Raw genomic sequence first — 72089 nt, forward strand, 5'->3', positions numbered from 1 at the left:
CTTCTTAGTACATTCGGCCATGCAAAGAAAAATGAGAGAATGGACACTTTTTTTTTTCTTCTTCTCAAGTCATGGCAATTGTAACAAAATGAGAAAGGATGAACAACAAAATTTTTCTCCTTTCTTTTTCCTCAACTCACGGCAACAAGGGGGGGCATCCACACTCTTTTTTGTTTTCATCATTTTCCTTTTTTTTTTCATCTCTTTATTTTCCTTCCATAATGCACTAGGCCAACATGTCTAGGACATGTTTCCTTTGCCCATCATCATGTCATGGCCAGCCACTAACCTTAGGAAATGGGTTATTTGACATGCAACTCCACCTTTGTGTTAACATGCACTAATAAGCCATTTAAAATTAGCCTATCATATTTCACCATGTTTCACATTGATCCCTATTTAATAATTTCTCATAAAATTGGTAAAATTAGAGAATGAAACTTCCACATATGCATGCACACACATAGTAAGCATAGAATATAACAATTAATTATTTTTATGACTCGGTTTAGTGGTCCCGAAACCACTTTCCGACTAGGGTCAATTTAGGGCTGTCACACGGATACTTGTTTTTGATTGTCACCTTGTTTAACTGCCGATAATCAACACATAATCTCATAGAACCATTCTTATTTTTCACAAATAACACGGGAGCACCCCAAGGTGAAAAACTCGGTCTCACAAAGCCTTTATCAGTCAACTCTTGCAACTGCGACTTTAATTCTTTCAACTCTGTTGGTGCTATTCTATATGGAGCAATCGAGATCGGAGCTGTTCCCGGTATTAAATCAATACCAAATTCTACTTCCCTGACCGGAGGCAAACCCGCAATTCTTCCGAAATACGTTCAAAATTTACACACAACCGGCACTGATTCAACTTTCTTTTCAACTTCTTTTGTATTAATTACATATGCCAAATAAGGTTCATAACCCTTTCTCAAATATCTCTGAGCCGACATCGAAGAAATCATACTAGATAATGCCTCTGATTTGTCTGGCTCAACCCGCAGAATTTCACCACTTTCACACTATAATTCTATAACCTTTTCTTTGCAATTTATTATAGCATCATGCAATGTCAACCAATCCATACCCAAAATAACATCAAATTCATCAAACGGTAACAACATCAAGTCGGCCAGAAAGTAATGACCCCGAATCATTAAAGGGCATTTCTTGCTTACTTTATCAACTATCACGCATTTGCCTAACGGGTTCGACACTCTAATCATAAATTACGTGTTCTCAACGGTATATTCATACTAGACACCGCTTTAATGCATACGTATGAATGAGTAGAACCAGGATCAATCAAAGCAATAACATTAATATCATAAAGAGAAAATGTACCGGTAATCACATCGGGTGAGGAAGCATCTTCACGCGCTTTAATAGCATAAGTTCTAGACGAAGCTCTTCCCTCGAGATCTAACTCTGCATCTCTGGCTACATTCTTCTCGCTTGTTTCACTTCCACTTTTCTGGATACCTTCCCTCGAGTTTGCACCACTAGCTTTTACACTCAAAATTTTTCTTTCTCACTCTCTCTGGCGGTCTCTAATAAAATGATCTCGAGAACCACACCGAAAACATTCATTTGCTCGCATGGACCAAAATGATTTCTACCACACCGGCACTTTCGGGTTTAACAAATATCGAGTTCCCTACACCGCCGCAGTATATTCGAGATTTAGGACCCACATTCGCTTCTTAAAATTTCCATATAATTGCCCAAATGAAACTTTGGAGCGAGGATTCATATTTCTTGACTTTTCGGGTTCTTTGTGAAGGTGCCTTACTCATTGGCCTTTTCTTCCAATTTCATGTCTCACCTCTACCTTCCTCTTCTCTTTAAGTAGTTCTTCACCTTACAAGCTCGATCAACTAGAACTACCATTTCTTTCAGTTCAAGGATCCCGACAAATACTTTAATGTCTTCGTTGAGCCCGTCTTCAAATCGTCGGTACATCTTGGCTTCAGAGGAACATATTCCCCAGCATACTTACTCAATCGAACAAACTCTCTTTCATATTACGAGATGTCATATTACCTTGCTTCACTCAAGAAACTCTTTACATTTCGATCAATAAATCTTTCACTAATATATTTCTTCCAAACTCTTCTTGAAAGAATTCCTGTGTTACCCTCTCTTTCGGTACCACCGAAATCAAAGTCTTCCACCAATTATAGGTGAATCTCTCAACAAAGATGTAGCACATTTCAAACATTCTTCGTGTACAAGATAATTCATCAAATACCCGACATGAATTTTCAAGCGAACTCGCTTTCTGCATCATCATCAATATTTGCCCTAAATTCTTCACCCATTGTTTACTTAATTCTATCAACGGGGTTCGTGAAATTTTATCATATCCACTCCTTGAGGCATTGGAGGCATAGGTTGAGGAATTGGGGAGGTCGTACATTTGGGTTCGTACAAACAAACTCGTGTACCATGCACTCATCATTTGGAGAAAGGCTTCGATCCCTTTCTCCTCCTCCACGACCAACAAGGGAGGTGGGTTTTCGATCGGCCATACGCCTTCAAATGAGTGGCGCACTCTCTCTACTTCATCTGCCACAATGGATCGGGATCCATTTACTATATAAAAATCATTTAAAAGGTCAAGTCGTCACACTATCACAATTCATACATATGGCATGTATAGCAAAATCCGTACATACAACACGTAGTCCGAGAACCGACTAAACTCGCTCGATACCACTAAATGTAACGCCCCACCCCGAGACCATCATTGAGTCGAGCTTGAGGGTTACCGAACATAATTTATATTCTGTTTTGTTCAATCCATATGAAAATAGACTCATTAAGCTTCAATTTCATAACTTACTCATCATTTAGTTCCATTTATACTATTTTTAGTGATTTTCAAATTCATGTCATTCTTTGACAATATTACATTTTAAGGCAAGTTTCATCTTTCCATGAATTTTTATGAACTAGATAACTGTTAAACTTCCATGATATCAAACATGATCTAAATTAGCCATCACCATGACTTATCAATATCAAACATTTTCTCAACCAAACATGGCCATATCATAAAATTATTTACACAAAATAGGTATATTGCTATACATACCATACTTAAGTAGTTGTACAAGCCATTTACCAAGATAAAAGTCCTTTGGATAGTGTGATCGAACCTTGACCCGTCCGATTCTCGAAATGGCTTGTTCAAAACTACAGTGAATGAAAAGGAAGGAGTAAGCATAAATGCTTAGTAAGTTCATATGTAAATAACAAGTAACATAACAATACAAATATACCAAACAACTTTAGCATGGTACCACCAAAACATATATCATATCTTTAAACATCATTCATCATCTTACCACCTTATCGTTGTTGTATCTATTTTCAACCCGAGGGTTAAGAACATACCTGTCCAAAGTGTCCATTTCACAACACTTACCCAAAACGTCACTTATATCTTAAGTGCTCTTCCATTAAACTAGAAATTTCACCCGTTGAACACATCGGAATACAACTCAGATACATGGATAATTTCCACATAAGTGCCACATATGTAATCAAGAAATCATGTAACCCGCCCCTAAGTGAACTCGGACTCAACTCAACGAGCTCGGGCGTTCACATCCATAAATGAACTCGGACTCAACTCAACGAGTTCGAATGCCTAGTTACATCTCACGAACTCGGACTCAACTCAACGAGTTCGGGCATTCGCATCCATAAGTGAACTCGGACTCAACTTAACAAGTTCGGATGCTCAACCATCCTAGTGACATGTCACTTGTATCCTAATCTATTCCTAAGGTTCAAACGAGCTTTTTCCCTCGATCTCACATTTGCCGTCTTCCATAGAATATCGGAACCGATACTCGGTAGCAATTCATATTTATCAAGTAGTAAACATGATTTGCATATTACTCAACATTAAACACAAAGCATAATATTTCACGATTAAAAATCAGCGTATCATATAATTAACATCAATAACTTAAAAATAACAATTATGCTACATTATTTACACATGAACTTACCTTGGTACCGAAATATAAAGATTTTGCAATTTAGTCCACAATCTTTTCTTTTCCTCGATCACGATTTGAATCTCGTTTTTCTTGATCTATAATACCAAATTAATCTTATTTAATACATACATTCACCAAAATAGCATTTAATACAAACTTTAAAAAAGTACACTTTTGCCCCTAAACTTTTGCATAATTACACTTTTTCCCCTAGGCTCGGGAATTAAACTTTATTCCTTATTCTTATGTTTTATAACATGCTGATCACTTTTCCCTTCTATGGCAACATCAAATTCTCTCTCTAACATATACTTGTGACTATTAGGTATTTTTGCCGATTAAGCCCTTTTACTCGTTTTCACTAAAACCGAGTAGCACAAGTTGTCTAACATAATTTAAAACCCCATATTCTATCATAAAACATCAAAATACACAAATTTCACCTATGGGTATTTTTCCATATATAAACCCTAGGTTGAATTATTGCTAGCATAAGCTTAATCGAGCTTAAGGATTCCAAAAGCGCAAAGAACATTAAAAGCGGGCTTGGAATCACTTGCTATGGAGCTTGGAAGCTTGAAACAAACCCTATCTATGGAGAACCCTTGAAATTTCGGCCTAATGAAGAAGATGGACAAAATTGGCTTTTAATTTTGTTTTTAATTCATTTTAATAACTAAATGACCAAAATACCCTTACTACTAAACTTTCCAAAATTCCTTCCATGTCCTAATTTTGTCCATGAACTTAAAATTGGTCAAATTTCTATTTAAGACCTCCTCATTAATATTCCAAAACAATTTCATACTAAAAACTTCTAGAATGCAAGTTTTGTAACTTAGTCGATTTAGTCCCTACTTTCAATTTAAGCACTTTAGGCATAGAATTTCATCACGAAATTTTCACACAATCATGCAATCATATCATAAACATCAAAATCATTGAAAAATAATTATTTGTATCTCGAATTTGTGGTCACGAAACCACTATTCCGATTAAGCCCTAATTCAGGATATTACACGTAACGTCTGGGCCGGGTTTGGGGTGTTATATTTAGTGGTATTAGAGCCAGGTTGCAATAACTCAGCTGTGGATCGGGTCCGAAAAACCTGTCGAAAAAAACTTGAAACTTAGACCAAGAAGGGTATTTTTAGAAATGGTTTTGAAAAGTTCCTTTCAAAGATATTTTACAAGGTATATATGATAAAATGGTTTAGGTTTTTTCTATTTTTTTACGGGTCTAAAATCTACAATTTCAAAACAAAGGTATTTTTTTTCAAATTCTAAGAAATTCTATCTTCCGTGACTAAATACATGGTTTGTGGTTTTAAATGGTTTAGAGAAAGAAGTGGCATATTAAATCCCCGACACCAAGTCTACAATTATACTCTCTTTTACGTTATGTGATATTGATATGCTGTTATGAATAGAACTGAGACCCTACTATGATACTTTAAATAGGGTAGAATTGTAAAACAGTAGGAGTGAGAACTGTAGCTAGGCTACGACGTTGCGAAAATAATCCTTGAACTGCTATATTTCCATAAGACATCTCGTAATAAACAGTTGAACATTATAATAATATCATAAAATTCATAATCAAATAATTCGATGTGAGTACAAGAGGAACTCGTGGACGAGGCCGTGGACGTGGTCGCAGAAGGGTGCAAGCTGAATCTTCATCCTCAAGGCATAGGCCAGCTGAAGAGGCATCCGTGCCACAGGCAACTGAGACTGGGTCTTATGATCAGGCTGCGGGGGATGATGCTTTGTCCCGAGCAATGTTAAGTGTTTTAGAAAGAGTTGCTGGAGCTAGCACCGGGATAGTAAATAGGGGATCCATCTCGGAGCGACTCCGGGCTAACAGAGCAGAAGTTTTTAGGGGCGTATCTGGAGTAGCCCCAAATGTGGCCATGATATAGACCACGAAAAATATGAAGGTAAACCACAATGAGAAACATACTTGCCTGGAGGCAACAGAGCAGATTATGGACGATTTAGATTGCTCTGTGGAGCAAAAGATGAAAGGGACTGTGTCGTTGCTACGAGACGAGGCATACCGATGGTGGATCACCGTGAGGGAGAGCACCCCGATTGAACGAGTAACCTGGGAATTGTTCAAGACTGCTTTTAAGGGGAGATATGTTGGAGCTAGTTATGTGGATGCCCGTCGAAAGGAATTTTTGAATCTGACTCAGGGTAATAAGATTGTTGCGGAGTATGAGGCGGAATTCTTGAGGCTGAGTCGATACGCCAGCGGGATAGTTGCAACTGAATATGAGTGCAGTGTTTGATTTGAGGATTGCCTCCGCGATGAGCTTAGGATACTGATAGCTCCACAGAGGGAGAGTGATTTCGCTGCGTTGGTAGAAAAGGCTAAGATAGCCGAGGAAGTAAAGAGAACTGAACGACAAAATCGTGAGAAGGATTGACCCAGACTTAGGAGGGATGCTGGACCCTCGAGTGCTGCAAGTAGGTATGTTAAAAGAGCTAGAATGGAGGGACCGGTTCGAGCAATTCCAGTGAATAATTTTAGACCGCAGGCTTGCAGGGACTGTGGTAGGGTGCATATGGGGAGTGCTGGAAACGTACTGGAGCATGTTTTCGATGTGGGTCAAAGGAGCATAAGTTCAGAGAATGTCCTCGGAGAGCAGCTCAGGAACTAGCTGCGGAACAAAGGGATATTCAACCACAGCGAGGAGGACCACTACCACAGAGAGGTCGTAGGCAAGGTAGAGGGGCCAATGGAAATGGACGAGGACGTGGGGCACCTGGCAGGGGTGCTGGACATGCTGAAGCTCGACAGCCGGCGTTGGTTTATGCTGCACGACGCCGTAAGTAGGGTGACGCTCCTGATGTTATAACCGGTACGTTTTTCATTCATAGCACGCCTTACATTGCTTTAATTGATGTGGGTTCCACTCACTTGTATGTTGCTTGTGATGTATCTGCGGCTTTGGGAGTGCTTCCCGAGGAGACGATGAGTGGGGTATAGGTGATAAGCCCTTTAGGACACTCGGTTAAGGTAGATAAACTCTTTAGGGCGGTGCCTTTAGAGACACAAGATAAGATATTTGTGGGAGATTTGATGGAGTTGCCATTCGGGGATTTTGATCTTATCTTGGGAATGGACTGGCTAGCTAAGCATAGGGCAACGTTGGATTGTGCTACTAAGAGAATGGTACTAAGAACTGCCGAAGATGAGGAGATAATGGTCATAGGGGAACGAAGGAATTATTTGTCCAATGTTGTTTCGGCTTTAAGAGCCGAGAAATTGATTCGGAAAGGTTGTGAGGCGTACTGGGCATTTGTAAGTCAAGTTGAACCTGAAGGGATAACTGTGGAGTCGGTTAGGACCATTAAAGAGTTTCAAGATGTATTTCAGAAGGAACTTCCTGGATTAGCTCCGAACAGAGAAGTCGAGTTTGGAATCGACTTGTTACCTGGAATGGCTCCTGTGTCCATTGCGCCTTATAGGATGGCACCAAAGGAGTTGGTAGAATTGAAAGCTCAGATTCAGGAACTGTTGGATAGAGGGTTTATAAGACCAAGTGTTTCCCCGTGGGGCGCACCAATGTTGTTTGTAAAGAAGAAAGATGGGACCATGCGAATGTGTATTAACTATCGATAATTGAATAAACTGACGATCAAGAACAAGTATCTTTTGCCAAGAATCGATGATTTATTCGACCAATTAAGAGGAGCCTCGGTATTTTCTAAAATCGACCTTCGATTAGGATATCATCAGTTGAGAGTCAAAGAAGTGGATATTCATAAGATGGCATTCAGGACTCGATATGGTCATTACGAGTTTCTGGTTATGCCCTTTGGTTTGACTAATGCACCGATAGCATTCATAGATTTAATGAATCGGGTGTTTCAGCCGTACTTGGATCGATTTGTGGTCGTTTTATCGATGATATCTTAGTGCATTCGGAAACGGAAGAGAAGCACGATGAGCATCTTCGTGTTGTGCTGCAAGTGCTAAGGGAAAAGCAACTTTATACAAAGTTTAGTAAGTGCGAGTTTTGGCTGAAGGAAGTCACTTTCTTGGGGCATGTTGTGTCTGCTGAGGGAATCAAGGTGGACCCTTGAAAGATTGAGGCAATTTTGGAATGGAAGCCACCTAGGTCAGTAACAGAAATCTGAAGTTTTCTGTAGTTGACAGGTTATTATCGGAGTTTTGTGAAAGGATTTTCTGTGTTGGCAGCACCGTTAACGAAACTTATAAGGAAGGGAGCACCATTTGTTTGGATGAATAAGCAGCAAGAGGCTTTTGAGAAACTGAAGAAGGTTTTAACAGAAGCGCCAGTGTTGATTCAGCTAGAGTCTGGTAAGGATTTCACTGTGCACAGCGATGCGTCACCTGTAGGTTTGGGCTGCATGTTGATGCAAGAGGGTAAAGTGGTCGCTTATGCTTCACGATAGCTTAAGCCTCACGAGGTAAACTACCTTACGCATGACTTGGAGTTGGCAGTAGTGATTTTTACGCTTAAAATATGGAGGCACTACTTGTATGGGGAGAGATGCATTATTTATACGGATCACAAGAGTCTTAAGTACTTGTTAATTCAAAAGGAGCTGAATCTTAGACAGCGAAGGTGGATAGAGTTGTTAAAGGACTATGACTGTTTGATTGAGTACCATCCAGGTAAGGTAAATGTCGTGGCTGATGCGTTAAGTCGAAAGACTGTGGCAGAATTGAAGGCAATGTTTGCTCGTTTAAGTTTGTATGACGATGGAAGCTTATTGGCAGAGTTACAAGTGAGACCGACTTGGGTGGAGCAGATTAAGAAGCAATAGTTGGAGGATGAGTCGTTGGTTTCTCGGTTTCAGCAAGTTGAGAAGGGGGAGAATCTAGATTTTGGGTTAAATAATGATGGGGTTCTTTGTTTTCGAGGAAGAATTTGTATGCCGAGAGACTCTGACTTGAGATTAATGATTTAAAAAGAGGCACATAATGGACCTTGTGCTATGCATCCAGGAGAGAGTAAGTTATATCGAGACTTGCGGGAGCTATATTGGTGGCCTGGACTTAAGTGAGAAGTGACCGAATTTGTGGGGAAATGTTTGACGTGTCAACAAGTAAAGGCCGAGCATCAACTGCTTTCAGGATTGTTACAGCCAGTAAAGATACCACTTTGGAAGTGGGAAAGGGTAACTATGGATTTTGTAAGTGGGTTGCCATTGACACCTTCCAAGAAGAATTTAGTTTGGGTAATTGTGGATAGGCTCATGAAATCTGCCCATTTCACACCTGTCTGAACCGACTACTCACTTTAGAAGCTGGCCAAGTTGTATATGGCGGAGATAGTGCGGTTGCATGGGGTGCCAGTATCGATAATTTCTGACCGAGACCCAAGGTTTACACCTCAGTTTTGGCAGAAATTGCATGAGGCATTGGGAACGCGATTAGATTTTAGTACGGCCTTTCACCCTCAGACGGATGGTCAGTCAGAAAGGGTCATTCAGATCTTAGAACACATGTTGAGAGGTTGTGTTATTGAATTTAGAGGTAGTTGGGAGGATTATTTTCCATTGGCGGAGTTCGCGTATAGTAACAGTTACCAAGCAAGTATTCAGATGGCTCCTTATGAGGCACTATATGGGCGAAGGTGTCGTTCGCCTACGTGATGGGCAGAATTGGGGGAAAGGCAAGTACTTGGTCCAGAGTTGGTAGCAGATACTGAAGACAAAATTAAGGTGATCAGGAATTGGTTAAAGGAGGCAGCGGATCGACAAAATTCTTATGCCAATTTGAAGCGTAAGGATATTGAATATGCGGTTGGGGACATGGTCTTTTTGAAAGTTTCACCTTGGAAGAAGATATTGACATTTGGTAAGAAGGGCAAGTTGAGTCCACGATTTATTGGGCCTTATCGAATTGTTAAGTGGATAGGGCCGGTGGCTTATCAGCTAGAGTTACCTTCAGAGCTGGATTGTATTCACGATGTTTTTCATGTGTCCATGCTAAGGCGATATCGTTCTGACCCAACTCATATCGTGCCAGTACTTGATCACGACATCAAAGTGCTGAGAAGGAAGTCAGTCCCATTAGTGAAGGTACTTTGGAGAAACTATGGCAAAGAAGAAGCTACTTGGGAGACCGAGGAAGCAATGCGTCAGCAATACCCTCAACTGTTTGGAGCAGGTAAAAATTTCAAGGCTGAAATTTCTTTAAGGAGGGTAGAGTTATAATATCCTGATTTTCGGGTTTTGTCGTGATTCTCAATATTTTGGTAAAGTGTTTAAAATTAGGTATTTGGTTGTGAAATTCATAATTGGAGGGTGGAAATGGGCTTATGGAAGGCCCATGTGTTGGCCAAAACCCGGTGGAATTTTTGAATTTTGGACATAAGAAGTTAGGGGTTTTGGACAGGAGGTCTTATTAAAAATTGTGGGTAAAATGTATCACAAATGAGCCTATGGTAAAGTGGCTAAGTGACGCCACTAGGGAGCTAAAAAGGTAACGTGTAAGTGGTTGGGGAAAGACCTGGGTTTGATTCCCTGTGATGGAAAATGTGATGCTAATTTTTATGCTTTGAGCATGTAGGAGTTGTACCCGAATGGAACTCTGTGGGAGGTAGTTTGAATCAGTCAAATGCATGGATTAAGGAGGGATAAGGGGAGAGATTTTAGGGATTGAGAAGGAGATAGAGTTAGCCGGTTTGGGGGGTATGGAGAGGGGATTTCGGCAGAGAGGATATTAGGTGGGTATTTCGGCATTTAGGAGTTTAGCTGTGCTGTTTTCTTCTGTAACCCTGGTTTTACTCTTTTCTTCTTTTTCTTTCTTCTCCTCTAGCCGAACTACGACTGTTAGAGCCCAAAATTGGGTCTAGTTGGAACAGAGGTTTCGGGACCACAAAATCTGAGATATAAATAATTATTTTATGATTATTTTGAGGTCTATGATATGATTGCATGATTGTGTGAAAATTTCGTGAAGAAATTCTATGCATAAAGTGCTTAATTCGAAGTTAGGGACTAAATTGAATAAGTTGCAAAACTTGCATTCTAGAAGTTTCTAGTATGAAATTGATTTGAAATATTAATTAGGAGGTCTTAAATAGAAATTTGACCAATTTTTAAGTTATAGACAAAATTGGACATGGATGGAATTTTGGAAAGTTTAGTAGTAAGGGTATTTTGGTCATTTAGGGTAAAATGAATTAAAATACAAAATTAAAAGCCAATTTTGCTCATCTTCTTCACCATGGACGTGTATACCAAGGGAGACTCCATGGCTAGGGTTTTCAAGCTTCCCAAGCTCAATTGTAAGTCCGTTCTAACCCCGTTTTTCAAGTTCTTTACGTTTTTAGAGTCCCGGTAACTTGATTTAGCTTATGCTAGCAATAATTCAACCTAGGGTTCAAATTTGGAAAAATACCCATAGGTAAAATTTGTGTATTCTGGTGTTTTATGATACAATATGAGGTTTTAAGTTATGTTAGACAACTTGTGCTACTCGGTTTTAAGTGAAAACGAGCAAAAGGGCTTAATCGGTAAAAATACCTAATAGTCATAAGTATATGTTAGAGTGAGAATTTGATGTTGCCATAGAAGGGAAAAGTGATCATCATGTCATAAAACATAAGAATAAGGGATGAAGTTTAATTCCCGAGCCTAGGGGAAAAAGTGTAAATATGCAAAAGTTTAGGGGCAAAATTGTAATTTTTCCAAAGTTTGAGTTAAGGACTGTTTTGAATAGTACATTAATTAAATAAGTAAAATATGATGTTTTAGATCCCGGAAAATGAGATTTGAACCTAGAATGAGAGAAAAATTGAAAATTGGGAAAGTTGGTAAAATGGCCGCTTTTAATATCAAGGTAAGTTCATATGTATAATAAGCATTAATTTATGCATGTTTCAATGTAAAATTGATATATTTACTATGATCTCCGAGGTGTTGAAAGTATGTAAGTTGGTATGATAATAATACAATAATAATCTGTAATTTATATTTGAAAGTTAAATTTAGTGAATTAATTGAATTATGTTAAATTAAATGATTATGGTGCCAAGTTTATGAATTGATTTAAAATATGTCTATGGTACATGAAGTGCATTGAATTATCATACATAAATGTGATTTCTATGATTATGGATATTATGGGAAATTGCAAATTCATATGATTTTTAATAAGACAATGTGTAATTTAATGTTATTGCGTTGATATTAAATGAGATGTAAGTTTATATGTAAGTAATACATCACTATTACTTGTATTATGATATTTTATAAAAATATTGGAAATATGTTTGTGGATAATTACTTGATTGGTGAAATTGTTGGAAAAGAGAGAAAATCCGGTTGAACCTTCGAAAGATTGGATGATACAGATGGTATGTAGCTAGGTCACATGTATAGTGCTGAGTGCACATCATGTGTACAAGAGAGCTACAAGACATTATGATATAGCTAGGTCGCATGGGTGATACTATGTGTACACCATGTAGACAAGAGAGCTACATGATATATGTAGCTAGGTCGCATGCGTGGTTCCAAGTGAAGCACACCATGTAGACAAGAGAGCTACGAGATAAATTGGCTAGGTCACATGGGTGGTACTAAGTGTTCACCATGTGTACAAGAGAGCCGAACTATATGATGGGTGGAGCTATGTACTGAAACCACCAAGTATTGAGGATTGATCCGAAGTGTTCAACGGGAGACTCTCTATGTATTGCTTTGTGAGTTTTGTGATGAATAAGTGCAGGAACTTGGTTATGTGAATGATGTGTTCATTAAGTGACCAGGATGTGGTAAGGTTATAAACAAGTAAGTTATACATGAGGATAATTTTATGGTGACCTTGTGATCATGGGCCTATACTTGTGATGTATGAAATGTGGTGAAAATGATTTGTGATATGTATGTTAAAATGAGGTTAATACAAAGAAAGTGTGAAAGAGTGAATTAGCAATAAAACTGTTTTGGACAAGATAAAGGACGTGATTTTGAAAAATCACCAAAAATAGTATAAATTGAATCGAGACTGAATGAGATATCAAATTAGAGCTTAATGAGTCTATTTTCATATAAAAGAAATATAGAAAGCAAAGGAGTTCTATATTTTGAGATATTTATGTTTTTGTGAGACTGATTTAGAATGATTACGTGATCCCCTGTTTTGACTTTGGAAAATCACAAAAATTTGGAGAAAAATAATTAGAGGCTCAAAGTTATATTTTTTAAAATCCATAATGAGTCTATTTTCAAGATAAATCAACAAGAACATTATCTGAGTTCAAAATCTGAGATATAAATAATTATTTTATGATTATTTTGAGGTCTATGATATGATTGCATGATTGTGTGAAAATTTCGTGAAGAAATTCTATGCATAAAGTGCTTAATTCGAGGTCAGGGACTAAATTGAATAAGTTGCAAAACTTGCATTCTAGAAGTTTCTAGTATGAAATTGATTTGAAATATTAATTAGGAGGTCTTAAATAGCAATTTGACCAATTTCTAAGTTATAGACAAAAATTGGACATGGATGGAATTTTTGGAAAGTTTAGTAGTAAGGGTATTTTGGTCATTTAGGGGTAAAATGAATTAAAATACAAAATTAAAAGCCAATTTTCATGGTATTCATTTAATGATTAAAATCCTCAATTAAACCACAAACATAGCATTTGTATGTCATCATACATGTGTCTCTTATGGATAAAAAAAAAACAGGCATATAAATTATACTTTATGAGATATTTGAAACCTTGTGAAACAGGGTCAGAGTGATTTCTGGATCCTCTATTCTGAATTTAAAAATTCGTAATAAATTGTACAAAAATAATTATAAGTCATTATTTATATGTACAGATTCCTTATTGAGTATAGTTTTAATAAAACAAACCTCGTAGTCATTGAAATTCTGTATAGAGAGATATCTGATTCGTAATACACAGATGTCAGAGCAGTTGAACCCTGAAACAAGGGAGACTTTAACTAATAAACTGTACTAATTGGCCCAACCAAAAATTTTATAAAAAAAATTAGTAAATAGATATATGAGTCTAGATTTAGGGAAAATTTATGGATCTTGATTTCGATTTTCGTAACTCCAGATATGATTTTTCTTGTAACTGTGACGCGAGTTGCTAGAAAGCTGTGAATGTAGAAACAAAAGATTTGAAGTTCTTAATTTGATAAATTATGTTTGGTAACTCTTCATAACTTTCTCATCATTTAATTCCATTTATACTATTTTTAGTGATTTTTCAAATTCATGTCATTGCTGCAGCAATATTCTGTTTTAAGGCAAATTTCATCTTTTCATGAGTTGTTATGAATTAGATAACCTATTAAACTTCCATGATATCAAACATGATCTAAATTTAACCATCACCATGACTTATCAATATCAAACATTTTCTCAACCAATCATGGCCATATCATAAAATTATTTACACAAAATAAATATATTGCTATACATGCCATACTTAAGTTTTACAAGCCATTTACCCGGATGAAAGTCCTTTGGATAGTGTGATCGAACCTTCAACCGTCCCGATTCCCGAAATGGCTTGTTCAAAACTACAGAAATAAAGAGGAGGGAGTAAGCATAAATGCTTAGTAAGTTCATATGTAAATAACAAGTAACATAACAATACAAATATACCAAACAACTTTAGCATGGTATCACCAAAACATATATCATATTTCTAAACATCATTCATCATCTTACTACCTTATCGTTGTTGTATCTATTATCAACCCGAGGGTTAAGAACATACCTGTCCAAAGTGTCCATTTCACAACACTTACCAAAATGTCGCTTGCATCTTAAGTGTTCTTTCATTTCACTAGAAATTTCACCCGTTGAACACATCGGAATACAACTCGGATAGACGGATAATTTTCACATAAATGCCTCATATGTAATAAAGAAATCATGTAACCCGCCCCTAAGTGAACTCGGACTCAACTCAACGAGCTTGGGCGTTCGCATCCATAAGTGAACTCGGACTCAACTCAACGAGTTCGGATGCCTAGTTACATTTCACGAACTCGGACTCAACTCAACGAGTTCGGACATTCGCATCCATAAGTGAACTCGGACTCAACTCAACGAGTTTGGATGCTCAACCATCCTAGTGACATATCACCTGTATCCTAATCTATTCCTAAGGTTCAAACGGGCTTTTTCCCTCGATCTCACATTTGCCGTCTTCCACGGAATATCGGAACCGATACTCGGTAGCAATTCATATTTAACAAGTAATAAACATAATTTGCATATTACTCAACAATAACCACAAAGCATAATATTTCATAATAATAATCATCATATCATATAAATATCATTAAGTTACTTAAAATGACAATTATGTTACTACATTTACACATGAACTTACCTCGTATGCGAAAATGGCTACTTTTACCATTTCGTCCACAACTTGGTATTTTTCCATTTTAGCCCAAATTTCAGTTTTCCTTGCTCTATCATTTAAAATATTGTCTAATTAGGACTCACATTATTCAAATTGACCCAAAATCATATTTTGGAAAATTACAATTTTGCTTTGATACCACTAAATGTAATGCCCCCACGCCCGAAACCGTCGCTGGAGTCGAGCTTGAGGAGTTAACAAACATAATTTATCAAATTAAGAACTTCAAATCTTTTGTTTCTACATTCACAGCTTTCTAGCTACTCATGTCACAGTTACAATAAAAATCATATCTCTAGTTACGAAAATCGAAATCAAGATCCGTAAATTTTCCCTAAATTTAGACTCATATATCTATTTACTAATTTTTTCTAAAATTTTGGTTGGGCCAATTAGTACAGTTTATTAGTTAAAGTCTCCCTGCTTGTGGTTCAACCGCTCGACATCCTGTATTACGAATCAGATATCTCTCTATACTGAATTTCAATGACTACGAGGTTTGTTTTATTAAAACTATACTCAATAAGGAATCTGTACATATAAATAATGACTTATAATTATTTTTGTACAATTTATTATGAATTTTAAATTCGAATGAGGATCCAGAATCACTCGACCTGCTTTCACAAGGTTTCAAATATCTCATAAAGTATAATTTATATGCCTGTTTTTTTTTATCCATAAGAAAATAGGCTGAAGTTTAATTCCCGAGCCTAGGGGAAAAAGTGTGAATATGCAAAAGTTTAGGGGAAAAAGTGTAAATATGCAAAAGTTTAGGGGCAAAATTGTAATTTTTCCAAAGTTTGAGTTAAGGACTGTTTTGAATAGTACATTAATTAAATAAGTAGAATATGATGTTTTAGATCCCGAAAACTAGATTTGAACCTAGAATGAGAGAAAATTGAAAATTGGGAAAGTTGGTAAAATGGCCGTTTTAATATCAAGGTAAGTTCATATATATAATAAGCATTAATTTATGCATGTTTCAATGTAAAATTGATATATTTACTATGATCTCCGAGGTGTTGAAAGTATGTAAGTTGGTATGATAATAATACAACAATAATGCTGTAATTTATATTTGAAAGTTAAATTTAGTGAATTAATTGAATTATGTTAAATTAAATGATTATGGTGCCAAGTTTATGAATTGATTTAAAAATATGTCTATGGTACATGAAGTGCATTGAATTATCATACATAAATGTGATTTCTATGATTATGGATATTATGGGAAATTGTCAGTTCATATGATTTTAATAAGACAATGTGTAATTTAATGTTATTGCGTTGATATTAAATGAGATGTAAGTTTATATGTAAGTAATATATCACTATTACTTGTATTATGATATTTTATAAAAATATTGGAAATATGTTTGTGGATAATTACTTGATTGGTGAAATTATTGGGAAAGAGAGAGAAATCCCGGTTGAACCTTCGAAAAGATTGGATGATACAGATGGTATGTAGCTAGGTCACATGTATAGTGCTGAGTGCACATCATGTGTACAAGAGAGCTACAAGACATTATGATGTAGCTAGGTCGCATGGGTGATACTATGTGTGCACCATGTAGACAAGAGAGCTACAGGATATATGTAGCTAGGTCGCATGCGTGGTTCCAAGTGAAGGACCCCATGTAGACACGAGAGCTACGAGATAAACTGGCTAGGTCACATGGGTGGTACTAAGTGTTCACCATGTGTACAAGAGAGCCGAACTATATGATGGGTGGAGTGATGTGATGTGATTTTGGACAGTAGCAGTGATGTGATTTTGAAAAATCACAAAAAATAATATAAATTGAATCAGAGATTGAATGAGATATCAGATTAAAGCTTAATGAGTTTATTTTCATATAAAAGAAACATACAAAGCAAAGGAGTTCTATATTTTGAGATATTTATGTTTTTGTGAGACTAATTCAGAATGATTATGTGATCCCCTTTCTGACTTTGGAAAATCACAAAAATTTGGAGAAAAATAATTAGAGTCTCAAAATTATATTTTTAAAATCCATAATGAGTCTATTTTCAAGATAAATCAACAAGAACATTATCTGAGTTACATCTCGTGAGATAATTATTTTTTCGTGAAAAGAGATCGAATCGCCGAAAGTGAAACAGGGGAAATTTTAATGAATAAACTGTACTAATTGGCTAAACCGAAAATTATGAAAATTTTATGGTGGAAAGATATGTGAGTCTAGTTTCAGAGGAAATTTACGGATCTTAATTTGGATCTCTGTAGCTCGAATTATAAATAATTAAGTGACTATGACTCTGTGGACAGTTTGATGTGAACATTTATTAGTAAATTGTGAAATCGTACTTACAAGAATGCTATATACATTAAGGATGTGGAATGGAGAGGAGGAGGAGGAAAATAAATATATGTGGAATACATGGAAACTATGGTATATGAAATATTGATATAATGAAATAAATGATATGTGTTTATAAGAAAACAAAAGAGAATGTTATGTATCATGACATGTATATATATATCTATATATATATATATATATGACTAGTCTCAATGTAATGCTTGTTGGGTATGGAATTGAATTGAAATGTTTCAAGCAAACATGTTATTCTCATGATCTGAATCGTGGTATTTTATAAAGATATGATCTAGCTTTAAATATGAATGCTTGATGATTAAGTCAAGATATTTGGTAAGATGATAATCTTGGTATAAATGTATAAGTGGTACTATAATAAACAACGTAAAATGAGTATGAGAGACACATGTATGATGACATACAAATGCTATGTTTGTGGTTTAATTGAGGATGTTTAATCATTAAATGAATACCATGTTATATGCTTTTGATTTTGTATAAGTGTGTAAGAGATTGAGGTTGACCAAAGCTTGGAAAATAGCCTAGGTATATTCCACACAGGCAGAGACAAGACCATGTGTCTCAGCCGTGTATGGAACACGACTTTGGGACACGGGCGTGTGGAGCCTTAAAGCATGAAATTTCCAAGATTTTCGTAAGTTCTCGGTTTAGTCCCAAACCCTTTCTAAAGTATGTTTTGGGCTCCGTAGGCTCAAATAAGGGACTATATGTAAGAGAATGAACGCTTTGAAATATGAATAAATTTTTATGGCTCGTATTTTAGTTTAATGTTTGTATGTTTGTCTGGTAACGCCTTGTACCTTAGCCCGGCCTCGAATACGGGTAAGGGGTGATACAACGACCCTTCCATCCACCTTTCCTTCCTATTCTCTTTCGTAACTTGTTCACTATTCCCTTCCGTTCATCTACCACTTTTTCCTTATCGTTACTTTTGCCGAAAGGTCAGAAAAGTCGAAACCTGTGGTGTCGATTTCTTGATTGACCAGTAACCCTCTTTTTCTTTTCACTTTTTGGTGGCCAATTCCCTTATCTGCTAGGCTTAAATGGATTCAAAAAGAGAGATTGTGGTAAGTGCTCAAACTCTAAAATGATTTCTATAGTAACTATTGACAAAAGCCGAAACCCCTATAGTTTAGGGAGGTGGCCGAATATGGGTATAGGCCTTATTAGGTTTCTTCTTTTAATCTTTTATGGTTTGTATAGTGGAGGAGCAGCAAGGCGAAGGGTGTCGACTTGGATTAGCTTGGATCATTGGAGTGACTAAATCTAGTCATCAATTTCGGCAAAGGTATGAATTTTAAGGCCATTGTGGATGATGGCCGAATATGTAAGTGTTAGTAATAGGGGTCTTCGATTTGGTTTAATTACTAGCATGATCTAATCTATAACCGGTTGATTATAGGAGGAATCGTGTAGGAGATCTTGTCGAGGAATATCGCAAATCAGGTGTGTAACGAACCCTCGTTTGTAGCTTAACTCGATATTTGCCGAAAAGCCGAAATGCCGAAATTCTGGCATTTCAAGGACTCGTGAGCATGCGAATGCTCATAGGTTAGTTAGATTCGCTAAGTTCGATGATCGGGATCATTGGAACAGGTAAGGGCACCATTTGGAGCACGATGGTAAGTTGGGCCTCGAGGGGCTGAAATCGGGCCCAATGGGCTTCCAGGCCCATTTGGGTAAATTTGGTAGAAAATGGAATCCTGCAGATTGCAGGTTAATACGGCTAAGATCCTTATGGTAGATGGGCTAAATGGGCCTAGATGACTAATTCGGCTATGTAGGGCCCATTAGGGGTTTTTGGCAATAACTCAGTTTCGCTAAGAATGGGCTAGAATCGCTGTCAAACCGCATGAAATTGTTAGTAGCTGATAATGAACATGGAAAACCCTAATATTTGGTAAAATTACGAAATTACCCTTATAATATGGAAATGACTGTTTTGCCCCTAGGTAAAAATGACCATTCTACCCCTAGGGTTTAATTATGAGTTTGATGCATGAGATTTTGATGTATATATGATTTGATACGATATGCACATGATATGTATGATATGCATATGATGTGTTCATTTATGCATGGGTTGGGTTTATATGGATGGAGGAAGTGCAAAAGGGCTAAGGGCTTTGCCCCAGTTTACCGAAAAGGGCTTTTGCCCCAGTTTACCGAAAAGGGCTTTTGCCCCAGTTATTAAAAGAGGCTAGGCCTCCAGTTATATGATAAAGTAGCTATGCTGCCAGTGGAGAGTTTGGTTGGGTGGGTTGAGTTATTCCCCACATGGAGAGCTTGGTTAGTACGGGTGGAGAGTAGTGGTTGGTGGGTTGAGTAGTCTCCCTAAATGGGCTTGCATATGTTCATTGATGTTGCATGTATTATTGAAATGGGCCTATGGGCCATATTGTTACAGTAAAGGCTTCAGCCCAGTGATATGAATAATGAAAAGGCTTCGGCCTAGTGATATGAATAATGAAAAGGCTTTTGCCCAGTGATATGAATAATGTAAAGGCTTTGGCCCAGTATATGCTGAGATTGAATTTGGGCTTAGGCCCAGCAGGCTGATATTGTTTTGGGCTCTGAAAAGGGCTTCTTGCACACTGAGTTTTCAAACTCACCCCCTTCCTTAACCTTGCAGGTGAGCCTTGATTTGGGGACTTGGAGCCAGAGGTGATTCAGAGTGACCACAGTGATCGCTTCTGGGCTTTCGAAATAAGTGATTGGTTTTCTTTAGTTTATTTTATTTATTACTTACTTTTGGGTTGTAATAAGGCCATTTTAACTTTATTATTTTTTTCTTTCTTTTCTGGAACTAATTTATTTCTAATAACTTTAATCTGGTTGATAATAATTTAAATGGGCTAGACTTAGGACGCGTTTTCAAAACGATACTTGTTTTCAAAATAACACAACGTCACGGTTATTTGATTTATCAAAGATATCTACTCAAGGAAATTCTAACTCGTTATAACCAAGTGTGGCAATGGTAGTGGGCATGTCTAGGATTGGATCCAATCGAAGAGCTTTGTACTTAAGCAGCCTTCATGGCTCACCTCCTCTGTTACGGATTCCTACCTGGTGCTCAGCTTCCATTCACTTGGTTAATCTTAACAAAAGTTGGTTTTAAAGATCTAAAACGAAACGTGGATTTTTAACTTCAATGTAGCATGTTGGATTCAGCCGTAACGTCTGGGCCGGGTTTGGGGTGTTACACGAGGTCCCTCCAGCATTTTGAGGGGGTGTAGTGGATGTGGAGGTGGAGGGTGTTGAGTTCATTATCGTCCATGAATTTTTTCGTGTATAGCCCTAGTGCAATCTCGAGCTCAGGTACGCTCAACTGGCGTACTAGACCACCAAGGCGAAACTGGACCATTCCAGGATCATCGAAGTTGGTCATGATAGTCTGAAGATGGAACTCGAGCAGAGTTCCAATGTGAACTCTAGATACGTCGGCTCGACGATCTCAAAGAAGAGCCTCAACGGGTCAGTCGTCAAGAGGGCTCGGACCACGTCAGCGAAATGTATCTATTCAAATGTCGCCCAGTCAATGCAGCGGCCCACACCTAGGGGCTAGGCCCATCATATATGATATAATTCCTCCTGGGGTCCCAAGGGAACCTAGAGGAATGGGTGCCCAATCTCCATGGTAGGACCTGAGGATGACGCTGCTCCTTTCCTCTTCTTTGAGGCGGGAACAACATTCTTTTTACCACGTGAGTATGCCATTATACGCAAAAGGAAGGAGCTTGGGGCATCGGAATCAATGTTTTAGGCGGTGCAATGGGGTGGGGGGTAGGGCGTGTGAAGTTGCAGCGGCTAGGGTTAGGGATTTTTGGGGAGGGAGATGATGAATAGTGAGGGGTTTATATAGATTTTGGGGCACACGGCCGTGGAACACGCCAGTGTGGCCTAATTTTTGCCTTGTGTTTCGCGAATTTTGAATTTGGGCACGTCTGACATTCGACCCACGCCCGTGTTATTTGGGCGTGTAGGTGCACACGGCCCTATCGCATGGCCGTGTCTAGCTTCGTTCGCTTTTCCTATATCCGTGTACATAAGTCTATGCCCGTGTTCATTTTGATAGTGTCGACCACGGGTGGATGGCTCGGGCGTGTCGCTCGCCTGTGTTACATTCTCAGTTTCAACCACGGTTTCGAGGCACGAGCATGTCTCACGCCCATGTTGTTTTGGCAGATTCGCCCACGGCCATGTCGCACGATTGTGGTAACTTATCGCATCCCGTGTTGGTGAAAAAATCTTGCCCTGTTTTCACACGGCCTAATGCACGCCCGTGTGCCTGGTCGTGTGGTCTTTAGAAAGTCTGCATTCTATGATTCGGTTAGTATGTTAAATGTTAAAAACTAAAATTTTAAAGAAATTAATGCTGTTAGTGCTCGGGTTGCCTCCCAATAAGCGTTTATTTATAGTCTAAGGTCTACTTACCTCTCTTCTGCATGGTCAAGGTGGTGCGAGAAGTTTACACTCCTCATCCCTACTATCAACTTTATCAACATAAGGTTTAAGACGGGTATTGTTTACCTTAAATATGCCGAATTTGGGATGAATTACCTCGACTGTACCATATGGAAAAATACTGAGTACCGTAAGAAGAATTTCTTCTTTAGGTTCAAGAGTGGCAATGCGAGGAACTGCTGCATCTATAGTACTTTGTCTCCAACCTTAAGTTGATTTGGTGAGGTACTGAGCTTGTCCTGACTTGGTTTCGATTTATCAGGTGCTCTCGATTTCTGTATCCGCCATTCATCTAGCTCCTTGATTTGTAGCCTTTGTTCTTCATAGATAGGTTCTTTGTTATTGTTTGAACATGACTCATCTGTGTTCTTCGAAACTGTTTCTTGCATAAAGGGTGTCACCACATGATCAGTACTAGCAGAATAATTTATACAACCATCTTCAATTTTTGATGTGTTACTCGAATTACGAGCTTGAAGGGTGATTGTTTCGTCTCCCACACGAAGTGTGAGTTCACCTGTATCAACATCAATAATGGTTCTAGCAGTCGCTAAAAAGGGTCATCCTAAAATTAAAGGTGCGTTACTATCATCTTCCATGTCTAGAACAACAAAGTCTACTGGGTATATAAATTTATCGATCTTAACAAGATCATCTTCAATGATACCCCTAGGAAATCTAATGGTTTTATCAACCAATTGAATGCTCATCCTAGTTTGTTTAGGTTTCCCAAGACCTAGCTATTTAAACATTTTATAAGGCATGACATTAATGCTTACCCCTAAGTCAGCCAATGCATTATGAACATCTAAACTGCCAATTAAACAAGGAATCATAAAACTTGCTAGATCCTTCAATTTGTTGGGTAGCTTATTCTGTAATATGGCTGAGCAAACTGCATTCAACTCCACATGCGACGCCTCATCCAACTTCTGTTTATTTGTTAAAAGCTCCTTTAAAAACTTGATTGCATTTGGCATCTGCGAAAGGGCTTCAATAAACGGTAAGTTAATATGTAGTTTTTTTAAAATTTTAAGGAATTTACCAAATTGTTCGTCTGATCGATCTTTCATTGTAGCATTGGGGTATGGCACACGAGGTTTATATTCTGTACTCACCGGCTTTGGGTCATTTTGGCCTACCTCATTCTTACCTTTGCTTACTACCGTTTCTGGCCTTGGTTTTGCAACTAACCCTTCCTCATCTTGAATGGCAATCGCGTTGAGTTGCTCCATTGGGTTAGATTCAGTGTTGCTTGGTAGGCTACCTTGTGGTCGTTCAGAAATTAACTTGGCAAGCTATCCAATCTGAGTTTCGAGCCCCTAGATTAATGCTTGTTGATTTTTGAGTGCCATCTCGATATTCTAAAAATGAGTTTCTCACACCGAGATGAATTTGGTTAGCATCTCCTCAAGGTTTGACTTTTTCTCCTGTTGGTACGGTGGTTGCTGAAAGCCTAAAGGGGGTGGTGGTCTTTGATTTCCTTGGCCTCCCCATGAAAAATTTGGGTGGTTCTTTCAACCTATATTGTAAGTATTGCTATAAGGATTGTTTTGAGATCGAGGATTGTTACCCATGTAATTTAACTACTCGTTCTCCATGTTATGGCCATAAGGTGGGTATTCTTAACTGCTTGATCCACCTCCATTTGCTTTGCACTGCATTACTGGGTGAACCTATGAAGAACTAAGAAAACCTTCAATTTTCTTATTCAAGAGTTCTACCTGATTAGAGAGCAAGGTGACAAATCAACGTTATAAACACTGGCTATTTTCGTTGGCTTTGTCCTCATGACTTGCCACTGATAGTTATTCAGTGACAACTCCTCTATAAATTCATAGGCATCTTCAGGTGTCTTATTATTGATGGTTTCACCAGTAGCTGCGTCAACCATCTGTCGAGTCGAAGGATTCAGGCCATTATGAAAGGTTTGAACCTGTAACCAGAGTGGTAACCCATGCTGAGGGCATCTTCTCAAAAGGTCCTAGTATCTCTCCTATGCATCGTAGAGTGTTTCTAAATCCATCTGCACAAAAGAAGAGATATCATTATGTAATTTGGCTATTTTAGCCGGTAGACAATATTTTAATGAAAACTTGTCAGTCATTTGTTCCCAAGTAGCGATTGATCCCCGTGGTAATGAATTCAACCACTGTTTAGCTTTGTTTCTCAATGAAAAAGGGAATAACCAAAGGTGAATGGCATCATTAGAAACGCCATTAATTTTAATTGTATCACTGTTCCAAAAAGTTTACCAAGTGAGCGTTGGGATCTTCGTCCTGCAAACCATCAAACTGAACAAATTGCTGTATCATTTGAATTGTGTTAGGTTTCAGTTCAAATGTATTTGCAGCTACAATAGGTCTAACTATGCTCGATTCAGTTCTTGTTAAAGAAGGTTTAGCATAATCATACATAGTGCGCGGAGCAGGATTCTAATTAACAGCAATCGTAGGAGGTAGTGGACTTTCTTGGTTTTCAGCCATCTCCTCGGTTGTGGTTGAGATATTGTCCTCTTGCTCTTCTGTGTATCGTAACTTTCGCCTTATTTCTCTTTGGTTTCTGCGAACCATGCGGTCGATCTCACCGTCAAAAAGTAATGGTCCTGACGGGTTTCTTCTGGTCATAAACTAGAAAAACCTGTCAGAAGAGAATAAATGAAGAATTAGAAAAGAAAATAAAAATTTAAATTGTAATAAAAGTAAAATGTCTAAAGTAATAAAAATCGAGTGTTCCTAATATCCTAGTTCCTCAGCGACAGCGCCGAAAACTTGATGCGTGATATTCGTAACAGGTTTGAAAAATTTATAAATGAATCGTTCTTGAGACTAACTTATTATCACGATTAAGGCAAGTGTACCTATCGAACATTAGTTTAGTTCAGCAAGACAGGATTGTCGAACCCAAAGGAACTACGAGTACTAGTATTTGCTTCCTTTTTATTATCTAGCCTAAAAATTAAGAGGTTTGGTTTTCTAAACTAATTACTAACTAAGAATGCAAAGAAAGAAAATTTGGGAAAATACTTTTGGGAAAATTCGATTGATTAAGACAATACCTAAGGAAAAATCCACCTAGACTTCACTTGTTATTTGACTCTAAATCAGATGATTTATTCATTTAACTTGATCCGTAGAAATTCCTAATTTATATTATTATGTCTCTCGAGACTAATAACTTCTAACCCTAGGTTGAATAATTGAAATCTCTTTCTAAGTAACACCCTAGAATTGCATTAACTTAATCTATGGATTCCCTTATTAGGTTTCACCCTAATCCGACAGAATTTTATCACCCTATCTCTAGGCGTGCAATCAACTCCGCTTAATTATGACAAATTTACTCTTAGACAGGTTCTATTCCTCCTCCGAACAAGAGCTTAACTTGAATCACTATCCTGGAAGATCAAAACAAGAATTAAGAACACATAATTAAGAACAAGTCAAATATTTATCATAAAATTCAGATAATAATAACAAGATCCGTCTTAGGTTTCATTCCCCTTAGGTATTTAGGAGGTTTAGTTCATACTTATGAAAGAAAACATCTCAAAAGCATAACGATAACAAAACATAAGAAAACCCAAAACTCCTGAAGGAACTTGAAGGGAGATCTTCAGTCCTGATGATGAATCCGGCTTCTGAGATGGATCAATTGACTTTCCTCGAGTAATTCCTTGCTTTTTACTCTGCATCTTGATAAACCGTAATTTATTCAAATTTTTCCCCTATGTTTAATGCATTTTATGGATGATTTTCCATTAGAATTGGTGAATTCGATGCTCCTAATGCTTTAGTTTGATATTTTACACTTAGGAGAGCATAGGAAAGAGAAAGGAACGAGAAACGAGCCAAAAACGGAGAAAATGAGCCAAAAGTACGAAATCAACATGGCCTGGACCTCCTCACACAGGTAGACCACATGGCCGTGTCAATCTAGCAGAATTGGAGCACGACTCACACGGGCATAGCACACGCCCATGGCATTCTAAGAAGCTCGAACACGGCTTGAAGTAATCACACACGGGCGTGTCCCTGCCGAGCCCAAGATAAGTCCAATTCGGAAAAGGCCACTTTTGAGGCTTCTGGCCTATAAATACACCCTAGAAGAGGAGAAAAAGGGAGACGGAGAATAGGGAGTAAGGAATTTCTCCAAGGAAGCCGATTGATCCATCTCAAAAGCCGGATTCATCATCAAGACTGAAAATCTCTCCTCAATTCCCTTTCAGGAGTTTTGGGTTTTCTATATGTTTTGTATTCTTTATTATTCTGAGATGTTTTCTTATTTAGTTATGAACTAAATCCCCTAAATACCTAAGGGGAATGAAACCTAAGACGAATCTTGTTATTATTTTTTGAATCGTATGATAAATATTTAACTTGTTCTTAATTATGTGTTCTTAATTCTTGTTTTGATATCTCAGGATACTAATTCAAGACATGCTCTTATTCAGAGGAGGAATAGACCCTGTCAAGAGTACTTTTGTCATAATTAAGCGGAGTTGATTGCGCGCCTAGAAATAGGGTGACAAGATTTTGCCGAATTATGGTGAAACCTAATAAGGGGATTCATAAATCGAGTTAATACAACCCTAGAGTGTTAATTAGAGAAAAGTCTCAGTTATTCAATCTAGGGATTAGATATTATTAGTCTTCAATAAGGATAATAACATAACTTAGGGATCTCTACGGAACAAGTTGAATGAGTAAATCGCCCGATTCGGAGCCAGAATAACAAGTAAAGTCTAAGTGGATTTTTCTTTAGGTATTGTCTCAAGTTAATTGATTTTCCAAAAAGCAATTTCCCAATTCTTTTCTCTGTGCGTTCTTAGTTTAGATAATTAGTTAATTAAAACAAATAAACAACCCCTCTTTATGTCTAGGTTAAATAATAAAAAGATAGTTATTGCTAGTACTTCTGGTTCCCTTAGGTACGAAATCCCGGTCTTGCCATTACTATACTATTGTTCGATAGGTGCGCTTGCCTTTTCATCGTGATAATAGTTAGTCTAGGTTTGATCTTCATTATAAATATTTATTACTTGTTACGAATCACGCGATCACGTCTCCCCTCTTAAGTGCCTTATCAGGTGTTTAAATAGGCTTTAGAATGCCTAAGACCCCCCAAAATTGGCATTTTCTGAATAGGGTTATACTTGGGCTCGGCAGGGACACGCCCGTGTGATACGCCCGTGTGCGTTTACTCCAGCCCGTGGTCAAGGCTGTTGAACAGGCACGGGGTGTTGTTTACCCGTGTAAGTCATGCTTCAATCCTGCCAAAGGGGCACGACCATGTGACACGCCCATGTGAGAAAGTCCAGGTCGTGTTGATTTCCCATGTGGGTCCATTTTCTCCGTTTTCGACCCATTTCTCGCTCTTTTTACTCTTCTATGCTCACCTAAGTATAAAACATGAAATTAAAGGATTAGGAGCATCAAATCCACCAATTCTAAGGGGAAATCATCCATAAATGTCCTAAGCATGGGATAAAAATATGTATAAATTACGGTTTATCACACATCATGACTTCATAGATCCTGACGTCACGACTTCGTGCCCTATTTCAGCCTTGCATTGTTTTAAGTTGTTTTGAACTTTCGATGCTCGTTTTGAGTTCCAGTCACCTTTGATCATCTCAAAATAAATTCTAAATGATTTTAAATTGTTTTTGAAACTTTAAATTTGTTTAAAAAATATTTTAATTCTTTTATAAAAGTTTTCTAAACTTTTAAATCAAATAAATTTGGGATTTCTTACTAGTACATGCTTTAGTAGTATCTCCTATATGTATCGATCATTGGGACGAGTGATAGGTGTTACACTCCTGAAGAGACCTATGACATAACTAATTATTAAAATCTCCAGAATAGATTTAGGTAGCTAAAATTGAAGATGGAAATATTGAAAATAAAAAGATCTTAATAAGTTATGTTAATATGAGAAAATATGGAACTATGAAAATAAAAAGTTGTTGAAAACGATTTTGCAATGTTGAAATAATGAAAGAAAATGAGAATCTTGAATAAATATGTTGAGAAAGATAAACATGGATAGATTGGCCAAAAGAGAAAGGCGCAACTCAAGTGGAATTAAATTTGTGAAGTTTTTGGACTAGTAGTCCAAATATCTAAAGTTATAAAACTTGCGATGGTACAAATTAGTAGTTTAGCAAAAATGAAATAAAAAGAATGAATTTTTTTTAAGTCCTAGCATTGATGGAAGATATTCTTTTATGGTGGATGCAATAAATAATATTTTTTTGGTGGATACAATAAACTTCTAAATATCTTATTAGTCTGGCAATTTATTAAAATTTGATATGCGTCTAATGATTGTTGTTACAACATTTATAAGATACACCATATAATGGATGTTTATATTAAAATCCTTGAAGGCTTTAAAATGCTGGAAGCATATAGAAATTCTCGGGAAATTATTTAATATGTTTGTGTAAACTTTTATATGAACTGAAATAATTTGAACATATGTGGTAAATTTGACTCAATAAGTAGAAGTTGAAGGAAGATTATAAAATGATCCAAAATACATATTTGTATTTTTATAAAAGGATCATGATCAAAGTTTGTTGTGATAATTGTTAAAAATCCTAAAGAGATAAAAATATATTTCCCCAAATTTTTTCCTCACCTAAGACTGTCAAAAGAATGGTGATATAAATGCTTAAAAAACACATTCAAATGATCATTTGAAAAGCTAGAATTCAAGATTGAACATGTAGAAATTGTGATATCATGTGATGTTGTCATGAGGGGGAAGTAAATATGAGCTGTACTCTTTTTCCCTCAACTGAGGTTTTGTCCCACTGGGTTTTCTTGGAAAGGTTTGTATGAAACATGTATATTGTAGATAAGTTTACTCTTTTTCCTTCACTAAGAATTTTTTCCCATAGGGTTATTATTTTAGTAAGGTTTTAATGAGTCATATTAACTATCAATGGACATCCAAGGGGGAGTGTTATGAATATTTTATTATTAGGTGGATGTCTATCAAGATCAAGGTAAGTTTCATTTACATTAGGACTCTAATAGTCATTAGAAGTAAAGTTTTATTTCATTTATACTTCTTATGTCTATAAATATCCCTATTAATGAATAAAAATTGTAGTTCTCTTTTCTCTCCTATTTCTTATTCTTTTACTTTTTATTATTTATTGCACAACAAATCAGATTTTTATGTTTTCAATTTAATTTATATAGTTTAACTTTTAACCATTCAATTTTTCGGATTTAACTAATTAAACTGGTTGGCCCTAATTAATTTTTAAATTGTGTCGTTGACTTTATATACCAAATTATCAAACAAAGCCATATTACATGAGATATTTTGTAAGCATAACTATCACATTAACCTTATTTAAATTACATCAGGAAGGAATAAAATCTTTTTAAGTTGAGAATTGTCTCGTTGATCATTAGTTTTAGTTGTCTTTTGAATGCAAAAGTAATATTGAATAGTTAGGTTTTTTGGTAGAATATGTATGGTAACAACATAATAATGAGTATATGTGTTATTATTACTAGTTACAATGTTATTCATCAACTATTATTTTATATGTATGCAAATAATGTAAGAGTATGCCCAAAGATCAATCACGATATGGTTGTAATAACATACTTGATTTATCATGTTTATTGATATAAGGCGTTGCCATTATTATTTCAGTTTATTTTCTGTGTACATGAATAAACTGTTTTATAATAATGTCCTGAGAATAATATGATTATTCTTAAAAGATCCTTAGTCAAGTATTATTGTTGGCTAGGACAACAATAATGCATTAAGACTAACATGTAGTTGATTGATGATAAAGAGTTGTCATTGATATGGAGTGTCAAAATCAATGCATGAATATGTGTGTTAGAGAACAACATATTGGACTGACCTGCTATGAGTATGTTTCTTGGATTATTATGTAATTGTCACAACATTACTCATAGTGATTAATATGTATATGATCCTCATACTTGAGATCATCATTATCCCAACATCGTGAGTTGTATATTTTGATATAGTCAAACGAACATCGTAATGGGTTGTTCTATAAAGACTAATGTTGCATATACCACAATGTATGTAGATGGATATGGTTGATCAATATAGGATAAGTCCCTCCTACATAATGGGAGTAATATCTTAGGCCACTTGATTGAGTGAGACTAGAAATGCATGGCCATGCTCAAATAAGTTGATATGAGATGTCATACTTATTTTTGTATCATAGTTCACTTAAGGTATCAAAAAACATGGGATGGACAATGCAAGTGTGACTATTCCATGACTTGTGTCCATTCCAAAGATATAGGACTTAAGGATTAATGCATGAAAGGTTAATCACAAAAGGTTATGTCGAATCATGACTTCTCGTAACTTAGGTAGCAATGATGTATTGCTAGATGCCACTCATTGTTTGTAACATTAGAATCGTTCTAATATTACTACTAACGTTACAAGAACCTATAGGGTCACACCCTATGGTTGAAATGAACGGAGTAAAACATAGTTGGTATTGTATTCGATTGTCGATGAATTAAATTAATTATAGAATTAATTTAATTGGGCAATCAAATTGTTGAACATACTATACGTACAAGGATGTTGTACACATAATCAGAACATAATTTCATTAGTATATGAATTTGGTTCAGATATAAGTTTAAATAAATATAGTTGACCGAAATCTTTATTATAATTAATGTAATTATAATTTTCGGTTAAACATTATTATATTTATTTTAATGATGACTATTATGTTCAGATTAATTTTAATGAATTAATATTCATTAAAAAGATATACCAATTAAAAGGGTGTTATATATGGCAAGGGTAAAAACCCTAAAGAGATAATATATAAATAAGCCCGAAACTATGCTAAAGGGTCTAGCAGCCGTCAAGCATAAAATCACTGAAATGGTTTCTGAGATTTTTCTACCATTCATTGTCAACTGGGTGGACTACGTAGAGGCCGAAATCGGAAAGGTTGCAGCTTGGTTCGATAGTGGTTCAGGATTCCCGTTGCCTAGGCGTCGCTGTCTACTCAGATTGAAGTTTCGGTAATTTCGAAACCTTTTATCACCCCGATACGTTCTTTAGACATGGATCTATGGTTTGGATCGCCGAAATGTTTTTAATTATTTTATTTTTCCACTGCGCCTTGGAGGCACTGGCGTTCCTATAGAATAAACTGTCAATAGAATTTTTCAAAACTAAATCTAGTAAATAAAATTAAGAAAGAAAATTTAAATGAATAATTAATAAACATAAAACTTAGTATTACAATTTTTCTAATGTGTAGTTAATAGTTTTATCTCCACCTAATTTATCATAATAGAGTTGATTACTAATATGATATAATATTATTCCCTTAACCATTTTCCAAGAAATTAAAGAATTAATTTAATCTAATTATTGATCTATATTCCTATGCTAATAATTTAGACCAATTTTTGTAATATTTATAATGGGTATACAATATTTAAAAAAAAAGAATGTGTAGAACTAATAGCATTATACCATTAAATTTGTAAGGATTATGTTTGTATATTATATAACAATATGATTCATCTATTAGAACTAAATTTTACAAACAATTTATGTTAATATAATGCTCCAATTTTTGGAAGTTCAATTTTGGGATAGGACTTCTTAAATCAAGTCACTTTCGTAATATAACAGCCTGATTTTGGGCCTTGTCGGAACAGTGGTTTTGGAACCACTAAACTGAGGTTAGAGAAATTAATTTTTATACTATTTTATTGTGTTATAGCATGATTATATGAGTGCATGAGAATTTTGGTGAAATAATTTTAGTGATTGCACGCTTAATTGTGAAAAAGGACTAAATCGCATAAGGGATAAAAGTTTAATTTCATTAAATAAATGTGTCAAATAGTTAGAGAACCAAAATTAGGGGTCTTTATTGAGTAAATAGACCATAAATATGTTAGTTGCTGATCAAGGAGACAAAAATATTGTAGGGTCAAAGTTAGGTAAAATGTTGGTGACTAATTTGACTAGAAATAAAATAAAATAAGGAGAAAAAGATATCAACTCTCATCTTCCTCCTCTCCACCGAAAAAAACCAGAAAAATAAGGTTTTTGGAAGCTTGAAATTTTAGCAACACTTTACCTTTGCAAGTAAGTGATTTTGATGGTCTTTCTTGATGATTTTTGTACTTTTGGGGCCCTTGTAGCATAATCTAGCTAAGGAGGGGACTATTTTGCAAAATGGTTGAAAACATAGGGTTTTTCCATGAGAGTATTCATGTTTTTTTCTGAAATTTCATGGAAGAGAATGAATCTTGGTTGTTAAATAAACAACTTTTGTAAAGTAGTTTTCATGAAAACCTTAGCTAGGGACCATTTTGCATAAGTTATAAATTATTTAGTAAATGTGTGAAATAATTGAAATTGTGAGATGCTATAGGCTTAAATTAGTTTTGGCTAAGCTTGGGAAATGAGGAAATTCGATAAAAATTGATTTACAAGCCTAAGGGTAAAATCATGATTTTGTGAAAGTATAAGGGCAAAATGGTCATTTTGCCAAAATATGATTTATGAAATGCATTGATTAATATGATGATTAAATTAGTGAATTTTTATCATTTTAGATCAAGAAATACAAAATTCAGGCCTAGACCGGGGGAAGGCTAAGCAAGTAGACTAAATCCAAATAGTCGTCCACTTTTTGTATGCCGAGGTAAGTTGTACATAAGTAAGGCAACTTTATCTCTATTATGTGTTGAATGATCAATTTTGTATAATATGGTTGAAAATAATTATGAATAATGCATGATGAAATTAATGTGGTAAAATACCGATTGAACCTAGGAATAAATTGGATATCCATGCCATGGCATTTGAGTGATATGTGTGCTAGTGTAAGACCATGTCTGAGACATGGCTTCGGCCATGATATGAGAGCCAGTGTAAGACTATGTTTGGAAAATGGCATCGACAATATAATGAGAGCTAGTGTAAGACCATGTCTGGGACATGGCATCGGTATTGATATGTGCACTAGTGTAAAGACCATGTCTGGGACATGGCATCGACCACATTGTGAGAGCCAGTGTAAGACCATGTCTGGAACATGACATCAACATTGAGACGAGAGCTAGTGTAAAACCATGTCTGGGACATGGCATCAGCCTCAACATGTGAGCCAATGTAAGACCATGTTTGGAATATGGCATCGGCAATTCACCCTTTTGTGTAAAGCTTATAAGATATCATTTAGTATTCCAAATGATTTCACGGGTTATTTTAAAGCTTATAATAATGATATGGAATGATATAATCATGTTGGGAGTGGTACAGGTTCTTATTCAAAATTCATGAGATATGAATCTAGTTATGTTGCATTGATGGTAAGAATGACATGAGTAAGTTCTAGCTGTGAAATGATTTTGGGACGATATTGAAATCTTTGGTTTATACTTGTGATAAATAAGCATGTAGTGATATTTACCTATGTTCACTCAAGAATGTTGTGTCGATTTATAATATGCATGGTTGATGTTGTTACTTATTTATATGCAACTTTCGAAGCTTTATGCTTACTCCCTCTCCTTTCCATTTTCATATAGTGCCGCCAAGCTAGTATCGGGGATCAAGGGATGTCAGAGGCATCGATCATACTATCACCTGAAGCTTTTGGTATAGCTAGTTTAAATGTTTTGATTGTGGCATGTATAGGGACTTGTGTAACATCCTGATTTTTGAGTTTTTTGCGATTCTCGATATTTTGGTAAAGCTTTTTAAAATTTGGTATTTGGTTATGGAATTCATAATTTGAGTAGGTAAATGGGCTTATGGAAGGCCCATGTGCTGGCCAAAACCCGGTGGAATTTTTCAATTTTGGACTTAAGAAGTTAGGGGCCTTGGATAGGTGGTCTTATTAAAATTTGTGGTTAAAATGTAACACAAAAGATCCTCTGGTAAAGTGGCTAAGTGACGCCACTAGGGAGCTATAAAGGTGGCGTGTAAGTGTTGGGGGAAGACCTGGGTTCGATTCCCTGTGATGGAAAAGGTAATGTTATTTTTTATGCTTGTGCATGCTAGAGTTTAAAGCTGGATGGAACTCTGTGGGAGAGAGTTTGAAACAGTCAAATGCATGAATTAAGGAGGGATAAGGGGAGAGATTTTAGGGATTTGAGAGGAGGATAGAGCTTAGCTGAACTAAGGGGATTAGAGAGGGGATTTCGGCAGAGGGGTTTTAGTTAGGGATTTTCGGTAATAGGAATTAGGGTGTGCCGTTTTCTCTTTTTGGTGTAGTCTTTTTCTTTCTTTTCTTTTCCAGCCAAATCTACCTTCCTCCCATTCATCTTTTCTTCTTTTTCTTTTCCAAAACCAGCCCACTACTCCCCTTCGTTCACCTATTGTTTTTCCTACCACCACTACTGCCGAAATACCGCAAAAGCCGAAATCCGTGGAGACTAGGTGGTGCCGATTCTTTGTTGACTAGCAAACCTTTTCTTTTCACTTTTTAGTGGCCAATTCCCTTATCTTCTAGGCATAAACGGATTCAAGAAGAGAGACTGTGGTAAGTGCTCGAACTCTAAACTATTCCTATAGTAACTATTGACAAAAGCCGAAACCCCTATAGTTTAGGAGATGGCCGAATGTGGGTATAGGCTCTATTGAGTTTTTCTTTTAATTTTTTATGGTTTGTTTAGTGGAGGAGCAGCAAGGCATAGGGTCGACTTGGATTAGTTTGGATCATCGGAGTGGCTAGAGCTAGTCATCAATTTCGGCAAAGGTTAGGTTCTTAAGGCCATTATGGAGGGTGGCCGAATGTGTAAATGTTGAAATTAGATGGTTCTCGATTTGGTTAAATTATTGTGAGCTGATTTATTAATATTTGATTATAGGAGAAATCATGTAGGAGATCTCGTCGAGGAATATCGCAAAACAGGTGTGTAACGAACCTTTTTTGATAGCTTAAAACGATAAATGCCGAAAAGCCAAAATGTCGAAATTTTGGCATTTTGAGGACTTGTGAGCAAGCGAACGCTCATTGGTTAGTTAGATTCACTAAGTTGATGATCGGGATCGTTGGAACAGGTAAGAGCACGATTTTTGGCATGACGGTAAGTTAGGCCTCGAGGGGCAGAAGTTGGGCCCAATGGGCTTTCGGGCCCATTTGGCTAAAATTGGTAGAAAATGAAAACCTGTTAACTTCCACCTTAAGACTGGTGACAGGATTATGGAATATAGTCTAAATGGGCCTAGATGACAAAATCGGCTAAGTAGGGCCCATTAGGGGTTTTTTTTGGCCCAATAACTCGGTTTCGCTAAAAATGGGTCAGAATCGCTGTTTAAAACATTTGAATTGTTAGTAACTAATAATGAACATGGAAAACCCTAATACTTGGTAAAATTATGAAATTACCTTTATAATACAGAAATGACTGTTTTGCCCCTAGGTAAAAATGACCATTATACCCCTAGGGTTTAATTATAAATTTGATACGTGGGATATGATATACATGATTGATATGATATGCACATGATATGTATGATATGCACATGATATGTATGAAATGCACATGATAAATTCATAAATGCATTGGGTTGGGTTTTTATATATATGGAGGAAGTGCAAAAGGGCTTATGCCCCAGTTTATTGAAAAGGGCTTATTCCTCAGTTTACCGAAAAGGGCTTATGCCCCAGTTTATTGAAAACGGCTTTGCCCCAGTTTACCGAAGAGGGCTTTGCCCCAGTTATTAAAAGCGGCTAGGCCTCCAGATATATGATAAAGCAGCTATGCTGCTAGTGGTGTGTTGGTTGGGTGGGTTGAATCATTTCCCCACATGGTGTGTTGGTTGGTACGGGTGGAGAGTAGCGGATGGTGGGTCGAGTAGTCTCCCAAATTGGGCTTGCATTCATTCTTTCATTGACATTACTCGTGATAATGAAATGGGCCTACGGGCTATACCGTTTACAGTAAAGGCTTCGACCCAGTGTTATGAAATATGAAATATGAAAAGGGTTCGGCCTAGTATATGTTGAGATTGGATATGGGCTTAGGCCCAGCAGGCTGATATTGCTTTGGGCTCTGAAAGGGGCTTGTTACACATTGAGTTTCCAAACTCACCCCCTTTCCTTAACCTTGCAGGTGAGCCTTGATTTGGGGACTTGGAGCCGGAGGGGATTCAGAGTGGCCACGGTGATCGCCTTTGGGCTTTTGAATAAGTGTTTGGTTTTCATTAAGTTTGCTTTATTTATTATTTATTTTGGGTTGTAATAAGGCCATTTTGACTTGATTTTCTTTCTTTTCTGGGATTATTTTATTTTTATTAACTTTAATCTGTTTGATAATAAATGGGCTAGACTTAGGACGTGTTTTCAAAATGATAATTTTTTTCACAATAACACCACGCCACGATTATCCGATTTATCAAATATTTCAACTTAAATAAATTACAACTCGATTTAACCCAGTGTGGCAATGGTTGTGGGCATGTCTAGGATTGGATCCATTCGAAGAGCTTGGTACTTAAGCAGCCTTCATGGCTCACCTCCTCTGTTACGGATTCCTACCTGGTGCCCAGCTTCCATTCAGTTTGTTAGCTTAACCAAAGTCTTTTTTTAAAACACTAAAATGAAACATGGATTCTTATTTCAATGTGGCACTTCAGATTCGGCCATAACGTCTAGGCCGGGTTTGGGGTGTTACATTTAGTAGTATCAGAGCTCGGTTGCAACAACTCGATTGTAGATCTGGTCTGAAAAATTTTGCGAAAAAAAATAATTTTACCAAGAAAGGTATTTTTTTGGAAATAGTTTTGAAAAGATCTTCTCAAAAATGTTTTATAAAGGTATACATGATAAAATGGTTTAAGTTTTTTGGTTTTTAAAAACGGGTCTAAAATAAAGAATTTCAAAATAAAGATATTTTTTTTGCAAATTTTAAGAAAACCTATTTCCTGTGATTAAATACATGGTTTGTGGTTTTTGGTTTGGAGAAAGAAGTGGCGCACTGAATCCCCGGCACCAAGTCTGTAAATATACTCTCTTTATGTTACGTGATAGTGATATGATGCTATAAATAGAATTGAGACCCTACTATGATACTTTGGATAAGGGTAGAACAGTAAAATAGTAGGAATAAAAACTGTAGCTAGGCTACGACGATGCGAAAACAATCCTTGAACTGTTATATTTCCATAAGACATCTCGTAATAAACAATTGAACATTATACTAATATCATAAAATTCGTAATCAGATAAGTCGATATGAGTACAAGAGGAACTCGTGGGCGAGGCCGCGGACGTGGTCGCGAAAGGGTGCAAGCTGAATCTTTATCCTCAGGGCATAGGCCAGCTGAGGAGGCATCTGTGCCACAGGCAACAGAGACTGGGTCTTATGATCGGGCTGCGGGGGATGATGTTTTGTCCCAAGCCATGTTAAGGGTTTTGAAAGAGTTGCTGGAGCTAGCACTGGGACAGTAAATAGGGGATCCATCTTCGAGCGACTTCAGGCTAACGGAGCAGAAGTTTTTAGGGGCGTATCTGGAGTAGCCCGAAATGTGGCAGGGTATTGGCTAGAGGCAACAGAGTGGATTATGGACGATTTAGATTGCTCTGTGGAGCAAAAGCTAGAGGGGGCTATGTCGCTGCTACGTGACGAGGCATACCGATGGTGGATCACCGTAAGGGAGAGTACCCCAATTGAGCGAGTAACCTGGGAATTGTTCAAAATTGCTTTGAAGGGGAGGTATGTTGGAGCTAGTTATGTGGATGCCCGTCGAAAGGAATTTTTGAATTTGACTCAGGGTAACAAGACTGTCGTGGAGTATGAGGCGGAATTTTTGAGGCTGAGTCGATACGCCAGCGGGATAGTTGCGACTGAATATGAGCACAGTGTTAGATTTGAGGATGGTCTTCGCGATGAGCTTAGGATATTAATAGCTCCACAGAGGGAGCGTGATTTTGCTGCATTGGTAGAGAAGGCTAAGATAGCCGAGGAGGTAAAACGGACTGAGCGGCAGAATCGTGAGAAGGATCTACCCAGATTTAAGAGGGATTTTAGACCCTCGAGTGCTATGAATCGGAACGTTAAAAAAGCAAGGATTGAGGAACCGATTCGAGCAGTTCCAGTAAACACTTTTAGACCGCAGGCTTGCAGGGACTGTGGTAAGGTGCATATGGGGGAGTGCTGGAAACGAACTGGAGCATGTTTTCGATGTGGGTCCAAGGAGCATAAGTTCAGAGAATGTCCTCTGCGAACAGCTCAGGAACTAGCTGCGGAGCAAAGGGATGTCCAACCACAGCGAGGAGGACCACCACCACAGAGAGGTCGTGGGCAAGGTAGAGGTGGCAATGGTAATGGACAAGGACGTGGGGCACCTGGCAGGGGTGCTGGACATGATGAAGCTCGACAGCTGACATTGGTTTATGTTGCACGATGTCGTGTGGAGGGTGACGCTCCTGATGTTATAACCGATACGTTCTTCATTCATAGCACGCCTTGCACTGCTTTGATTGATGTGGGTTCCACTCACTCGTATGTTGCTTGTGATGTATCTGGGGAATTGAGTGTGCTTCCTGAGGAGAACGTGAGTGGGGTATCGGTGATAAGCCCTTTAGGACACTCGGTTAAGGTAGATAAACTCTTTAGGGCGGTGCCTTTAGAGACACAAGATAAGATTTTTGAAGGAGATTTGATGGAGCTGCCATTTGGGGATTTTGATCTAATCTTGGGAATGGACTGGCTAACTAAGCATAAGGCGATGTTGGATTGTGCTACAAAGAGAATGGTACTAAGAACTGCCAAAGATGAGGAGATAATTGTCATAGGGGAACGAAGGAATTATTTGTCCAATGTTGTTTCGGCTTTAAGGGCCGAAAAGTTGATGCAGAAAGGTTGTGAGGCGCACTTGGCTTTTGTAAGTCAAACTGAACTAGAGGAGATAACGATAGAGTCGGTTAGGACCATTAAGGAATTTTAAGATGTATTCCCAGAGGAACTTCCTGGATTACCCCCGAGCAGAGAAGTCGAGTTTGGAATCGACTTGTTACCTGAAACAGCTCCTGTGTCCATTGCACCTTATAGGATGGCACCTAAGGAGTTGGCAGAATTGAAAGCTCAGATTTAGGAACTGTTGGATAGAGGGTTTATAAGACCAAGTGTTTCCCCGTTAGGCGCACCAGTGTTGTTCGTAAAGAAGAAAGATGGGACTATGCGAATGTATATTGACTATCCGCAGTTGAATAAACTGACCATCAAGAACAAGTATCCGTTACCAAGAATCGACGATCTGTTTGATCAACTAAGAGGAGCCTCGGTATTTTCTAAGATCGACCTTCGGTCAGGATATCATCAGTTGAGAGTTAAAGAAGTGGATATTTATAAGATGGCATTCAGGACTCGATATGGTCATTACGAGTTTTTGGTAATGCCTTTTGGTTTGACTAATGCACCGGCAGCATTCATGGATTTAATGAATCGGGTGTTCCAGCCATACTTGGATCAGTTCGTAGTCATTTTTATTGACGATATCTTGGTGTATTCGGAAACAGAAGAGAAGCATGATAAGCATCTTCGTGTTGTGCTACAAGTGCTAAGGGAAAAGCAACTTTTTGCAAAGTTTAGTAAGCGCGAGTTTTGGCTGAAGGAAGTCACTTTCTTGGGGCATGTTGTGTCTGCTGAGGGGATCAAGGTGGACCCTCGAAAGATTGAGGCAATTCTGGAATGGAAGCCATCGAGGTTAGTAACAGAGATCCGAAGTTTTTTGGGGCTGGCAGGTTATTATCGGAGAATCGTGGAAGGATTTTCTGTGTTGGCAGCACCGTTAACGAAACTTATAAGGAAGGGAGCACCTTTTGTTTGGACGAATAAGCAGCAAGAGGCTTTTGAGAAACTGAAGAAGGTTTTGACAGAAGCGCTAGTGTTGATTCAACCAGAGTCTGGTAAGGATTTCACTGTGTACAGCGACGCGTCACATGTAGGTTTGGGCTGCGTGTTGATGCAAGAGGGTAAGGTGGTCGCTTATGCTTCACGACAGCTTAAGCCTCACGAAGTAAACTATCCTACACATGACTTGGAGTTGGCAGCAGTGATTTTTGCGCTTAAGATATGGAGGCATTACTTGTATGGCGAGAGATGCATTATCTATACAGATCACAAGAGTCTTAAGTACTTGCTAACTCAAAAGGAGCTGAATCTTAGACAGTGAAGGTGGATAGAGTCGTTAAAGGACTATGACTGTTCGATTGAGTACCATCCAGGTAAGGCAAATGTTGTGGCTGATGCGTTAAGTCGAAGGGCTGTAGCGGAGTTGAAGGCAATGTTTGCTCGTCTAAGTTTGTATGATGATGGAATCTTATTGGCAGAGTTACAAGTGAGACCGACTTGGATAGAACAAATTAAGAAGCAACAGTTGGAAGATGAGTCGTTGGTTTCTCGGTTTCAGCAAGTGAAGAAGGGGGAGAATCCAGACCTTGGGTTAAATAGCGAGGGAGTTCTTTGTTTTCGAGGAAGAATTTGTATGCCGAAGGACTCCGACTTGAGATTGATGATTTTGAAAGAGGCACATAATGGACCTTGTGTTATGCATCCAAGAGGGAGTAAGTTGTATCGAGACTTGTGAGAACTATATTGGTGGCCTGGGCTTAAACGAGAAGTGACCGAATTTGTGGGGAGATGTTTGAAATGTCAACAAGTGAAAGCCGAACATCAACTGCCTTCAGGATTGTTACAGCCGGTAAAGATACCACTTTGGAAGTGGGAAACGGTAACTATGGATTTTGTAAGTGGGTTGCCATTGACACCTTCTAAGAAGGATTCGGTTTGGGTAATTGTGGATAGGCTCACGAAATCTGCCCATTTCAACCTGTCCGAATCGATTACTCACTTCAGAAGCTGGCCAAGTTGTATGTGGCAGAGATAGTGCGGTTGCATGGAGTGCCAGTATCGATAATTTCTGACTGAGACCCAAGGTTTACATTTCGGTTTTGGCAGAAGTTGCATGAGGCATTGGGAACGCGATTGGATTTCAGTACGGCTTTTCACCCTCAGTCGGATGGGCAGTCAGAGAGGGTCATTCAGATTTTAGAAGACATGTTGAGAGGTTGTGTTATTGAGTTTAGGGGCAGCTGGGAGGACTATTTGCCATTGGCGGAGTTCGCGCATAACAACAGTTACCAAGCAAGTATTCAGATGGCTCCTTACGACGCACTATATGGGCGAAGGTGTCATTCGCCTATTTGTTGGGTAGAATTGGGGGAAAGGCAAGTACATGGGCTAGAGTTGGTAACAGATACTGAAGACAAGATTAAGGTGATCAGGAATCGGTTAAAGGAGGCAGCGGATTGAAAAAAGTCTTATGCCGATCTGAAACGTAAGGATATTGAATATGTTGTAGGGGACATGGTCTTTTTGAAAGTTTCACCTTGGAAGAAGATATTGAGATTTGGTAAGAAGGGTAAGTTGAGCCCACGGTTTATTGGGCCTTATCAAATTATTAAGCGGATAGGGCCGGTGGCTTATCAACTAGAGTTACCTCTAGAGCTGGATCGTATTCACGATGTTTTTCATGTATCCATGCTAAGGCGATATCATTCGGACCCAACTCATATCGTGCTAGTTACAGAAATCGAAGTACAGTTAAATTTGACTTTCGAAGAGGAACCTGTGCAAATACTTGATCGCGACGTCAAGGTGTTGAGAAGGAAGTCAGTCCCATTAGTGAAGGTACTTTGGAGGAACCATGGCAAGGAAGAAGCTACTTGGGAGACCGAAGAGGCGATGCGTCAGCAGTACCCTCAACTATTTGGATCAGGTAAATTTCGAGGCCGAAATTTCTTTAAGGAGGGTGGAGTTGTAACATCCTGATTTTTGGGTTTTTTCGCGATTCTCGATATTTTGGTAAAGTTTTTTAAAATTTGGTATTCGGTTGTGGAATTCATAATTTGAGTAGGTAAATGGGCTTATGGAAGGCCCATGTGCTGGCCAAAACCCGGTGGAATTTTTCAATTTTGGACTTAAGAAGTTAGGGGCCTTGGATAGGTGGTCTTATTAAAATTTGTAGGTAAAATGTAACACAAAAGATCCTCTGGTAAAGTGCCCAGCTTCCATTCATTTTGTTAGCTTAACCAAAGTCGTTTTTTAAAACACTAAAACGAAACATGGATTCTTATTTCAATGTGGCACGTCAGATTCAGCCATAACGTCTAGGCCGGGTTTGGGGTGTTACAACTTGAGCATTTTGTTTAGTGTCTTGCTAGTTTAGCCACAAGTTTTGGCTTATATGATGGATGTTATATTCATTTTGTATTGGCCATTAATGTTGGCTAGTTGATAAACCGTAATTTATACATATTTTTACCCCATGCTTAACGCATTTTATGGATGATTTTTCCTTAGAATTGGTGAATTCGATGCTCCAATGCCTTAATTTCATGTTTTATACTTAAGTGAGCATAGGAGAGTGAAAGGAACGAGAAACAAGCCAAAGATGGAGAAAATGGGCTAAAGTACGAAATCAACACGGCCTGGACTTCCTCACACGGGTAGACCACACGACTGTGTCAATTTGGCAGAATTGAAGCACGACTCACACGGGCGTGTCACACAAGCGTGTCTCTAGCTAGCCCAACTTGAGTCCAATTTGAAAAAGGCTAATTTTGAGGGTTTTTTGGAATTCTAAAGCCTATAAATACGCCCTAAAGGAAGAGGAGAAGGGGACACAAAGAGAAGGAAGCAGGGAACTACTCAAAGGAAGCCGATTGATCCATCTCAGAAGCCGGAGTCACCATTAAGACTGAAGATCTCCCCTCAATTTCCTTTAGGAGTTTTGGGTTTTCTTTATTTTTTGTATTCATTATTCTTCTGAGATGTTTTCCTTTTAAGTTATGAACCAAATCCCCTAAATACCTAAGGGGAATGAAACCTAAGATGAATCTTGTTATTATTTTCTGAATTATATGATAAATATTTAACTTATTCTTAATTATGTGTTCTTAATTCTTATTTTGATATCCCAGGATACTGATTCAGGATAAGCTTTGATTCAGAGGAGGAATAGACCCTGTCTAAGAGTACATTTGTCATAATTAAGCGGAGTTGATTGCGCACCTAGACATAGGGTGACAAGACTTTGCTGGATTAGGGTGAAACTTAATAAGGGGATCCATAGATCGAGTTAATGCAACCCTAAGGTGTTAATTAGAGAAAAGTCTCAATTGTTCAATCTAGGGATTAGACGATATTAGTCATGAATAGGGATAATAACATAACTTAGGGATCTCTACGGGACAAGTTAAATGAATAAATCGTCCGATTCGGAGCCAGAATAACAAGTAAAGTCTAGGTGGATTTTTCCTTAGGTATTGTCTTAATTCAATCATTTTCCAAAAGTAATCCCCCAATTCTACTTTCTGTGAATTCGTTGTTTAGATAATTAGTTAGTTAAAATAAAGCCCCCTTATTCTTAGGCTAGATAATAAAAAGACAGTCATTACTAGTACTTTTAGTTCCTTTGGGTTCAACAATCCGGTCTTGCTAAAACTATACCACTGTTCGATAGGTACACTTGTCTACATCATGATAATAGTTAGTTTCAAGAATGATTCTTTATAAATTTTTAAAACCTGTCACACGAAAATCGCGATCAAGTTTTTGGCGCCATTGTCGGAGAACTAAGATATTAGGAATGCTTAATTTTTATTACTTTAGCCATTTGTTTTTCTTGCAATTTAATTTTAATTTTATTATTATTTATTAATTTACTTTTTCTTTCTCTTGGCAGGTTTTTATAGTTTATGACTAGAAGAAACCCGTCAGGACCACTACTTTTTGACGAAGAAATCGATCGCACAGTTCGCAGAAACCAAAGAGAAATAAGGAGAAGCTTAAGATGCACAGAGAACGAGCAAGAGGACGATACTAAAACCCCAACTGAAGAGATGGCTGAAAACCAAGACAATAAGCTACCTCCTGCGATACACGTTGAACTAGCAAATCAGAATCCTTCTCCTCGTACAATGTATGATTATGCTAAACCTACTTTAACAGGAACTGAGTCAAGTATAGTTAGGTCTGCTATTGCTACAAATAATTTTGAACTAAAACCTAACACTATTCAAATGATACAGTAATTTGTTCAGTTTGATGGTTTGCAGGATAAGGATCTGAACACTCACTTGGCAAATTTCCTGGAATTTTGCGATACATTTAAAATTAATGGCATTTCTGATGATGCCATTCATCTTCAGTTATTCCCTTTTTCATTAAGGAACAAAGCTAAACAGTGGTTGAACTCGTTACCATGAGGGTCAATTACTAGTTTGGAACAAATGACCGAAAAATTTCTATCAAAATATTTTCCCCCGACTAAAACGGCCAAATTATGTAATGATATCCCTTCATTTGTGCAGATGGACTTAGAAACTCTTTACGATGCATGGGAGAGGTACAAGGACTTACTGAGAAGGTGCCCTCACCATGGATTACCGCTTTGGCTACAGGTTCAAACATTCCATAATGGCCCGAATCCTTCGACTCGACAAATGGTTGACGCAGCTGCTGGCGGAACCATCAATAATAAAACACCTGAAAATGCTTATGAGTTTATTGAAGAGATGTCACTGAATAACTATCAGTGGAAAGTCATGAGGACTAAGCCAACAAAAATAGCTGGCGTTTATAATGTCGATTCGGTCACTATGCTGTCAAACCAGGTAGAACTTCTAAATAAAAAGATTGATGGTTTACTTGGTTCTACTCAGGTACATCCAGTAATGAGGTGCGAGATGAATGGAGGAGGAGCATGCACAGAGTATCAACCCTTCAACCCTAGCATCAAGGAGGAACAAGTTCAATATATGGGTAACAATAACTCTAGATCCCAAAATAACCCATATAGTAACATTTATAATGCAGGTTGGAGGAACCATCCCAATTTCTCGTTAGGCGGTCAAGGAAATCAAAGACCACAACATCCTCCGGGTTTTCAACAACCACCCCATCAATAGGAAAAGAAATCAAACCTTGAATAGATGCTGTCTAAATTTATCTCGGTGTCAGAAACCCATTTCCAAAACACCAAGACAGCACTTAAAAATCAACAAGAGTCAATCCAAGGGCTCGAAACTCAGATTGGCCAGCTTTCCAAACTAATCTTCGAACGACCACAAGGCAGCTTGCCAAGTAATACTGAACCCAACCCAAGGGAACAGCTCAACGCGATTAATGTTCAAGATGAAGAAGGATTCGTTAAGCCTGAGCCAGAACCGAGGCAAGAAACTGTGCTAAGCAGAGGTCAAGGTGAGGTAGGTCATAATAAAAACAAATTAGTGAATGTCGAATATAAACCTCATGTGCCATACCCCAACGCGACAAGGAAAGACCGCTCAGATGAACAATTTGGTAAATTCCTTAAACTCTTTAAAAAATTACATATTAACTTACTGTTTATTGAAGCTTTATCGTAGATGCCAAACGCAATGAAATTTTTAAAGGAGCTTTTAGCAAATAAGCGAAAGTTGAACGAGGCGTTGCATGTAAAGCTAAACGCAGTTTGCTCAACTGTTCTACAGAATAAACTACCCAACAAACTAAAAAATCTAGGGAGTTTTACGATTCCTTGCTTAATTGGTAGTTTAGATGTTAATAATGCATTAGCTGATTTAGGGGCTAGTATTAACGTCATGCCCTACAAAATTTTCAAGCAATTAGGTCTTGGGAAACCCAAACAGACTAGGATGAGTATTCAATTAGCAGATAAAACTATAAGATTCCCTATGGGTATTATTGAAAATGTGCTAGTTAAAGTCGGTAAATTTATATTTCCCGCTGACTTCATTGGTCTAGACATAGAGGAGGATAGCAACACTCCTTTGATTTTGGGACGGCCCTTTTTAGCAATTGCTAAAACGATTATTGATGTTGGCACAGGTGAGCTCACACTCCGTGTGGGAGACGAAACAATCACCCTTCAAGCTCGCAATTCTGGCACCACATCAGAAATTGAAGGTGATCGTCTAAACCATTCTACTAAAACTGACAATATGGTACAACCTACTTTGTAGGAAATGAGTCTGAAGGAAGCACATGAGTCATTCTCAAGCAATAGCAGAGGACCTATTCATGAAGATTGAAGGCTACAAATCGAGGAGCTAGATGAATAGCAGACGCATAAATAGAGAACCTATGATAAACCAAAACTACGCCAGAATGAGCTCAACACCTTCCCACATCAACTTAAGGTTAGAGATAAAGTCTTATTAGATGCCGCAGATCTCACATTGTCATTACCACACCAAATGAAGAAATCCCTCTTACGGTACTTAGCATTTTCCCATTCGGTACAGTCGAGGTAAGTCATCCCAAGTTTGGCACTTTTAAGGTAAACAACACTCGTCTAAAACCTTATTTTGATGAGAATGATAGCAGGAATGAGGAATATAAACTCCTCGAACCACCATGACCATTCAATGGAGATGTAAGTCGAGCTTAGACTATAAATAAGCGCTTCTCGGGAGGTAACCCGAGCACTAACAATATTAATTTCTTTAAATTTTAGTACTTAACACCTAACTTACTAACAGAGATCTTGAATACAGGTTTTTCCACATAGGCACGGCCAAACACACGGGCGTGCTTAGGTCCGTGTGAAAACAGGGCAAAGATTTCCCCAACATGGGCTACAATAAATCACTACGGCCGTGTGACATGGCCGTAGGTGAACCTGCCAAAACAACACGGGCGTGCGACACGCCCGTATCTAGAACCCGCGGTCGAACCTGTTAAACGAACACAGGCGTGGGCCTACATACACGAGCGTGGGAGAAGTGAACGAAGCCAGGCACGGTCGTGTGACACGAGCGTGTGCCCCCACATGCCCAAGGAACACGGGAGTGGGCTAAAAGTCAGACGCGCCCAAATTCAAAATTTGCGAGTCACACAGGCAAAAAAATTGGGGAACACGGACGTGTTCCCTGGCCGTGTGCCCCAAAATCTATAAATAGGCTGCACTATTCATTGTCTTCTTCACCCCAAAAAACCCTAACTCTAGCAGCTGCAAGTCCACACGCCCTCCCCACCATGCCCATGCGCTGCTTCCAAATGCATTTTTGACACCCAACCTCTCTCCTTTAGCATTTGTTTACTCCCCTCTCTTTTATTTCACTAATTTGTAATGCTATTTATCATAGTAATCTATATTTTTCATATTATTTTCATCTTTCTATCACTCAAATGTCATTTATAGAACAAGTCATCATCTTTTTCTTGTTCAAATTCTTATTCATTACATGATTTGTCTACTCCACTTGATTAGTTAGAAGTACATATTCATGGTTAGGCAGTTGAAATATTCATGCCTCTTGTGTTGACATTTATGTTCATTCGTATAGTATGATGTATTCCATTCTTTGCCATTTTTACTTATATCACCATGCTAATGCCACAAAAGTAGGCCATTGAACTTATTGTTTTAGTTAAACTTAGTAATTGTGGCTGAACATATTTATGGATTTTCCTCTTCGAATTTAGTCACACTTCCCCTGTCTACTCATCAATACAAATTGATGTTTCCAATTGCAGGCATACAATGTCGTCTTCACATGGTAAAAAGGCCGCTGTCCCTACTTCAAAGAAAAGGAAGGGAGCGTTATCTTCTTCGGGTCCTACCGTGGAAGTTCGTCACCCTTTCCTGAGGTTCCCCATCGGGACCCAAGAAGAACTTTTCCAAACACTCCGGGCCTGACCTTTAATTACGGGCCGCTGCATCGACTAGGCTGCAGTAGAACAAGTTCAGTTGACTGATGCGATTTGGGCCCTCCTAACCACCGACCTTTGGGAGCTTTTGTTTGGGATCATTGAGCCGACGTATCTCGAGCTCACGATAGAATTATGCTCTACATTTCATCTTCAGACTGTGATGACGAACTACGATGATCCTGGCACAGTGCAATTTCACCTAGGCGGATTAGTCCGCCAACTCAGCGTCCCAGAATTTGATACTGTACTAGGTTTATATACGGAGAAATTCAAGGAGGAGAATGACTTACATGCTCTCAACCGCCACATCTATCGTTCTCCTTCATGGTGCTGGGACTCACTAGTACCAGGAGCGGCCACCTACAATCCTAGCCGCTCCAAGGCATTGGCTCTCCCTCCATCTCTGAGGTACCTACACGCCATTTTGTCTCACACGATAACAGGAAGGCGAGAGAGCACTGACTTCGTCAATGCTCACGACGCCTACTTTCTATGGTGTATGTCGCACGGGCACCTCATCGACCTTGCCCATTTCATTGCCCTCACCATTCAACACCAGACGGAGTAGCATAGGAAGGGGGTCATCTCTATTGGCCCCTATGTGACATGATTGGTCTGACACTTCGGGCTCCTCAGCACCGCGGCCCAACAATCATCCTTGACCCTCATTGGCCAGATGTCTCCACAAGGAATCTTGAGCATGCTTAGCATGAGGATGATCGAAAAGCGCTGAGGAACCTACCCTCCTCAATATCGTCTCGCCCAATCTACTGAGGAGGAAGCCCCTGAGGACATTACCGATGATGTCCCCTCACAGCACGAGGACCTCCGTCTCAGCCACCACCACCCTCTCATCTAGTTCATGCGGCGGCTTCATATGCTGACATTTCTGAGTGCCTCACTTGATTCGAGCGGCAGTGTTTTCCATGATTTGACAACATTGATGCTATTCTATAGCAGATCTGTTAGCACCTCCACATCTCATCGCCACCCCCACCTCGCGAACCATTTAGCGATGAAAATGTTTAAAATTTTTTAATTATTACTTTATGCTTTTTCTTTTATTTTATTTTAAGACTACTTTTTATTTTTCTTTCACCTTATTTTTATTAGGAAGTATAATTATTATTTTAGAATTTTTAATTTCGGCTAATTCATATTGAGTACTTACCATTCCTTATATATTTCCTGAAAGAGTGTCTGATTCTATCACAGTTATAAAGAGCTCCAAAGCTTACTATTACTCAGGGACTTGACACTCCACTAGAAAAGGTTCTCCACGACTGCCATGTCCTGCTCGACTACGACCATAACCAGCTTCAGATATAATATTCTTTTGGCACAGGACTTATGGACTAATGAACCTCTACCATCGTTGGAGTATCCTCCTCCACCCTCATGCTAATTATTCTCCAAAACTCCAGTTCAAGGAAATTCATTCATCACTCAGGAAGTTTCACTTCTCTCCCTATCTTATCTTTATTTCTATTTATCTATCTTTGTACATTGAGGACAATATACATTTTAAGTGTGGGGGGTATTCATTTTATTATCAGAAAAATCCCTGAATGACTGCCTTGTTCTCTTGAAAAACTCTCTTATCATATTTAGGATAAATTTTGATTGATTTATGATTTTTGTTGATATATCTTGAATTAAAACATAGGCATTTATGCACTAATTGTTTAAACTTTAAGACATTAGACAATCAAACATGATAAGTTGATTTTTAAGGAATTTAAAATTTTAGGTTGTTTCCCCAAAGTTTAGGTATTACTTTGAGTTGGAATTCACAAGTTTTAAACATCAAAAAGTCATAATTCTTGTGAGATTTTTGAGCCTTTTGAGCATCTATTAATTCTTTCATGCTCCCTTCTATTATTGCTTTGAGTGCATCAGTATTGAACTGTTATATTACTTAGGATTAACCCACTCATGCCATGAAAAGCCTACCTCCAAAATTAACCCCTAGTAACCCCTTTGAACCTAACAACCCATTTTTTTTTGTATTACCTGTAATATTAACCTTTAACCCATTATTTTTGAAATCCCGTAAATTAAATTTGACCCCTATTTTTGTCGAGATTTGAATTGAAATAGTTGCTTAGCTATGTCTTGTTCTTAATAACTTGTTCTTAAAAGAAAACACACACACACACACACAAAAAAAAATGTATGTATACATATTGGTAGTAGTGATCTTTTGAGCAAAGAAGTTAAATTCCATTTTCTGAGAAGAAGCTCTGTTGTATGCGATTAATGACTAGTCATTTTTCTAGTTAGGTAATTTTTTAATTCAATCTCGATTCTAACTTTTTCTTTCAGCTTGTGACCACAACCCCTAACCGAGCCTCGTTACAACCCTCTAAAGACCTTTTGATTGATGTATCATCTCAATTTATAGTGGTTGAGATGTGATTTTCATGCAAGCCTATGGTAATAACTTTTCATATTGACTGATGAGTGCTACATTTATTGTCCTTAAACACTTTGAGTGATTTGAGTGAATATTTAGTAAGGATGTTAAACTCCGTGAGATTTCGAATCGAGGTAACCACTTAGATAAGAGGAGACACCTATGTTTTCAGGATAAAATGCTCAACTTGGAATGTTTGAAGCTCTAATGTTCTCTTAGTTGAATTCTTAATGTATGATTACCTATGAATTATTTTGAGATATTATTGACATAAATTATAAGTTGAGAAGAATTTATTTTGATTATGAGTTGAGGATTTTGCTTGAGGACAAGCAAATGCTTAAGTGTGGGGGTATTTGATAAACCGTAATTTATACATATTTTTCCCCATGCTTAACGCATTTTATGGATTTTTTTCCTTAGAATTGGTGAATTCGATGCTCCCAATGCTTTAATTTCATGTTTTATACTTAGGTGAGCATAGGAGAGCGAAAGGAACTAGAAACGAGCCAAAAATGGAGAAAATGGGCCAAAGTATGAAATCAACACGGCCTGAACTTCCTCACACAGGCAAACCACACGACCGTGTCAATTTGGCAGAATTGAAGCACGACTCACGCGGACGTGTCCCTACCGAGCCCAACTTGAGTCCAATTTGGAAAAGGCTAATTTTGAGGGTTTTTTGGCATTCTAAAGCCTATAAATATGACCTAAAGGAAGAGGAGAAGGGGACACAGAGAGAAGGAAGCAGGGAACTGCTCAAGGGAAGCCGATTGATCCATCTCAGAAGCCGGAGTCACCATTAAGACTGAAGATCTCCCCTCAATTTCCCTTTAGGAGTTTTGGGTTTTCTTTGTGTTTTGTATTCATTATTCTTCTGAGATGTTTTCCTTTTTAGTTATGAACTAAATCCCCAAAATAACTAAAGGGAATGAAACCTAAGACGAATCTTGTTATTATTTTCTGAATTGAATGATAAATATTTAACTTGTTCTTAATTATGTGTTCTTAATTCTTGTTTTGATATCCTAGAATACTGATTCAAGATGAGCTCTTATTTAGAGGAGGAATAGACCCTGTCTAAGAGTACATTTTTCATAATTAAGCAGAGTTGATTGCGCGCCTAGACATAGGGTGACAAGACTTTGCCGGATTAGGGTGAAGCCTAATAAGGGGATCCATAGATCGAGTTAATGCAACCCTAGGGTGTTAATTAGAGAAAAGTCTCAATTTTTCAATCTAGGGATTAGACGTTATTAGTCCTGAACAGGGATAATAACATAACTTAGGGATCTCTACGGGACAAGTTAAATGAATAAATTGTCCGATTCGGAGCCAGAATAACAAGTAAAGTCTAGGTGGATTTTTCCTTAGGTATTGTCTTAATTCAATCGTTTTCCAAAAGTAATCCCCCAATTCTACTTTCTGTGAATTCTTAGTTTAGATAATTAGTTAGTTAAACAAAACCCCCTTATTCTTAGGCTAGATAATAAAAAGACAGTCATTACTAGTATTTTTAGTTCCTTTGGGTTCGACAATCCGGTCTTGCTAAAACTATACCACTGTTCGATAGGTACACTTGCCTACATCGTGATAATAGTTAGTTTCAAGAACGATTCTTTATAAATTTTTAAAACCTGTCACACGAAAATCGCGATCACTAGTATTGATTATTATTAAATGCATTTGATTCAAAATTCTCATGGTTGTGGTTGATTTGGTTATATGTGTTACGCTTGAATTGGTTTTGGTTGATATTGAATAGGTTGGTGCAAGTAAGGGTGGCAAAAAGGCTTGATAGATAGCCTTGTTTTTGTCCACATGGGCAGACACACAGGCATATGTCTAGGCCGTGTGTGACACACGGTCTGTCCCACGGGCATGTAGTCCGACCGTGTGCCCCCTGCACCTCAATTTTACAAGTCAATATGCATGGTAGTAAACACACAGGCAGAGACACGACTGTGTGTCTTAGCCGTGTAGAGGACACGACCTAACACATGGGCGTGTGCCCTTAATTGGTTGGTGACGTTAGAAATAGAATGTCAAGGTTTTTGTACACGGGCTGAGCCATGGGCATGTCATGGCCGTGTAAGGGACACAGGCCATGGACATGGGCATGTGCCAGGCCGTGTGAAAACCCCTGTAGGTTCTAATTAAAAAATAAATCTACACAGGTTAGCGACAAGGGCGTGTCCAGATATGCCCAGGCCATGTGATCTACATGGGCCTTTAGCACGATCATGTTAAGATGACACACGGGCATGTCACTTTTCCACACGGGCGTGTGCCCTGCTTACCTTGAAAATTTTAAAATTTTTTTGAAGTACTCAGTTAAGTCCTGAATCTTTTTCAAAGCGTGTTTTGGGCCTCGTGGGCCCGTAATAGGGAATTTATGTTTGGTTTTCAAAAAGTTTTAATTTGGAAAAAAAATTATGGCACAAAAATGTTTGTAAGCATGTGTTTAAGTACGGTAACACTCGTATCCTGTTCTGGCGTTGAACTTAGGTAAAAGGTGTTACAGGGAAATTAAAGTGATAGGCTTTTGGGAATTGGCACAGTGGAGAAATAATGGTTGGTTAATTAGTTAATATTAAATTAGATGTGTTAATCAGATTGAGTTGAGAATTTAGAATTTAAGGCTTATATACTAGATTCTCAAAATTACAAAATTAATGGGGTTAATGTGTAATAACTAGGAAACAAATTGAAGTTGTGAGCGCCCATTTTAGCAAATCGTGTAACACCCCGAACCCGAGACCGTTGCCGGTGTCGGACACGAGGGGTTAACAAGCCAAAACCACTTATGGCACCGACCAATTTGACATTCCAGGCAAGCTGGAAAACTGCATTGCTGTCGCCTTAAAAAGCATATCTCGAGTTTCAAAACTCGGAAACTGATTCCGTAAATTTTCCCTGAATTTAGACTCATATATCCATCCATGGATTTATTTCTAGAATTTTTGGTCGGGCCAATTGGTACAGTTTATTAGTTAAATTCACCCATGTTACAGGGGTCGACTACACTGACCTTCGTGCGTTACAACTTGAATATCTCTCTGTACAGGGTTTCAATACTGATGGCGTTTGTTTCTAATGAAACTAGACTCAAAAAGGAATCTGCACATATTAGGCATGACTTCTAATTAATTCTTGATAATTTATGGTAAATTTTCAAAGTCGCGACATGGGACCCAGAAACCGTTCTGGCCCTGTCTCACGATAACTTTAATATCTCTTAACACGTAACTCCTATGACCGTTTCGTTTCTTCCATATGAAAGTAGACTCATCAAGGTTCATTTACATAATTCTTTCACTATTTAATACCATCCCTACAATTTTTGGTGATTTTTCACATTCCCGTAACTGCAGCTGGCAGCACCTGTTTTTAAGGTAGGTCTTACCTATTTTGTAGTCTCCATGAACCAACTAGTCTTGCCATACATAGGTTCACCTATGATCATTTTTAGCCATTCCAATGGCTGATCATGTGACCAACACTCCCATTTCCAATCCATAATCACATCATGAAACCATATATATATATACAAATCACAAATGGTCTAAGTTCAGTACTTTACTTCTACGAGCCATTTTCGCATGGCCGTACACATGTACATCACAACACATTTGAACCAACAAGGGGTAGTCCTATACATGCCATTTCAAAGTTCAACCAAAATTATACCAAAATGGAGGCTTTGATAGTGTGGATGACTTCGACTTCAATGATCCCGTATCCGATCGCTAACTAACAAAATCTATAAAACAGGAGCCAAAGCAACGGGTAAGCATTTTTATGCTTAGTAAGTCTCAAGCAATAAAATCAGCTTTAACTAAAGCATTACATTCACATAGCCAAATGAATCATTTCATTAATACACATTCACATAATCATACTTACTTCACACTTCATCATTGTATACTTTCACAAGATATCAACCAATTCAATAGCTGAAAATTCGTTAGTCGATTGAATGAATGTTACTCAAACATATCGACTTTTCCAATGCACAAATGCCTTCGGGTATTAGCCCGGATATAACAACTTGCACAAATGCCTTCGGGTATTAGCCCGGATATAACAACTTGCACAAATGCCTTCGGGTATTAGCTCGGATATAGTCACTAGCACAATTGCCTTCGGGTCTTAACCCAGATATAATTACTAGCATAAATGTCTTCGGGACTTAGCCCGGGTATCATTCAATTGCTCATGCACACATAAATCAATAATCATTACACATCCATATTTCATTTTCGTTACTAAGGCTCGAACACAAACATATCACTAGCATAATTGCCTTCGGACTTAGCCCGGTACCATTCAAATACTCATACACACATATGTCAATAATCATTACACATCCATATTTCATTTTCAGTTACTAAGGCTCAAACACAAACATATCACTAGCATAATTGCCTTGGGACTTAGCCCGGTACCATTCAAATACTCATACACACATATGTCAATAATCATTACACATCCATATTTCATTTCACATAATTCAAGTAGGGTCATTACTCAAGACTTACCTCGGATGTTGTCGAACGGCTTCAACGGCTATTCGATCACTTTTTCCTTTCCTTTATCCAATTGTGGCCCTCTAAGCTCTTGAGCTAATTCAAACAATTTCAACTTATTAAAGTCTCACTTGCTAGCCTTGGCGAATACACATATCATTGACCCAACATCACATAACTAAGCACTTTAGTCAATTTTCTTTAATTTCGCACACATTCGGCCTTAGCTCACATCAAGGTAGCCGATTACCTAATTCAAGAATAGGCATCATTATGCTTGCCTCTAACCGAATGCATGCACAACAATTCCCCTATTGTGGCGAATATGCATGTCCATGTTAGCCAATTTTATACTTCAAAACCGAAACATCATCACATATAAACATATATCAAAACACAAATTTTACCTATCATGCAACAAGCAAAAATCGCACTTATGAGCATACCGCCGAATACATCACACACCATCCCCTTTCAATTTTCGGTCATGGTTAAACATAGAACTCCATGTCTTACTCAAGAATGCTAAGAGAAAATTCAAGAGTAGTCAATCCATCATTACATGCATCATCAACAAGCTTCATATTTAGCATGAAATGGCTTTAACACAATATCAACCTTGGCCAAATACCATTTCCATGGCATAACAAGGATTTGAACCATGGCTAACATGAACATCAAGTTAGCAACTAAAACATGCATGAATCTCATGACACAACCTCATACATACCTTAATCTTGATGCAAGTTTAGCCAAATCTCCTTCTAGATCTCTTCTAAACAAAGAAAATGAAGCAAAAATCTCTTCTTCCTCTTAAGAATTTCGCCAAAGGAAGGAGGGAAAAGATGAACAAATTTTTTTGTTTTTCTTTATCACCTACACGGCAATGGGGGGATGCTACACTCACACACATTTTTTTTTTGTTTCTCTTCCCACATTTTAATTATTAATCATTTCTCTCATGCTCCATTAACAAAACATGTTTCAACATGTTTTCTTTGCCCATAAACCATGTCATGGCCGCCACCACCTATAAAAGGGGAATTTGACATGCAAGTCCATTGTTTTGCATGCATGCTTTAATTAGTCATCACACATTTCCCCATCATACTTTCAAAGTTTACTACTAGGTCCTTTCTAGTGAAATTCACATTTATAGCTCTAAATCAAAACATCAAAAATGTCACACATGAATACACATATATTATAGGCATCAAAATAAATTTTAGATTATTTTTATGCCTCAGTTTTGTGGTCCCGAAACCACGTTCCGACTAGGGTCAATTTTGGGCTGTCACAAATCGCCTTTTCGAAAAATTGGTTGGTGTTGACCATTCCCATTTACAAGATACATTTCCAAAAACACAAGAATTTTCTCAAGGTCTTCTTGCATTTTCAACTTCAATCTTTGATTTCTATTGATTCAAATCCTAAGGTAAGTTTGTTTTTCACTAAAATCTTCCATTAAAACAAGATTATTTTTTTCAATCAAGAAATTCAAAATTTTCAAGTCTTTTTCTTTTGTCTTTCTTGTTAGAATTGGAAGAGCAAAGGAAGAGTTTTGAGTTTTGAATTCTTTGTTCAATATTTGATTTTCCAACAAGGTAAAGAGATTTCTAACCATAATCTATGATTTCTAGACCTTGAAAATTGATTTTTATTTTTCTTGCATTTCCTACCAATAATGTAGAGTGAGAATGTTTTGATTTGAGGGTCTATTGTTGTTTTTTGAGCTAGGTTCATGTTATATTTAAATTTAGAATCATGCAAGGAGGATAGATTTCAAGTTGGACTAAAGTTTGGAGCTTTGGAGTAGTAGTTGTTGATAGTTTTTGAGTGTTTAGGAGTTCATAAACTTAGTTGTGAGATTAGATTTAGTTTCAGTTGTGTTAGATTGGAGTTCTCGTGAGTTTTTTAGAAAAGTGAACAAGTATTTTGCTTTATTGAATTGCATCTCATTAATAGTTTTTGTAATGTTTTGGTTTCTAGTGGTATCGAAAAATGCAATTTCTATAACACCCCCATACCTAACTTGATCGGTGGGTCAAGGTACCAGGATTTCACATTCGTTGCCGAAGCAACTATAGAAATTTCAGATCGATTTATCATATTATTTGATTATTGAAGACTATTTTACTCATTTTAGTAATAATTGAATTTATGCCAGAACTATTTATGAGTTAAAGGAGCTCATTAAAACATGATATTCAATCAAATATTAGAAAGTTTTTGAAATTAACACAATTATAAAGTTTTACAAATAAGCCCATTGGAGGACTTGCACTTTCTAAAGTAGTTTACCCACTTTATGTATATTTCATATTTATTTCTAACTTGTGCCATTAATTTAATTCTTCATAAACTTTTAGCCAAGATTCCTGTAACGCCCCAATTTTTGGGAATTCTGTGTATGTTGGAAAAAATTTAAAATTTCTGTGTTCTGTTTGTTTGGTGTAGGTTTAATTATGTTAGTGGGCCTCTAGAAGGCCCAAGCTTAGGTTAAAATTCAGTAATTTTAGTTAATTTTAGTTCCATAAGAAAAAAGGGGTTCTAGTTAACTGGCTTTTAAGTATTAATTGGGCAAAATAAAACACAAAGAAGCAGGTGGCAAAGTGGAATGTGACGCCACTAGAAGGCTATAAAAGTGGCGTGAAGATGCTAGGGAGAACCAAGGTTTAAGTCACAATGGGAGCATATTAAGGGAATTTTTTTTATGTTTAGAAAGGGTAAGTAATGGAACTCAAGTAAAAGACTGATAGAAGGAGTTTAAGTTGCTCAAGTGATTGAGCAAGGATGGGATAAGGGAGAGGATTTAGGAGCTGATTAGGGAGAGCAGTGTTGGCCGAATGATGGACTCTTGGGGAACAAGAGTTGGCCGGCCAAGGGGTCTCTTTAGAGGGAAAATTTCGGCTAGGTTAAGTGCCAAGTATAAATTCGGCATTTGGGGTAAGTTGTACCGTTTTTCTGACCATCCTTCCTCCTTTCTTTTCTTTTTCTCTCCATCTACCTTCTCCTCTTCTTTTCTCCATAGCCTAATTCTTCTACCACTCTACTCTACATCACTTTCTCACTATTATTTTTAAGCCTTACAGTCGAATATCACAAAAGCCGAAATCCTGAAAGTTCATATTGTTTGTGCCAAATTCTCCTAGCAAAAACTTACTGATCTTCTTCATCCTTTTTGATCAATTCTTTCTTTTTCGGAACCCTAAACCTCTGTCGACAAAGCCACTACAAAACCCTCATCTTTTCTTCACTGTTACAAAAAGCCGAAAACGCATAGCCATAGGAACATAGCCGAATTTTAAGATCACTAAAGGCTCGACTTTTGTTATCATTTGAGGGGTTAGATCTGAATCAAAATCAAGAAGGAGTTAATTGGAATCATTGAATGAAGGAACCGGTGGTAAGTTTTTTTGAACTTAATCTTTATTTTGGGTTTTAGAAAAGTCGAAACCCCTAAAGGTTAGGGAGGCTGGCGATTTGGGCTTGTAGCTCTAAGGGTTGTTATAACTATTTTATTTTGATAATAGTGGGATCTAGAGGCTGCTGATCGAAGGCTCGGACAAGTGGAACGACTGGATCTAGACATAATCGCTAACTTCGGCAAAGGTAGGATCGCTAGTGTCTAAGGTGCTTTCGGCTGAATATGGTAAAGGGTTAATACGTAGTTCATTTTTGATAGTTAGATTAACGTGTTAGTAATCCAATTGTAGGCAGTTTGTGTGTGGATCTCGTTAGTATATCGTCGCAAACAGGTGTGTAACTGACACCCTCTTATAGACTAGATCGGCAAAAGCCGAAATGCCGAAAAGCAGGTATTTTGAGAATTTGCGAGTGTGCAAATGCTCGTGAGGTTAATAGTTGATTTATGTGGTAAATTAAAGTGATAAGATTGCAGAGTGCACGATTCCGTGCATTTCGATGTTTTTGGGCTTAATGGGCCAAAATCGGGATAGTTGGCCAACGGGCCCAATTCGGTAAGAAAACACGGTAAGTGTTTCTGGTCGTACGTAAATGGCTATGCTATGGATGAAAACTTTAAGAATAGTGAAATTACTTGAATACCCCTATGTATGGAAATTACTGATGTACCCCTAGGTGCAAAATTACCATTATACCCCTAGGGTTACTTTTGACTGAAAAGCATGACGATCTGATTCTGTATGATGTATGCCATGATTGTACATCTGTTGCATGGGGACATGGGTTATATTATGGAGGAAGCGTCCTAGTGGCTACGCCACAATTATCTGATCTGGTGGCTCTGCCACATATATTTGTTCTGGTGGCTCTGCCATGATTATCTGTATCTGGTGTCTCTGTCACATTATCTGTTCTGGCAACCATGCTGCATATTTCTGTGGTGTGTAGCAGTTGGGTGGGTCGAGTAGTCTCCCCACATGGTGAAAGGTTGGTATGGGGGTGCATATGGTTGGAGATGGGTTGGGTTTTACTTAAACATGTAATATCTGTTCTGTTCTGTTATGGGCCTATGGGCTTTATTCTAAATTCTGTTCTGGGCTAAGGCCAACTTATTCAGTTTACTGTGGTTTGAACCGATATAGGCTATGGTTGGGTTAATTTACACACTGAGTTTCCCCAAACTCACCCTTTTATTTTCATCCACGCAGGTAATCCCCAACCATAGTGGGCTTTGAGCTGTGAGGGATTCGGAGTGGCCACACATTCTGCAAGTTGATTTTCTTCTGGTGAACTGGACATCCTTTCATTTACTTTAAGGTTTTAGGTTTTTAAAATGTAATAAGGCCGCTTAATTATTTTTTGATGGTTTTAATATATTTTTTTAAGGTAAGTATTACTTATATTTAACTATTGAAATTGGATAGCTTTAGGGCACGTTTTCAAAACCAGTAATTGATTTCAAAATAAGACGACAACAAGAAAAGCTCCCGCGATGAAAATATTTTCCAAAATTAATCACTTTTCCTAAAAAGGACTTAATCAAATTGGCTTCCTGGAAATATACATGACGTTAAGGTGTGGTAATGGCGGTGTGCATGTCTAAGATTGGATCCGAAGGGAGCTTGGTACTTAAGCAGTCCGATGGACTCACCTCCTCTTTCCCGGTTTCCTACCTGGTGCACAGCTTTCATTCACTTTAGCCTACAATGAAATTATCTTTTAAAACACTAAGTAAGTCTTTCTCGATCAACAATATGAAATGTTTTGAACGCTTCGATGTGGCATGTCGGATCCGGCCATAACGTTTAGGTCGGGTTTGGGGTGTTACATTTAGTGGTATCAGAGCCAAGTTGCAACAACTCGGCTGTGGAATGGGTTTACAAAAACAAATATTTTCGAAAACAAAAAAAATTATAATAAAAAACAAACTGAGTTTTCAAAATTTAGATCTTTAGAAGGTGGCATTCTGAATCTCCTGCCCAAGCCTGCAAGTATTACTCTGAACTTTTCTGAATATTTTCTTGAATTATCTATCTGTACTGAAACTCTACTAGGATACTCTAGATAGGATGATACTAAAACCATAGGGAAATTTGATAAGAGACTGAAACTGTAGCTAGACTTCGATTCTGCAAAAACAAACTTTGAATTACTGTCTGATTCATAAAACATCTGCAATAAACATTGGAATATTGAATTAATGAATAAAAATTCGTAATCAGATAATGCGGTATGAGTACAAGCTCCACTCATGGAAGAGGCCATGGACGGGGCCGAGGAAGTGCTCGAGCGAGATCTTCATCTTCGGGACATATGTCAGCGGTAGAAGCACCAGTACGAACAGCAACAGAGGTGGAGTCTCATGACCACGGTGCCGAGGATGATGCCCTGTCCCAGGCAATGCTTCGTGTTCTGGAAAGGGTTACCGGGGCAAGTACGGGCAACGAAATTCGGGGATCTATTTCTGAACGACTTCGGGCTAGCGGAGTAGAGATCTTTAAGGACGTGTCTGGTGTAGCCCCGGATGTGGCGGCATATTGGTTGGAGGCCACAGAACGGATTATGGACAACTTGGAATGCTCTATAGAGCAGAAGTTGAAGGGAGCCATATCGTTGCTACGGGACGAGGCTTATCAGTGGTGGCTCACTGTGAGAGAAGGGACCCCAGCTGATAGGGTAACTTGGGAATTGTTTAAGATGACCTTTAAAGGGAAGTATGTTGGGGCGAGTTATGTGGACGCCCGCAGAAATGAATTCTTGAATTTGGTGCAAGGAGGTAAAACAGTTGCTGAGTATGAGGCCGAGTTTCTGAGGTTGAGCCGGTATGCCGTGGGCATAGTCGCTACTGAATATGAACGAGGTGAGCACTTCGAGGATGGTCTTAAAGATGACCTTAGGGTGTTGATTGCTCCGCAGAAGGAGCGGGACTTTGCGGTCCTGGTGGAGAAGATGAAGATAGCTGTGAAGGTTAAGCGTATTGAAAAGTAGAATCGGGAGAAGGATCGAAACTGTTTTGGAGGGATTCAGGACCCTCGTGTGGTGCTAATAGAAATGTTAAGAGAGCAAGAGTGGAGGAACCAGTTCGAGCAGTGTCGATGAATGTTGTTAGACCACCAATCTATGGAAACTGTGGTAAGGTACATTTGGGCGAGTGTAGGAAACGTTCAGGTGCTGGTTTCCGATGCGGATCTATGGAGCATAGAGTTAAGGACTGTCCTCAGAGAGCTGATCAGGCTCAAGTTGCTGTGCAGAGGGTTGCTTAACCCATGGGAGGTGAACCACAACCACCGAGGGGATGTGGACAAGGTAGGGGCAGAAATGGAAGTGGTCGAGGTTGAGGGGCGCCTGGCAGGGGTGCCAGAAATGCTGAAGCTCGACAGCTAGCGTTGGTGTATACAGCTCATCGTCGAGAGGAGGGCGACGCACCTGACGTCATAATTGGTACATTTTTTGTTTCTAGCATACCATATACTGCTTTGGTGGATATTGGATCTACTCATTCCTATGTTGCATGTGCTATATCTGGGTCGCTGGGTGTACACTCTGAGAAGATTGTGAGTGGGGTATCTATGCTAAGTCCCTTGGGTCACTCGGTTATGGTGGACAAACTGTATAGGGATGTACCCTTAGAAACTCAAGGTAGGATTTTCCCTGGAGATTTGATGGAGTTACTGTTCGGAGAGTTTGATCTCATTCTGGGAATGGACTGGCTTGTTAAGCATAAGGCGACTTTGGATTATGCTGCTAAATGAATGGTGTTAAGGACCATAGAGGATGAGGAGGTTATGGTGATAGGTGAGCGAAGGGATTATTTTTCCAATGTGGTGTTGGCATTAAGAGCCGAGAAGTGGATTCGGAAAGGTTGTGAGGCCTATTTGGCATTTGCAAGTCATTTGGAAGAGGAGGGTCTGATAGTGGATAAGGTTAAGACCGTAAATGAGTTCCAAGATGTTTTTTCGGAGGAGCTTCCAGGATTGCCTTCGAACCGAGAAGTTGAGTTTGGAATTGACTTGTTACCTGGAACGGCGCCCATGTCCATCGCACCGTATAGGATGGCACCGAAGGAGTTAGTGGAGTTAAAGGCACAAATTCAAGAGTTGTTGGATAGGGGCTTCATTAGGCCAAGCGTGTCTCCATGGGGTGCACCGGTGCTATTTGTGAAAAAGAAGGATGGTACGATGCGGATGTGCATTGATTATCGCCAGTTGAACAAACTGACGATTAAGAATAAGTATCAACTGCCAAGGATTGACGATCTATTCGACTAGCTTAGAAGAGCTTCTGTATTTTCCAAGATCGACCTTCGATCTGGATATCATTAGTTAAGGGTCAAGGAGGCAGATATCCATAAGACAACATTCAGGACTCGGTATGGTCATTACGAGTTTCTGGTTATGCCATTTGGATTGACGAATACTCCTGTAGTGTTTATGGATATGATGAATCGTGTGTTCCAACCATTTTTGGATCAGTTCGTAGTAGTCTTTATTGACGATATCCTAGTATATTCTGAAACTGAAGCGAAGCATGATGAACATCTCCGTATAGTGCTGTAAGTGTTAAGGGAGAAGGAACTTTATGCGAAGTTCAGCAAGTGTGAATTTTGGTTGAGGGAGGTAATCTTCTTAGGTCATGTGGTCTCCGTAGAGGGGATTAGTGTGGACCCTCAGAAAATTGAAGCAATTTTGGAGTGGAAGTCGCCTAGGTCAGTGTCGGAAATACGTAGTTTCCTAGGATTGGCAGGATACTACAGAAGGTTTGTGGAAGGTTTTTCTATGATGGCAGCACCTCTGACAAAACTCATAAGGAAAGGAGTATCGTTTGTATGGACTGAGAAGCAGCAGGAAGCTTTTGAGAAGTTGAAGAAAGTTTTGACGGAAGCACCTATGTTAATTCAGCTAGAATCTGGGAAGGATTTTACTGTGTACAGTGACGCATCACATGTAGGTTTGGGCTGCATGTTAATACAAGAGGGTAAGGTGGTTGCATATGCATCACGACAGCTTAAGCCTCACGAGGGGAACTATCCTACTCATGATTTGGAGTTGGCAGCAGTGATATTTGCACTTAAGATTTGGAGACATTACTTGTACGGAGAAAGGTGTATTATATACACAGACCATAAGAGTCTTAAGTATTTGTTGACTCAGAAGGAGCTGAACCTTAGGCAAAGGAGATGAATTGAGTTGCTTAAGGATTATGATTGTTCAATCGAGTATCACCCAAGCAAGGCTAATGTGGTAGCCGATTCTCTAAGTCGTAGAACTGTATCTGATCTGAGAGCAATGTTTGCTCGTCTGAGTCTGTATGATGATGGAAGTCTGTTGGCTGAGTTGCAAGTGAGGCCAACCTGGGTGGATCGGATTAAGGAAAAGCAGTTGAACGATGAGTCTTTGGTCGCTCGTTTTCAACAAGTTAAAGAAGGGGAAACTTCTGAGTTTGGGTTACATGGCAATAAAGTTCTGTGCTTCTGAGGAAGAATTTGTGTTCCAAAGGACTCTGATTTCAGGCAGACAATATTGAAGGAAGCTCATGGGGGACTTTGTCCCATGCATCCTGGAGGGAACAAGTTGTATCACGACTTGCGAGAATTGTACTGGTGGCCTGGACTTAAACGAGAAGTAACAGAGTTTGTAGGGAAATGTCTGACATGCCAGCAAGTGAAAGTTGAGCATCAATTACCTTCTGGAGTGTTGTAGCCACTGAAGATACCACTTTGGAAGTGGGAGAGGGCAACCATAGACTTTATGAGTGGGCTGCCTTTGACACCATCGAAGAAAGACTCGGTGTGGGTGATTGTGGATAGGTTGACCAAATCAGCCCATTTCATACCTGTATGTATTGACTTTTTGCTCCAAAAGTTAGCCAAGTTGTATGTGGCAGAGATTGTGCGACTTCATGGAGTCCCAGTTTCTATTATCTCTGACCGGGATCCCAGATTCACATCTCAGTTTTGGAAAAAGTTGCATGAGGCGTTGGGGACGCGATTGAACTTTAGTACGGCTTTCCATCCCGAAACTGATGGTCAGTCAGAAACGGTTATTCAGATTCTGGAGGACATGTTGAGGGGATGCGTAATGGACTTTCGAGGTAGTTGGAAGGAGTACTTACTGTTGGCAGAATTTGCATACAATAACAGTTACCAGACGAGTATTCGAATGGCACCATATGAAGCACTATATAGACGAAGGTCTCGTACACCTAGTTGTTGGACTGAACTAGGAGAGCGACAAGTTCTTGGACCAGAGTTGATAGCTGATACTGAGGATAAGGTCAGAATAATTAGGGATCGGTTAAAGAAGCATCGATAGGCAAAAGTCGATGCGATTTGAAGCGTAAGGAGATTGAGTACTCAGTAGGTGATATGGTTTTCTTAAAGGTTTCTCCTTGGAAAAAGATATTAAGGTTTGGTAAGAAGGGCAAGTTGAGTCCGCGGTTCATTAGGCCTTATCGGGTTTTGAAGCGAGTAGGCCCAGTAGCTTATCAATTGAAATTGCCTCCAGAGTTAGACAAGATTCACGATGTTTTTCACGTCTCCATGTTAAGGCGTTATCGTTCTGACCCTGCTCATGTCGTTCCAGTTGCAGAAATTGAAATTCAGACTGAATTGACCTTTGAGGAGGAGCCTGTGCAGATATTGGCTCGAGATGTTAAGGTTCTCAGAAGGAAATCTCTCCCGTTACTGAAAGTGCTTTGGCATAATCATGGCAGAGAGGAAGCTACTTGGGAGCCAGAAGAGGCGATGCAACAGCAATACCCTCATCTGTTTGGATCAGGTAAATTTCGAGGACGAAATTTCTTTAAGGAGGGTAGAGTTGTAACGCCTCAATTTTCGGGAATTTTGTGTATGTTGGAAAAAATTTAAAATTTCTATGTTCTGTCTGTTTGGTGTAGGTTTAATTATGTTAGTGGGCCTCTAGAAGGCCCAAGCTTAGGTTAAAACTCGGTAATTTTAGTTAATTTTAGTTCCATAAGAAAAAAGGAGTTCTGGTTAACTGGGCTTTTAAGTATTAATTGGGCAAAATAAAACACAAAGAAGCAGGTGGCAAAGTGGCAAGTGATGCCACTGGGAAGGCTACAAAAGCGGCGTGAGGATGCTAGGGAGAACCAAGGTTCAAGTCACAATGGGAGCATATTAAGGGAATTATTTTTATGTTTAGAAAGGGTAAGTAATGGAACTCAAGTAAAAGACTGTCAGGAGGAGTTTGAGTTGCTCAGATGATTGAGTAAGGAGGGGATAAGGGAGAGGATTTAGTAGTTGATTAGGGAGAGCAGTGTTGGCCGAATGATGGACTCTTGGGGAGCAAGAGTTGGCCGGCCAAGGGTTCTCTTTAGAGGGTAAATTTCGGCTAGGTTAAATGCCAAGTATAAATTCGGCATTTGGGGTAAGTTGTGCCGTTTTTCTGACCATCCTTCCTCCTCCTCCTTTCTTTTCTTTTTCTCTCCATCTACCTTCTCTTCTTCTTTTCTCCATAGCCGAATTCTTCTACCACTCTACTCTACATCACTTTCTCACTATTATTTTTAAGCCTTATAGCCGAATATCACAAAAGCCAAAATCCCGAAAGTTCATATTGTTTGTGCCAGATTCTCCTAGCAAAAACCTACTGATCTTCTTCATCCTTTTTGATCAATTCTTTCTTTTTCGGAACCCTAAACCTCTGTCGACAAAGCCACTACAAAACCCTCATCTTTTCTTGACTGTAACAAAAAGTCGAAAACGCATAGCCATAGGAACATAGCCGAATTTTAAGATCACTAAAGGCTTGACCTTTGTTATCATTTGAGAGGCTAGATCTGCATCAAAATCGAGTAGGAGTTAATTGGAATCATTGACTGAAGGAACCGGTGGTAAGTTTTTTAAACTTAATCTTTATTTCGGGTTTTAGAAAAGTTGAAACCCTTAAAGGTTAGGGAGGCTGTCGATTTGGGCTTGTAGCTTTAAGGGTTGTTATAACTATTTTATTTTGATAATAGTGGGATCTAGATGCTGCTGATCGAAGGCTTGGACAAGTAGAACGACTGGATCTAGACATAATTGCTAACTTCGGCAAAGGTAAGATCGCTAGTGCCTAAGGTGCTTTCGGCCGAATATGGTAAAGGGTTAATACGTAGTTCATTTTCGATAGTTAGATTAACGTGTTAGTAATCGAATTATAGGCAGTTCGTGTGTGGATCTCGTCAGCATATCATCGCAAACAGGTGTGTAACTGACACCCTCTTATAGACTAGATCGGCAAAAGCCGAAAAGCCGGTATTTTGAGAGTTTGCTAGTGTGCGAATGCTCGTGAGGTTAATAGTTGATGTATGTGGTAAATTAAAGTCATATGATTGCAGAGTGCACGATTCCATGCATTTCGATGTTTTTGGGCTTAATGGGCCAAAATCGGGATAGTGGGCCAACGAGCCCAATTAGGTAAGAAAACGCAGTAAGTGTTTCTGGTCATACGTAAATGGCTATGCTATGGATGAAAACCTTAAAAATAGTGAAATTACTTGAATACCCCTATGTATGGAAATTAGTGATGTACCCCTAGGTGCAAAATTACCATTATACCCCTAGGGTTACTTTTGACTGAAAAGCATGACGATCTAATTCTGTATGATGTATGCCATGATTGTATATCTATTGCATGGGGACATGGGTTATATTATGGAGGAAGCGTCCTGGTGGCTATGCCACAATTATCTAATCTGGTGGCTCTGCCACATATATCTGTTCTGGTGGCTCTACCACGATTATCTCATGTCTGTTACTCGTCATATTATACATTACGGCGACCATGCTGCATATTTCTGTGGCGTGTAGCAGTTGGGTGGGTCGAGTAGTCTCCCCACATGGTGAAAGGTTGGTATGGGGGTGCATATGGTTGGATATGGGTTGGGTTTTGCATAAACATTTAATATCTGTTCTGTTCTGTTATGGGCCTATGGGCTTTATTCTTAATTCTGTTCTGGGCTAAGGCCCACTTATTCCATTTACTGTGGTTTGAACCGATATAGGCTATGGTTGGGTTAATTTACACACTGAATTTCCCCAAACTCACCCTTTTATTTTCATCCACGCAGGTAATCCCCAACCATAGTGGGCTTGGAGATGTGCGGGATTCGGAGTGGCCACACATTTTTCAAGTTGATTTTCTTCTGGTGAACTGGACATCCTTTCATTTACGTTTATGGTTTTGAGTTTTTAAAATGTAATAAGGCCGCTTAATTATTTTTTGATGGTTTTAATATGTTTTATTAAGGTAGGTATTACTTATATTTAACTGTTGAAATTGGATAGCTTTAGGGCGCATTTTCAAAAACAGTAATTGATTTCAAAATAACACGACAACAAGCAAAGCTTCCGCGATGAAAATATTTTCCAAAATTAATCACTTTTCATAAAAAGGACTTAATCAAATTGGCTTCCTGGAAATATACATGACGTTAAGGTGTGGCAATGGCGGTGTGCATGTCTAGGATTGGATCCGAAGGGAGCTTGGTACTTAAGCAGTCCGATGGACTCACCTTCTTTTTCCTAGTTTCCTACCTGGTGCACAGCTTTCATTCACTTTAACCTACAATGAAATTATCTTTTAAAACACTAAGTAAGTCTTTCTCGATCAACAATATGAAATGTTTTGAACGCTTCGATATGGCATGTCGGATCCGGCCATAACGTCTGGGCCGGGTTTGGGGTGTTACAATTCCAAAATCACATCAATTAAAAATTATTCACTTATTATTTTATCAATTCATTTAAACACCTAACCTGAACCAGATCGTTGGATTAAGGTTAGGAGGTATTACCGAACTAAACATTTAATAATCTCATTCACATTGTAAATAAACATAAACAGAGATCGAGCTGAAATACATACTGATATTTAAGTTATACGCCCTTTTCGTATGGCTAGAATATTTACAATTTCAAAACATTGTTATCATCAGCCTAACCTATACATGCCATATCGAGTCCAAAATATAACTGTACCCAAAAAGATCAATAGTGTGATGAACTCCTGACGATCCCCGAGTCGGTGGCCAAAATCAATAATCTATAAAACAGAGAAATAAAAAACAGAGTAAGCTTTCAAAGCTTAGTAAGTTTTAAGCAATACAAATAATTAAAACTTGTCATTTAAATCGAGCATTTAGTACCACAAAACTAATATTCTAATTAGTGATCACTTGGCCGAATATACACAAGTACACCAATTAAAAAGCCTATTGGCCGAATATATATGTATATAAATATAAGAATACACAAAGAAATTTCAGTACATATTTTACTTTACTTTATAGCTCATACAATTAATTTAAGTCACATACTTTCATGTAATGACAGACATCGACCGAATAGGTCATACTCTTATTCGTAGATATAATAATCATTCACACACATATATCGTTCTTTGATACTAATAATTCACTTTAAAAATCAATTCACATATGAGTACATAATACGTACGTGACTATCATAATGTATCATACATAATCAATAGTAGTTTACCTCGAACTTTCAAATTCATAATCTTACTCGAATCACCGGCGTTAAGCCCGCTAGGTTTAAAACCGAATCCAAATACCAAAGACAAAACTGCGGGACTTTAAGCTCGAGATATAATACCAAGATTAGGCCTCACGGATTTAACCCGGATATAATACCAAGATGAAGCTTGCGGATTTAACCGGATATATTTCCAAGATATAGCTCATGGTCTTTAAGCTCGGATACACATCAAATATCATGCATATTTAATCATATATTAACACATCTCATTCAACATATCACATTAGTAGTCATTTGCTACATTCGGATATAAGCTTCATATGAACACCATCATTTACATTTCGGTTCAAAAGTCATACATAAATATCACATATCAATTTCACCATTCAAACTTAACCCATAGTGACCATTCGACTATAAGTCATATACATAAATTATTTATCACAGGACTTAATTCAAGTAGAATCAAAAGGTCACAACTCATCTAATATATACATATCAAGGCATCATCAATTATATACTAAAGGTGATTACTCAAAACTTACCTCGGATATACTTGAACGGTTGTGGAATGGCTACTCGATTACTTTCTCTTTTCCCCTATCCAACTTCGACCCTCTTTGCTCTTGAGCTTATTTTAAAACAAATAGATTTATTTAATTACTTATCAAATAGGCAATTTAATTTAATACATGTATATCATATAATTAAGGTACAAATAACCTTAATAATTAACTATTAAACGCCATATATATATTCCCTACTCATGCCCAACCGAACACCTTACTAGGCATTATCAAGTTTATAATTATAAGCATGTCTACGTTAAGACCAATTATGGATTTAATAAATTCTACAAGTATGGTTATTTATATAATTTGATAAATAATCACACACATACAACCACATATATATAACATGTTCAAGTATAATATTATAAATTAAATACATACACATCCAATTATCAAATTATATACAAGTGTCGAATTACAAATTAAAAGGAAAATAAAATTAAAGCATAAATTTTGCTATGGTATAATCATATTAAAACAATTTATTTATTTATCAAATTCAGACACAACAAAATAGATTTAGATATCAAAACTCAAAATTAGTTTATAACTATTTAAATCACTTAAACATCCAACACCCAATTTCTTTAACCAAGCACATTTTCGACAATGACAAGGCAATATAACAACCTTTAATGCAACTTATAATTTATGCATAACACATTCCAAGCATTCACTCCATTCCATCATTTAAAATACAAACATTACTAAAAAATATCCCTAGTTCAAATTTGGCAATTACACAAATACACAAGCTGATTTTTTTTTCATCTAAACTACTTACAAGAACATTAAACTATCTCAAACATCATTCATTTGTAATTATTCATTAAAATTGAAGACAACCATGTATCCTTTTAATTATCTACCATGGCCGAGAACTCAAATCCTCCCTAAAATCAGAATTTTAACATGGGTTAAATAAAGAACTTGGTAACTAACTTAAAATTAACTAAAATTTCAAGAACTAACATGAATTTCTTACCTTGATTCAAGCCTAAAATGACCGAATGGTGTTTTCTCCCCTTTCCTCTCTTAACATTCAGCTTAGAAGGAAATAAAGATGAATTCCTTGTTTTCTTCACCCATTTTCTATTTTTAATATCCTTATTCTATATTATAAAGCCATATAATAGAAAAAAAATGCTAACATAAATTATATATATTATATAATAAATAACAACATGGCTGGCCACTAACTAGAATGGATAATTTGACATGCAAGTCCATACTTTTATAACATGCATTAATAGACCATTACACATTAACCTATCACATCTCAAAAATGTCTCATATAAGTCCTATTTAATAAATTTCACATACAAATGACAAAAATCAAAGAATAAAACTTTCACACATGCATTTACACATATAATAAGCATAGAATATAACAGTTAATTATTTTTGTGACTCGGTTTTGTGGTCCCGAAACCACTTTCCAACTAGGGTCAAATTAGGGCTGTCACAAACATTCTCGCATGTATTAATCATTCCATCACTTATAAACATTTTGTAACATTTCTGTAATGCCCCGCTTAAATTATATCTGTTTCTATAAATATTTGACACAAATATTTGTTTTCTTCAATGGTTAAGTGCTCTGGGTGTTTGTATGAGGTCTTGGGTTCAAATCTTTCTTTTGCCAATTTTTTATTTTTATTTTAGACCCAAGCTTTATATTTGTCGAATGGGCTTATACAAAATTTTCTTTGAATCCATATCAGAATGAGCCTGCTGCTTCAAGTGGTAAGAGAGTTGGTGTGTTGGAGGTCTTGTATCCAAATCCTTGCATTTTTATCGGTTGGGTGATAGATTTTTGGTGGAGTTGGAGTTCTGAGTTGGTTGGGTGGTTAGTGGATGTAGTGGGATAGTGCCAAATTAAATATTTTATTTTATTTTGTTTCTTTCTCTCTCCAAAGCTTTTGACGTTTCTTCTCCAATTCTTGTTTTTCCAAAGGTTTTCTTTTTTATTTCTATTTTCTATGATTTTTGTTCGGTGTTCAGTTGTTTAATCCCTGTATTTTGGGTCGGTCTGTGGTAGGTAATATCCTTGAAGTTTTGGGTTGTTGAGAATTGATTTCAGGATTGGTAATGTGGTGATTTCTTGTGTAGGTGTTGTTCAAGGGGATCAAAATGTGTCTCCCATCGTGCAGTGTGTTGGGCTACCGTATCTGTTTTGGTAAGTGTTCGAACCTTCGTTTGGAGTACTTTCTCGAGTACTTCGTTTGGGGTTTTGGATAGATTGGTCCTTTGTTAATTGGAATTGATTGAGTTTTTGGTGTTGTTCTTAGGTTTCAGGAGTCTTGGGATTGTTTCACTGTGAAAACGAACTAGGTGTGTGCCTTTTACACGAGAAAATTGAGATTCGGTGAAAGCCAAAAGTGCATTCTGTCGACGCCACATGGGTATGTGGTCGCCCATGTGGTTGGCTGTGTGTGAGACACGATCGTGTGTTTGAAAAAGACATGGCTGTGCATAAGACATGGCCGTGTAAGCTACACAGGCTAGGCCAAGTAAGGTGTGTGGGCCACATGGGCAAGACCAATCTGGGCATGTGGGCCCACACGGGCATGTGGGCCCATAATTTTTATATTTTCCCTAGGGTTGCACGGGTCATTCCGATCGACTGTGGGCTTACCGTAGGGTC

At 38.0% G+C, this 72089-nt stretch overlaps 2 non-coding genes across 2 annotated transcripts; one reads left to right on the forward strand and one right to left on the reverse strand.

Moving 5' to 3' along the window:
- Window positions 1-24205: 24205 nt before the first annotated feature.
- LOC128296070 (small nucleolar RNA R71) lies at window positions 24206-24311 on the forward strand. Its single transcript, XR_008286618.1, has one exon. It is a non-coding gene; the product is annotated as a small nucleolar RNA R71 (small nucleolar RNA).
- Window positions 24312-44624: 20313 nt separating this feature from the next.
- On the reverse strand, window positions 44625-44729 carry LOC128296130 (small nucleolar RNA R71). The gene has a single exon (XR_008286679.1). It is a non-coding gene; the product is annotated as a small nucleolar RNA R71 (small nucleolar RNA).
- Between the last annotated feature and the right edge of the window lie 27360 nt (window positions 44730-72089).

The sequence above is a fragment of the Gossypium arboreum genome, chromosome 7 (genome assembly GCF_025698485.1).
Source record: "Gossypium arboreum isolate Shixiya-1 chromosome 7, ASM2569848v2, whole genome shotgun sequence".
Lineage (NCBI taxonomy): Eukaryota > Viridiplantae > Streptophyta > Magnoliopsida > Malvales > Malvaceae > Gossypium > Gossypium arboreum.